Genomic DNA, 66,538 nt, shown 5'->3' with positions numbered 1-66,538 from the left:
TCCCGTCTAGCTCGGTGATGAGGCAGGAAAACCAAAAGGATGGACGGATCCTTCCGGCTTGTTTCCTGCAAACACGCGGATGCTTTTCCACTCCCCTGGCTCCCTACGGCGCAGGGCGCGCCCCCCAGCTCTGCAGTCTCCCAGCCTCAGAACTGCGTGAGGGCAGGAGCGGGGAAACTGAGGCCAGGATACGTGAACTCGGGGCCCTGATCCCTCTGTTGTCCGTGCGTGCGCCCCTCACCAAGCCAGAAGCAGGGACCCTCTTAGGAGGGGCGGCTCCGTGGCCCTACACAGTCCTTAGTGTCCGAAGGCCGCCTTTCTCCACCGCTTGCCTTCCCACGAGCCCTACTCCCGGTGGGCTGCGAGCATGACCCCCACTCATCATGCACACATAGCCTGTTCAGGGTGGGCACTGCTGATTTACACTGTTAAAAATGGGAGATATGAAACTTACGCGGGCTTATTTCACTTAACTTCATCATTCATTCAAGGAACGTCTACTAGGGGCCAGGTCTTGAAGAAACAATTGTTCTCACATCTCTGAAGGTCTTAGCTAGGAAAAATATGGGTACACTTGAGAACTGGGGCGTCCCAGGACATCCAGAAAAGCACTGGGAGATTCCTAAGCCAGGGACACACACCAATCCTTTCTCTCCCCCATCCACTCACAAGGTCTTTGGCATATATTGTCTTTGTCACCGCCACAGGCTCCCAGGTTCACGAGCCCTCCATATTCTTCAGGGGAGAAACTTTCTTCACCTGGACATCCCCTACTTATCCTTCAACACTCAGCAGGGAGTCATCCCTAGGCAGCCCATCCTGATGCCCCCTCCCACCCCATTATACACACCCTGTCCTCCTTTCTCTCTAGGGCAGTGCCAGTCACTCAGGGTTGTCAAGGTCAGATTTTTAATTTTCTGTCTGCCCATTTTCTTGAAGACTGGGAAGTTACCATGGTCTTCTGTATATCTCTGCTGTTGCTGCTGCTGCTAAGTCGCTTCAGTCATGTCCGACTGTGCGACCCCATAGACAGCAGCCCACCAGGCTCCCCCGTTCCTGGGATTCTCAAGGTAAGAACACTGGTGTGGGTTGCCATTTCCTTCTCCAATGCATGAAAGTGAAGAGTGAAAGTGAAGTTGCTCAGTCGTGTCCAACTCTTAGCGACCCCATGGACTGCAGCCCACCAGGCTCCTGTGTCCATGGGATTTTCCAGGCAAGAGTACTGGAGTGGGGTGCCATTGCCTTCTCCTAGCATCTGACAAATTCTCTTACATGTAGAATGAATGAGTAAAGGTAAATCTCCTAACTTCACATCTGTATACTCTGCTTATCATTTAGTATATGATCTCACACTCAAGGAGTTCAGTGTTACCTGTTAACAATAATGTTGCCTCTCAGCCTCTGTCTGTCTCTCTTTCCCTCCCGCCACACCCTGCCTTCTCTCCTCACCTTTCTTCCTCCCTCTCATACTCCCAGCCCAGTATGTGCTCAGAGAGATGGTGAGCATAGATTAAGATGTTTCTTGTGCTCCCTGGGGGATAGGGCTCCACTCCAGACCTGTGGTTAATGTGATCCAGCTGTGGGGAAAGACTGCTGAGCAAGTCCACCCAGACCCCTTCCAGAGGGACTGCTGCAGACTTTAAGTTTGTCAAAACTTGGGGAGCAGAGTGCTTGTCAGGGATGGTGGAAGGAGTTGGCATCAGGAAGATGAAGGGCATAGGGTTCCCAGAAATGATGGAGTCTAATGCTGGAAGCAGAGTGACTCTTTGTTCTGCACCAGCCCAGCTCCTTCTGGTTCTGACTGACCAGCAGGGTCAGTTAGCAGACCTTGACTGCTGACCTCTTGGCTAATAGAGGGAGGGACTGGGAAGGCAGTTGTCAACTGTAACATCCAAGGGTCCAGGCTCTCCTCAGGGAGCTCTGATCCTGAGTATTAGGACTAATCTCTCCTTGGCTCCTGGGTGCAGGTCATCATTTACCCTTGATTTGAGGAGTATTCAGGGGACACCTGAACCAATCTATTCTAGGGACCCAAATGTGGGTAATCCCTGAGCAGAACAGTACTGGGTTGAATGTGAGAGTGGAGATAGGAGGCAGGAAGTATGGGGGGAAGTGGACTGTGGTCCAGAGATGCATCTCTGAAGGGCTTGGAGTGCTGGGAATGCCAGCCAGGTGATCAGCTTAGGGGGATGATCTGAATTAATCCTCATAATCCCTGGACCCAGGACTCAGCCTCCCTCCTAATCCCATCCCAGCAGATCATCCTCTCTGAGGACTGATGCAGCCATTTATCCCCATTTACCCTTATTTCTAAATACCTAGATCCTTTCGTTAAAAAAAAAAAGAAAATCTTTTAAAGATGCATAAAGTACAATACAGAAAGTAACATAATAAATATCCATGCACTCACCACTGAAATCTAACAACTGCTCATTTCTTGACACATTTGATTCAAATAGCCCATCTGTTATATATTTACTTAAATATATGTATTTATAAACAATGGACAATATATTGTCACTCTGGTTATTTAACTTATATGCAGAGTATATCATGTAAAATGCCGAAATGGATGAATCACAAGCTGGAGTCAAGACTGACAGGAGAAATACCGACAACCTCAGGTATGCAGGGGATATCACTTTAATGGCAGAGAGTCAAGAGGAACTAAAGAGCTTCTTGATGAAGGTGAAAGAGGAGAGTGAAAAAGCTGGCTTAAAACTCGACATTCAAAAAAACAAAGATCATGGCATCTGGTCCTATCACTTTATGGCAAATAGATGGGGGAAATGTGGAAACAGTGTCAGATTTCATTTTCTTGGTCTCCAAAATCACTGCAGATGGTGATTGCAGCCACAAAATTAAAAGACACTTGCTCCTTGGAAGAATATCTATGACAAATCTGCTGCTGCTGCAGTCGTGTCCGACTCTGTGCGATCCCATAGATAGCAGCCCACCAGGCTCCTTCATCACTGGGATTCTCCAGGCAAGAACACTGGAGTGGGTTGCCATTTCGTTCTCCAATGCATGAAAGTGAAAAGTGAAAGTGAAGCCTTTCAGTTGTGTCCGACTCTGCGATCCCATGGACGGCAGCCTACCAGGCTCCTCTGTCCCTGGGACTCTCCAGGCAAGAACACTGGAGTGGGTTCCCATTTCCTTCTCCAATGCATGAAAGTGAAAAGTGAAAGTGAAGCCTTTCAGTTGTGTCCGACTCTGTGCGATCCCATGGATGGCAGCCTACCAGGCTCCTGCAACCATGGGATTTTCCAGGCAAGAGTACTGGAGTGGGTTGCCATTGCCTTCTCCAATGACAAATCTAGACAGTATATTAAAAAGCAGAGATATCACTTTGCCAACAAAGGTCCATCTAGTCAAAGCTATGAATTTTCCAGTAGTCATGTATGGGTGTTAGAGTTGGACTATAAAGAAAGCTGAGCACTGAAGAATTGTTGCTTTTGAACTGTGGTGTTGGAGCAGACTCTTGAGAGTCCCTTGGACAGCAAGGAGATCCAACCAGTCAATCCTTAAGGAGATCAGTCCTGGGTGTTCATTGGAAGGACTTATGCTGAAGCTCCAATACTTTGGGACTTGATGCGAAGAACGGACTCATTTGAAAAGACCCTGATGCTGGGAAAGATTGAGAGCAAGAGGAGAAGCAGGCGACAGAGGATGAGATGGTTGGATTGCATCACTGACTCAATGGAAATGAGTTTGAGCAAACTCCGGGAGATAGTGAAGAACAGGAAAGCCTGGCATGCTGTAGTTTATGGGGGTCACAAAGAGTCAGACATGACTTAGTGACTGAACAACAACAAACAATAGACAATACTGGTTTGTGTGCTTTAAAAATATATTTATTTTTTAAAATTTAATTAATTTATTTTACTTTACAATATTGTATTAGTTTTACCATACATTGACTTGAATCCGCCATGAGTGTACATGTGTCCCCCATCCTGAAGCCCCCTCCCACCTCCCTCCCCATCCCATCCCTCTGGGTCATCCCAGTGCATCAGCCCCGAGCACCCTGTCTCATGCATCGAACCTGGACTGGAGATTCGTTTCACATATGATAATTCACATGTTTCAGTGCCATTCTCCCAAATCATCCCGCCCTCTTCCTCTCCCACAGAGTCCAAAAGACTGTTCACTACATCTGTGTCTCTTTTGCTGTCTCACGTACAGGGTTATCATTACCATCTTTCTAAATTCCATATAATGCGTTAGTATACTGTATTGGTGTTTTTCTTTCTGGCTTACTTCACTCTGTATAATAAGCTCTAGTTTCATCCACCTCATTAGAACTGATTCAAATGTATTCTTTTTTAAATGCAAACATTCATGTTATTTCATATAGTGCCAGTTCATAAATTTTAACTGCTGAATACTGTTTCATGGTTTGAATATACCACAATCTATTTATCCATTCTTCTGCTAATGAGCATTTAAGACGTTTTCAGTGTTCCAGATCGTAAGCAATGCTGTGATAAACAGTGCTGTGTGTGCCTCTTTGGCATATATGTAAGCACTTCTCTAAGGTAGATACCTAGAAGTAGAATTTGTGGATCATAGGATACATGCACCTTAAACTTTACAACATATTGCCTAATTGTTCTATAAAGCAGCAGGACCAATTTACATTCCACCAGCAGTGGCTTTCAGTGCTTGTTTAGATTGACGAACATATTTATCAGTCTCTTTGCTCATCATTGCTTCTTGCATTTCATGCCTTTCTTCTTATTTCAGTTTCCTTCTTATGAAGTATATCCTTTGGTGGCATTTCAGACGTCTCTGAGTGGCAAACACTCTCAGTCTTTGTGTTAAAAGATCTTTTATTTCAAAACACAAATGGCAATTTAGTGGGCATAGATTTTTAGGCTGACAGTTTTCTCTTGGCCTTTTGAAGATATTCTATTTTTTCTATAATATTTTGCAGTGAATAAGAAGTCAACTGCCAATATAATTGTCATTCTAGGCGAACAGGCTTTTTTTTTTTCTGGTTGCTTTTAAGGTTTTCATTTTTCTATTCAATATTCTGCAGTTTCACCACAATCTGTTTATAAGCTCAGTTTCAACCTGAGAACTGTGTCTTTCTTCTTTTTGGAAAATTATGGATCATTATCTATTGGAATATTACATTCCCTCATCCTCTCTCTTTCAGAAACTTTATATACATATAAACTTTATATGTATATAACTGAAATCAGATTGATTATATTCTTTGCAGCCAAAGATGGAGAAGCTCTATACAGTCAGCAAAAACAAGACCGGGAGCTGACTGTGGCTCAGATCATGAACTCCTTATTGCCAAATTCAGACTGAAATTGAAGAAAGTAGAGAAAACCACTAGACCATTCAGGTATGACCTAAATCAAATCCCTTATGATTATACAGTGGAAGTGAGAAATAGATTTAAGGGACTAGATCTGATAGATAGAGTGCCTGATGAACTATGGATTGAGGTTCGTAACATTGTACAGGAGACAGGGATCAAGACCATCCCCATGGAAAAGAAATGCAAAAAAGCAAAATGGCTGTCTGGGGAGGCCTTACAAATAGCTGTGAAACAAAGAGAAGCAAAAAGCAAAGGAGAAAAGGAAAGATATAAGCATCTGAATGCAGAGTTCCAAAGAATAGCAAGGAGAGATAAGAAAGCCTTCTTCAGCGATCAATGCAAAGAAATAGAGGAAAAGAACAGAATGGGAAAGACTAGAGATCTCTTCAAGAAAATTAGAGATACCAAGGGAACATTTCATGCAAAGATGGGCTTGATAAAGGACAGAAATGGTATGGACCTAACAGAAGCAGAAGATATTAAGAAGAGCTGGCAAGAATACACAGAAGAACTGTACAAAAAAAGATCTTCATGACCCAGATAATCACGATGGTGTGATCACTCACCTAGAGCCAGACATCCTGGAATGTGAAGTCAAATGGGCCTTAGAAAGCATCACTACGAACAAAGCTAGTGGAGGTGATGGAATTCCAGTTGAGCTGTTTCAAATTCTGAAAGATGATGCTGTGAAAGTGCTGCACTCAGTATGCCAGCAAACTTGGAAAACTCAGCAGTGGCCACAGGACTGGAAAAGGTCAGTTTTCATTCCAATCCCAAAGAGAGGCAATGCAAAAGAATGCTCAAACTACCGTACGATTGCACTCATCTCACATGCTAGTAAAGTGATGCTCAAAATTCTGCAAGCCAGGCTTCAGCAATACGTGAACCATGAACTTCCTGATGTTCAAGCTGGTTTTAGAAAAGGCAGAGGAACCAGAGATCAAATTGCCAACATCCAATGGATCATGGAAAAAGCAAGAGAGTTCCATAAAAACATCTATTTCTGCTTTATTGACCATGCCAAAGCCTTTGACTGTGTGGATCACAATCAGCTGTGGAAAATTCTTCAAGAGATGGGAATACCAGACCACCTGACCTGCCTCTTGAGAAACCTGTATGCAGGTCAGGAAGCAACAGTTAGAACTGGACATGGAACAACAGACTAGTTCCAAATAGGAAAAGGAGGACGTCAAGGCTGTATATTGTCACCCTGTTTATTTAACTTATATGCAGAGTACATCATGAGAAACACTGGACTGGAAGAAGCACAAGCTGGAATCAAGATTGCCGGAAGAAATATCAATAACCTCAGATATGCAGATGACACCACCCTTATGGCAGAAAGTGAAGAGGAACTAAAAAGCTTCTTGATGAAAGTGAAAGAGGAGAGTGAAAAAGTTGGCTTAAAGCTCAACATTCAGAAAACGAAGATCATGGCATCTGGTCCCATCAGTTCATGGGAAATAGATGGGGAAACAGTGGAAACAGTGTCAGACTTTATTTTTGGGGGCTCCAAAATCACTGCAGATGGTGATTGCAGCCATGAAATTAAAAGACACTTGCTCCTTGGAAGGAAAGTTATGACCAACCTAGGTAGCATTTTCAAAAGCAGAGACATTACTTTGCCAACAAAGGTCTGTCTAGTCAAGGCTATGGTTTTTCCAGTGGTCATGTATGGATGTGAGAGTTGGACTGTGAAGAAAGCTGGGCACCGAAGAATTGATGCTTTTGAACTGTAGTGTTGGAGAAGACTCTTGAGAGTCCCCTGGACTGCAAGGAGATCCAACCAGTCCATCGTAAAGGAGATCAGCCCTGGGATTTCTTTGGAAGGAATGATGCTGAAGCTGAAACTCCAGTGCTTTGGCCACCTCATGCAAAGAGTTGACTCATTAGAAAAGACTCTGATGCTGGGAGAGATTGGGGGCAGGAGGAGAAGGGGACAACAGAGAATGAGATGGCTGGATGGCATCACCGACTCGATGGACGTAAGTTTGAGTGAACTCTGGGAGTTGGTAATGGAGAGGGAGGCCTGGCATGCTGCGATTCATGGGGTCGCAAAGAGTCGGACACGACTGAGCGACTGAACTGAACCGGACTGAGACTTTATACGTATAATATAACAGTACATATAACCAGTCCTCTTTCTTATGAAGTATATCCTTTGGTGGCATTTCAGTGAAAGTCTTTGAAAGTGAAAGTGAAAGTTGCTCAGTCATGTCCTACTCTTTGTGACCCCATGGACTGTATAGTCCATGGAATTCTCCAGGCCAGAGTACTGGAGTGGGTATTTCCCTTCTCCAGGAGATCTCCCCAACTAAGGGATCAAACCCAGGTCTCCCACATTGTAGGCAGATTCTTTACTTGAACCACCAAGCAAGCCCAGAAATACTGGAGTGGATAGCCTATCCTTTCTCCAGCACATCTTCCTGACCCAAGAATCAAACCGGGGTCTCCTGCATTGCAGGCAGATTCTTTACCAACTGAGCTATCAGAGAAGCCCAAAAGTCTCTCATATTTTGTATCTCATTACTTTCCCCTTTCCCCCCTTATTTTCATCAACCTCTTCTTCCAGTTCATCAATTCTCTTTCCAGCTGGGTCAAGTCTACTGTTTAATGCATTGAGTCTTTAGTGGTATAGCTTTCATTTCCTAAAGTTTTGTTTTTTTTCCCTCAATGAGCTGCTTTTCTTCATAGTGCAATATTTTCATTATTGTTTACTTTCTTGTCTTTCATCTTTAACACTTTTAAGAAAACTTGTACGGTGCTTGTCGTATTTTTCTATTATGCACCGTTCTTAGTGTGTTAATTGTCCTGTCTGCTGTGTCTGCCAATTCTTCCTTATGATGGATTGCTTTCTTGTCTAGCTTTTAATATTTTATTATGAATTCTTTTTCAGTAGGTGTTTTTGACTTGTCACTTTTTAGTGAGATTTCCATTTATTTAGTGAGATATACCTCGGGTTATGAAACATGCTTGGAGAGCTCTTTCCTGCTTTCTGTGGTTGTGTGGTATTCCTAGGGATTCCTGTGGTATTCCTTTGTGGTATTCCCAGGGAGTCCTGTGGTATTCCTAGGGATTTTCCTAAACCAATTTATATTGAGTTTCTTGGCTTGAGGATTCAGCATCATGCAGATATACCCAGAGGCAACACAAGCATCTTCTCAGGCTTGGAGTTCAGTTTCTCAGAGCTGACTTATATTTCTCCCCCTTTTTTCTCTGCTTCCTTGAACTGGGGTGTGCCATTTTTAGTCTTCCTGCATGGATAAAGTAGATCTTCGATGTTCTAAACTTTAACATAGAGGGTTCAGTCCCAGCTCTTTGTCTCTGCTGGGCTGAGGGGACATAGCCTAGAAGTGAAAGCAATATATCTGTTATCTGTGTCTGAAAGAAACCATGGGCTCCTGTGATAGCTCTTTTCCTTCTTCCCCTCTCCCTTCTTTGTTTTGTATTCCTTTTTTTTTCTTTCACTTTTTGGCCACACAGTGCAGTATATGAGATCTTAGTTCTCTGACCAGGGATTAGAAGCAGAATTAGAAGCAGAATCTTAACCACTGGATTGCCAGGGAAGTCTCTTGTATTCCTTTTTAAATTCTGATGTCTGGAAATTTCAAAGTCAATTTTGCAACTGTTCATACTTCAATTTTTAAATTCTGCTTTATGCAATATTTCTGTGTGTGTTTTAGGGGACACTAGGTGAAGGGAGAGCTACGTTAGTTCAGTCTGTCACGTTGTCAGAATTTCCTTTCTAGATTCTCTTTACCTTTAGTAGTATGCCTAACAATCCCTGTCTGTAAGGTACATTATAGTTTGCAAAGGGCTTTCACATACAATTTCTGATTTAATCCTCCCAACTTTGAGAAATGAGTATTATTGTTCCCATTTTACCAAGAGGAAAGTTGAGAATCCAAATTGTAACTTTGATCCTAGCTTTTGGACTTTGAAGCCAGTATATTTCATAGCTTGGATTTGCGTGGCGGGTTTGCCTTTTACTGACCTCCAACTCAGACCCACTCCTCAGTCCTGACCCCCTGCTCTTTCTCTGAGGCTTAGAGTTTTTCTGCCCTACACAAGGCAACATTTTGTCTCTATAACCTTCTCAGGTTCAGCACCTGGAGCTATGACAATCTCTTTCTGCTTGGTTTGGCCTCAGTGGGAATAATGGGGTATCTATAGGACATGGCTAGTGGGGAAATTGACTGGCAGCTTGTCCCGAGTCCTTTATTCACTCACCACCACATCATCTCTGCTTCTAACTGTAGAAAAGGCAGGCAGTGTATACTTGTGTGTGTGGTGGGGAAAAGGGAATGGAAAAAAAGGAAAATCCAGGAAAAACAGGGCTCGTCCGGGATTTGAACCCGGGACCTCTCGCACCCTAAGCGAGAATCATACCCCTAGACCAACGAGCCACTGATGGTTATCCCTTTCCAGATGTGCCTTCTCTGCCATCTCAGCAGCAGCCACAGTCTGTGGTTCTTGGAAGAGTTTCTTCGTCCAGGCTGGCTCCCAGCCCAGGCCGGCTCCACTCCAGCAGGCCTCACCCCTCAGCGCTCTCCGCTCTTCCCCAGCCCACTGCGGGGACTGTTCCATCTTCCCTGTGACCATCCAGCTCTCCCCCAGGCTGCCAAGTGGAGTTCATGGGGTGCTGCTGGGGAAGGGCAGAGAAGGGGCCAGGCTCCTCCAGCCGCCCTTGTGAGAAGCCCAGGGCTGAGGGGAGCCAGTTTGGTGTCTCCTGCACCCGGAATAAACCATCCTTCTTTCTTATCTCATGATTAGAGCAACAGAAAAAATCCTCCGTACTCATCAGTCTCCCAGATGGGGACCGAGAAGCCTGTCCTCGATCACCTTTGATTAGGTGACAGTTGCTATATGACTCAGTTTTTTCATCTGTCAGTTGGGGAAGGAACCCCTGCCCTGTCTCACAGGGTCATTTGAGGATCAGGTGAGAAAACATAAGTGAAAGCACTCTACAGGGACTTCCCTGGTGGTCCAGGGGTTAAGACTCCCCTTCCAGTGCAGAGGGTCAGGGTTTGATCCCTGGTCAGGGAGCTAAGATCCCGCATGTCTTGTAGCCAAAAAGCCAAAACATAAAACAGAAACAATAATTGTAACAAATTCAATAGACTTAAAAAAGAAAGGAAGTATGCTGCAAACTGTAAAGTGCTGGAAAAGGAAAGGAGTTACGATGGTGTAATCTGAGGGCAGGGAAAAAAATACACACTAGGAGAGCTGCCACTTAATGCTTACGGTAGGCTGAGCGGTGTGATCTGCGCTTTACAGCTCTTTCTTAACTTCATGGCAGCCTTGTGAGATAGCTGTCACCCCACTGTAAGAAAATGAAACTTGGCAAAACTCAGCTTACAAGGATCACATTTATCTGAATCCAAAGCCTGTTTTAAACACAGTACACATGCTACCCAGACTTTCTAGAAAACCAAAAATGGGAATACATTCTGTAAATACACACACTCCCTCCCTCATCCCGGCCTGCCCTGTTCATCCCATCCAGGGAAGCTGCAGGGACGAGCTGGCCCATCAGCTAAGGGTGGCCAGGGTGGGGTTCTTCAAGCTGGGGTTTCCCAAATGAGAGAGAGGGAGGAGGTCACCCCTCTAGAAACTGGGGCCTTGTAGGAGACCCAGGAGGCTCTGCCACGGCACCACACCCATCACATCCCAGGACACTTGCTTGCTTCCGGGGTGGGGGGTGCCCCCTAGGAGGCTGGGGACTTCTGGCGGGACAGAGATCTCTCTTATTGATCTCTGGATCTAGGCTGGCATCTGGCACTCGGCAATACTGCTGACAAAACAAACGACTCCCAAGCACTTCTGTGTGCCTGGCCTTTGCTAAGCACTCTATCAGATTAATCTCATTTCACCCTCACAGCACAGTTGCTGCTGCAGATATCTCTCAGCAAATGACTGTGGAATTAATTAGTGCAAGAATGAAGAAAGAAAGTCAGGGGTATACACAAAAAAAACCCCACCAGGGGCAACAGATACTCGGATCGAGGTAAAAACCATAAGCCTGAAGAAACCCTCTCCACCATCCACGTAAAAATAGGCTTCCTAATAAACCAACCCCTTCTCTTGGATAGGAGGAAGAATGGTTCTCTCTTTAGAGAACTGATTGGCCAACATTCCTTTGTACTCAGGGGATCAAGTTTTATTATCTCCATCCAGGAGTGTCTGGACCAGATGCCTGACTCAGCTAACTAGTCATGGCCAGAGAGAAAAGCAACAGCTCATCTATTCTCAAACCAAAGGGACTTTTTTGGGTAATTGTTCCCCAGCTTCAAACTGGCTTATAAATAAAAGCCACTCAACACGTCATTCCATTACCTCAGTATGCATTCCCTAATTGTTTCTCTCGCTTGGTGTGCCAGGGAGTGAGGTGGCTCCTAGTAAGGGCTCCAGGGGGACTTGGAGAGAATGTTTCAGGGCTGAGACTGGGGTTGGGTCCCAGCCCAGGCTTCTCTCTGGGGGAGCTGATGGAATTTGAGGCCGGATCCTTCTCAGTGTGGGCGGTCTTGAGCAGTGTCCTGCCTAGTCAATACCAGTAAACCCTTCTTTGCCCAGAGCCATAAGATACTCTTTTCCCACCCCACACTTCCCTGGGCCACCCCTGATGGCTCAGACGGTAAAGAATCTGCCTACAATGCAGGAGATCTGTGTTCAGTCCCTGGTTGGAAAGATCCCCTGGAGAAGGGAATAGCTACCCACTCTGGTATTCTTGAATAGCTATCCACTCCAGTATTCTTGAGGCTTCCCTGGTGGCTCTCAGATGGTATAGAATCTGCCCACAATGTGGGGGATCTGGGTTCAATACCTGGGTCAGGAAGGTATTCTCATCCCCTGGAGAAGGGAATGGCAACCCACTCTAGAATTCTTGCCTAGGAAATCCCATGGATAGAGGAGCCTGGCAGGCTACAGTCTGTGGTGTCACACAGTCAGACACATCTGAGCATGAAATGTGTTTTAGCAGTTTTAGCTTCTTTGCCAAGAGCCATAAGACATCCTTTCCCCACCCGCACACTTCCAAATGCCTCCAAGATGGTGGGGTCAGGGAGAGGATCGCTTTCCTGGTGGCAATCCGTTGGCATCTACCATGCGTTGATTTCCAAAGTGACTGTGGCCTGGCTCTAGGCAGTAGGAGTTCAGGCCCTCAGTGACTCATTTGTCTCTGCATTTTAAGGCCAGCAGATGAAATTCTCTAGGGAGAGTCATGATTCTGCCTCTGGGTGGGGATAGGGGATAGGGGGGTGGTTTCTGTCCTTTCCTCCCAGATATGAAGATGGCATTTGTTCAAGTAAACCTTGGATGATTTCTCATTTTCAAAAGAGCGTGTGTGAATCTTTCCTTTATCTCACCACTTCTCTGGAGAGTGACTGGTCAGTATTTAACAGACAACATTGTCACAACACATCATTTCAAGCTCGTTGTCACCTCCTATGCAGGAAAAACACAGCAAAAAACGAACACTGGTTGCTTCTGGAGAGGGGAATTGGGAGACTGGGTGGGAAAGAAATGTATTGTTCACTGTATGTTCTTTTGTGCTTTTTGAATTTTGAGCCCCGGGCATTTACAATCCACTCAAAACAGGAATTAAATGATAAAAAACTAAGCGGAGAGAAGCAATGATTCAAGCCTCCAGAGAGTTGAAATGTCCTGTGGATCAGAGCAGCCTGGCAGAGCTGGTATTTGGCCCCCCGGGGAATGGTTCTGGTTTATGTCCTGTTCTGAATCATGCCTTGTGTGGAGCCTATATTGAAGGTACTAGTCAATAGTAGACCCGGGCCAGTGAAACTGGTGGTTGTGCTACTCAGGAATGTTGTTAAGGACCTTGTTTATTAAATCACACCGATGTCTCCTCTGTGATCCCCCCTCTTTGCCTCTCATAATCCGAAGAATGGTTAGTTTGTGTTTGCTTTCTGGACATTGAATTTTGTAAATGGGGTCCCTGGGGAAGCATGAATATATGGTCCATCAATAGCGAGCTCCCAGAGTAGTTGTATTTCATTCTCACCCCTGAACTTGCTTCTGTTGTTTCTCTCTCTTTTTTTTTTGCTTTCACATTTGATTAATAGTTTTTCATTTATCCTATATAGTTCCGTAAGCCTTCCTTAAACTATCTCTGGAAGAGGTGGGAGTATATATGAATACACTGCTGCTGCTGCTAGGACAATAGGGGGATAAAAACCCTGAAACAAATCAGAAAATCTCCTCTTTCACTAGGACTTTTTTTTTTTTTTTCTGGATAATTAAAAGTACTAGAAAAACATAATTTCTCTTGATTGTTTTCTGTTTGGTTCTGGGCATTTATAAGTTCAACTTGAAATCACTGGTTCTCAATTGGAGGGGAGAGGAGCAGGGGGCAATTTTGCCTCTTGGGGGGCCATTTGTGTCTGGAGACATGACCGGGTTATTACCACGGAGGTGGCAGTGGTGCTTTCATCATCCAGAGGCCAGGGATGCTGTTAAACATCTTCCATTGCACAAGACAACCACCCCCCACCCCGATCCCCCCAGATCATCCAGTGTGGTGGTAGTGCTGAGGCTGAGAAAACCCTGGTCTAAATGTACCTGACGCGATATTCTGTAAAGCCTCAGTGTATTGTCATGTTCCTAAATTAATAAAATAACTCGAAATCTGAAAAGGGTACAATATTATATATTAAATATACAGCCCTTTAAATATACAGGAGGATTGGTAAGGACCCCCTGCAGACACCCAAATCCTCTGATGTTCAAATCCCGTATATAAAATAGCATAGTGCTTGCATATAATCTCACATTCTCTTGGATACTTGAAATTATCTCTAGATTACTGACAATACCTAATACTTATAATACCTTGTAAATAGTTATAAATACAATGTAAACGCTATGTGAATAGTTGCCTGTATAACGCAATTTTAAGTTTTGGTTTTTGGAATCTTCTGGAATTTTAAAATATTTTGGTTGACCCTTGCAGAAGCGGAGGGTCCACCATACCTAAAACGTCTTCAGTTTTTATATCATTACCCTTCTCCGATACCTCTTGTCCTCTCCCTAAAATCTCCCCTCCTCCTACTCCATGGCTTCAGTGACTGGAAATTTTTATCCCTTGCCAGTGAGACTCTATGCTTGAGTAAGGCTCGGTTGGCCTGAACCGCACAGGGGCATCTGCCTCCTTTCAACTGTGGCTGCGTTGCCCTCAGCTGGGGCCCATTGCCCCTACTTCTGATGTGGGGTGGAATAGAGAGGAAGACACTGTCTGGGAAGTTGTCAGGACCACAGTGGGAGAGGCTAAAGATGCAGCCACTTGGCCTAAGGAGTGGGCGTAAGAGGCCTCTCTTACCCATAACGGTTGGACTGACAGCCCAAACCCAGCGGGCTCCTGTCAGAACCAATTGCAGAGGTGGGTGCCTCAGCAGAGCTCTGACAGCTGACGGGGACTGAGTCCACTCAGCCCAGGCTGACGCATTGCTGTGTGCCCTGCCCAGGGATGGGCACTTAAAACACTGCCTCCAGGGGGACTTCTGGCCCTGGTCTTAAGGACCCAGGGCACAGAATATGCCAACTCAGGCAATCTAGTGGGGACCAACTGGCCTTGCAATTCCTGGACAGTTAGCTGGCTTTCACCAGGAACCTCCGCGAGGAATCCTACCTGTGGGTGAGTGTCTATGCGGAGCGTGTGTGTGTGCTCATGCACACGTGTCCCTGTGTGCCTGGAAATGTCAGACTTTCAGAAATGGCTGACATGTCTCCATCTAGTATTTCTAGTTCAGGATTCAAGGGACAGATTTTTGTCCTAAAGTGTGGTTTTCTGGGAGTTTCAACTGGAGAAGCTGAAGTCCTTGCTTAACTTGTCTAACTTGGAAGGAATCAAATATAAACTCTTTCTCTCCTGCAGTAGGTAGCAGCCCATATCTCTGCTGAGCTTTCAGACCTTCAGCTCTTGCCTTTTGCTGGGCTCCTCGGAGATTCCTCCAGGCATAGCTCAGCAGTCGTCTTAGGATTTGAGGGGAGTTTATATGCAGATTTGAAGGCTTCTCCTTTCATGGCTTCCTTCATTCCCAGAAACCCACCTTCAATTTCCCGCTGCTCTGGAGTCCCAGGCTCTGTCTTGTGACTCTCCAAGTCAATAAAGGCTGGACTGTTTGCTTGAGGAGTCCTAGCTGGTCCTTGCCCTATAGATGGGGATTGTCCTTAGGAAAAATCCATTTGAATGTAGATAGTAGGTGGTTCCTTTCATTCAAGGGTTGAGTCCCCTTTAGTTTCTGCCTGTTTTGAGGGTACTTTATAGTGCTTTCAAATAGTTTTTTTTTTTTCCACATTTTGTCCAGAGTTTGTAACTTTTATCTATGATGGGATTCACCTGACCCAAATGACTGCCATTACTGGACCATCCTTTCACTTTTAACTTATCTATATATCTATAGTCACTCTTATCTATATATCTATAGTCTACTGAGGTTTGGAAGAAGATACACTCATAAAGGCTGAAGTGTAGTGTTGAGTATAAGTGCAAGCAGAGCTTTAAGTATTTTATTTTTTTTGGCCACTCCATGTGGCATGCAGGATCCTAGTTTCCCAACCAGGGATCAAACCCGTGGGTACCCCCTGCAGTGGAAGTGCAGAGTCTTAACCCCTGGACCACCAGGGAAGTCCCCACACAGAATTTAGACTGGAGCTGGGGTCACCAGGGTGGCTTCTCAGCAAATCAGGCTAAGAGCTGAGCAGGTCTGGGATGGGCAGACAGGAGGAAGTCTGGCAGCTTAGGCACTGCTGAGTTAACGGCAGGGGCAGGTGTGAACATGGTGTGAGAGGGACCACAACACACCAACCTGGACCTGGCTGGGAAAGTTCTGAGCAGGAAAGGTTCCATCTCTGGGATGACTCGCCATGAAGAAACTGGCAGCCTGGGATGCCTTAGACCTCTAGGCACTGTCAAGTTACCCCTGGACTGTTCCATGAAGGCTGTTCAAGAACACTCTCCATCCTCTACCCTTTCCTGCAGCCTGAGGCTGGCTGAGCCCAAGACCCCTGGAGAGGGAGACTTAGGGGGCACCTTCCACAATGAGGCAGATGGTGTGCAAACACCTACAGGGATATAGTGGTGCCTGAAGCGAAACGAAGAGGCTTGCCTTCAACAGTTCCACTCAAAGGGAAGAAGAGTGGTGGAAGGGTCTTCATTAAATATGGGTCAGCATCTCCCTACTGAGTCCACTCTTATTTATTCCAGCCCGCAGCATTGCATATCTGGATTCTGTGAGCCCAATCTTTTATCCTCTGAAGAACACACAATCGGCTTTGGGGCCACAAAAGGTTTAGGTGGGGGTTTGGGGTCTCTAATCTCAAACTTTGTCCTTAGGAGGCTTAGGATCAGTACTGATCTTTCAGGGAGCCCCAAAGTGGCTTTGGAGGAGAGGGTCTTTGGCAGGGTGGGGGAGAAGTGGTGGGGGAGGATGATCTATAAGAGGAATCAGAGGGGGTGGGGGACATCCCATGAGCAAGATGTCAGAGGAGGAGGAGTTTTTTCTGTTCAAGAACATCTCCTTGGTGGGGCCGTGGGATGGACCTCAGTACCACCTCGCCCCTGTCTGGGCCTTCCACCTCCAGGCAGCCTTCATGGGTTTTGTCTTCTTTGTAGGGACGCCACTCAATGCCACGGTGCTTGTGGCCACACTGCGCTACAGGAAGTTGCGGCAGCCGCTCAACTATATTCTGGTCAACGTGTCTCTGGGGGGCTTCATCTACTGCATCTTCTCTGTCTTTGTCGTCTTCATCAGCAGTTGTTATGGGTACTTCGTCTTCGGCCGCCATGTCTGTGCCCTGGAGGCCTTCCTGGGCTGTACAGCAGGTACTGCAGGCGAAGGGAGCTGGAGGAACGGGAAGGATCCTGCTTCAGGATGGGAGCCAGGGGCCAGGCTGTTGGGTTAGAATGGACCGCTAAAGAGGACTCCAGGGGGAAGAAGTTTGGCGTTCTTTTGAATGCTGAGGTAGAGAGCCACCCGGAGGTCTGAGCGAGTCCCAAACTCTATCTCACTCTCCAGTCCAACCCTTCCTCTCTGTGCTTTCTCCACACCGCCTGTATTCCTCTCTGCCTGCCAGGATGAGCGGCGCTGTTGACCCCATTATCCGCCCATTTCATCACAGGTCTGGTGACAGGCTGGTCACTGGCCTTCTTGGCCTTTGAGCGCTACATCATCATCTGTAAACCCTTCGGCAACTTCCGCTTCAGCTCCAAGCATGCCCTGATGGTGGTCGTGGCCACCTGGACCATCGGTATTGGTGTCTCCATCCCACCCTTCTTTGGCTGGAGCCGGTGAGAGTGCAGGGCAGTTATGCTGACTTAGCTAGAAGCTCAGGTTCTCAGGGTGGGAAGAGAGTGGGGCATGGTCATTGACCTCTAATTTTTAAAGAGCTAGAGGAATAGAGAAGGGAAAGGGCTGTGGGAGACAAGTGCTAAGGTTTACTCTGTGGTTGGAATTGCCAAAGGTTGGCTAGTAAGGACAGAAAATACCCTCTGCCTGACATAACTCTGGGTTCTAAGCAGAGAACACAACCCAGGAATCTCAGCTCCCGCTCTACCAATTCTTGCTGTGAGCCTCACAGTGAACAAGTGCTTGGTCCCTTGCAGATTCCTCCCTGAGGGCCTGCAGTGTTCCTGTGGTCCCGACTGGTACACCGTGGGCACCAAATATTACAGCGAGTACTATACCTGGTTCCTCTTCATCTTCTGCTACATTGTGCCTCTCTCCCTCATCTGCTTCTCCTACTCTCAGCTGCTGGGGGCCCTCAGAGCTGTGAGTGGCTTTTGTGAGGGTCAGGGAGGAAGGGGTCACAGGGCTCTAGATGAGAGGGAAGAGTGGGTATGTGCTCAAGAACACAAAACACCCGGAAATGTCCACAGCCAGTGAGGGGTATCAAAAAGCAGTGCAGGAAGCAGGGACAGGGAGATGAGGGGATGAAGACTGAGGTGGAGTCATCCCAGCTCAGATGCATCGAGAGATGCATGTGATTCCATCCAGTATCACGGACTGGAGAGAGAGCTGGCTCCATCTTGCCTTCCTCAAGGAAAGGGGAACAGAGGAACTAGGTCAGAAGGTGGGACGGCAGAGAGACAACTAGAGCAGATGGCCCCCTGGTTGAAAAACGTCCAGACTTGGGGGTTCAGGGCCAGGGAGCAGAGGGCGTGATGTTTTCTGCACTCTTTCCAGGTTGCGGCTCAGCAGCAGGAGTCAGCTTCGACCCAGAAGGCTGAGCGGGAGGTGAGCCACATGGTGGTGGTCATGGTGGGATCCTTTTGTCTCTGTTACACACCCTACGCTGCCCTGGCCATGTACATAGTCAACAACCGTAACCATGGGGTGGACTTACGGCTTGTCACCATTCCTGCCTTCTTCTCCAAGAGTGCTTGTGTCTACAATCCCATCATCTACTGCTTCATGAATAAGCAGGTAAAGTCCTCTTTTGTGGTGAGCAGGGGGCTCCTCACTGCGGTCACTTCCCTTGTTGTGGAGCACGGGTTCTAGGCTCGGGCTTCAGTAGTTGTGGCACATGGGTTTAGCTGCTCTGCCTACCCCAAATCCTGTATTGAAGCTAATAACCCAAACTCAGACAAATCAAGGAGGGTTCCTGTCTTATAGAGCCAAACACTCAGCTTTGAGAATTACTTTGTTTCCTCAGTTCCAGAAGTGGATTAAAAACTAATGAGGAAGCTCCTGGATATTAACAGAACTGGCAGCCCTTTCCTAGTTGGGAGCACTTTCTAGTAATGGTGGGTGGGGGTACTGTGGGGTCACTTTTGACAGTGCTCTCCTGGCCACCCACTCCAGCATTCTTGGGCTTCTTGTGGCTCAGCTGGTAAAGAATCTGCCTGCAATGCGGGAGACCTGGGTTCCATCCCTGGGTTGGGAAGATCTTCTGGAGAAGGGAAAGGCTACCCACTCCAGTAATTCTGGCCTGGAGAATTTCATGGTTTGTATAGTCCATGGGGTTGCAAAGGGTCAGACACAACTGAGTGACTTTCACTTTCACTTCAATTTCCTGGGACAGGGTGCTTTGTGAGGTTTCCCAACAGTGAGGCCTCAGGGTTAGCCAGAATGTGTAGGGATTATTATTGTAGATCCCGCAGGAGTGAGTAGTGTTAGCCTGGACTAGCCAGCTCTGAGGATTGAGAAGACATAATCAGTACTGCTAGAGGAGATCCCATGTATAAGGCACTGTGTGAGGCTATGGGGATACAAAGGTCTTTTTTCTCGCACGCTTCCGGATGTTGCCTCCTCCGTACTGGTCTGCCAAGGAGACTCTCTGCTCTTTCCCTCTAGTTCCGCGCTTGCATCATGGAAATGGTGTGTGGAAAACCCATGACAGACGAGTCTGAAGTGTCTAGCTCCCAGAAAACCGAAGTGTCTACTGTCTCTTCTAGCCAAGTTGGCCCCAACTAAGGAGCCGTACTGGCCTGTGTGCAGTGAGGACTTTACATTTGAGGACATTTCTACTTTCTGTATCAAAAACCAAACCACTACCAACACAGAAAATGGGAAGGGGAGTGACAGCAACTTGAGGGGTCAGTTTTCCATTTTCCTACGATTTCCTTCCTACCTACAAAGCAGCTGTTCCAGCTGGGTCTACTTCAGACCACCTCAAGGGCCATTTCCGCAGTCATCAGTGTCTACTCTTAAGTGGCACAATTTATAGCGTTTGGAGAACAGATTTCTATGTACAAGGCAATTGTAAAGGAATATGGCTACTTTTTCAGTGTACAGACAATTATTTTCCTTTTCAGTAATTTTTTCCCCCTCCTGGGGATCCGTTCAAAGATGATACATTTTGAATCAGAACTTAGGAAAACACCTTAGAAATGAGACATTAAAAAAAAATTTTTTTTAAACCTTTTAGTAGGTCCTAAATATGAGTTTGAAATAACTTTCTTATGCTGTCACTGCCAGGAATCGCTATCACTTTGACAGTGACAGTCATGCCCATAAATGCCTGCACCAGCATGAATTATTCCAGGTGCTTCCTCCCCCTTGCCCCCACATCTCTTATTTGGCTAAACTGATTTATCTGTCTTAAGCTGTGTATTTACTAAAGTCAATGGTTCAACTCCCTTCATGTTCTCAAAATGATTGGCGCATCTCAATACTGTTTATAAACTATACAAAATGTTCAAAAAACTGTTTTACCTTATATTCCGTCTCCCCACCCCCTGAAGAAGAGCCTTTTTGAAATAAAAATCAAGATAAATGTGTGTACATTCAGAAATGGCTGTGTTTGGTATCAGACAATTATGTAATGAGCAGCTGGGCTCCTCTCCAGTTACTTGGCCTAAAAGAAGCCGAGAAAGGTTATGGCTGTATAAGGATGCTAAAGATTTTAGGAAGAGAAGAAAGAGTAACCAATTTGGGAGAAGGTAGCAACTTCTCTGGGTTGGGGTGGGGTAAACCTTCTAGGAGAGGTCCATTTTCTGTGACATTTTATAACCCCATAATTCTAAGCAAGAGTTCCATTTCTTAAGAAAATAAAGGACATACATACCCTTCAGTGAATGTAAACAGTTTTATTTAGAAACAGATAGGTACCTGTTTGCATTATAGAATATAAAACTTGGTTTACACTCTAAAAAATAATAACCAGTATCCAAATTCAAGACAGCTAGCATTCACAGAACACACAATGTGGGTGTGTAGCTACTGTTCACCAGCCTCAGGCTTGATTTAAACCAAAAAAAAAAAAAAAATCCAGGAGGGTCATTAGAGATTAGAGTACAAATGCTTATTGATGAGCACCCAGCATCCAGAAGTTGCTATCTTAGCAGATGGAGGTTTGCTTTCTAGGTGCATGACTTTAACGTGAGGCCTGGGTTCTCTGCACCTAGTGACCTGCGAGGCTCTCCTGCCACACAATTTGTGCTGTGCCCTCTCCAAGCCAGGGTTGGTGGCATTATTAATCATTCCTGGTCTTCTTAACAATTCAAATGGGGAATCTGGAAGGCAGAGAATCCCCATTTCCTTATACTGGGGTTCAAAGAATGTATCCACTCTCAAGAGCAAAGGCCAGGGTGAAGTTACATATCTGGCTTTTTACCAGGCCAAGTAGCCCACCTGAACATGATTATGGAAGACCTAGGTTCAGATTATAATAATCACCCAGCACCACCTGAATGTATTATCCAGAAAGATATATGAAATAATAAAGGTTATATATATATATATATATATATGTCTTAGTAACCTGAGGGCTAAAAACTTGGAATACATAATTCTTCTCAAAAGAGGTCCATGTGTATGAAAGGGACCAAAAAAGGGCAGTTTCTTGTTATGTAAAATATAGGTGAGTTGGGAACAGAGGTGGTTTCTTCAGCTCTTTCTACAATGTCCCTCTCTTTGATAAGGATTGGCAATGTTGATCCATGATAAACATTTTTTGGCAGCGGGGAGATGGGGACATAGGGAAGGATGAGTCAAAGGCAGGAAGGGTGAGCGACGGTCCTCAAACCAAAGAGCCCTCTCATCTCTGAGCCTTAGCTCAGCCTCCTCAGCTGACAGAGAAACAGGCCTGGTAGATAAGTGGTTAGCATTCTGAGGTATGAGGATCCCTGGTAAATTCAGCAGCATGTGGTTTTCAGAAATCAGCCCACAAGGTAAGAACACTGCAACCAAGCCCCTAACTAATACTGCTATTGAACCACTGTCCAAAAGAGAAAGGGAAGAAAATAATCCCCACCACAACAGGAGGTTCTAAGCTTTCATTTAAGGTGGTCCAAATCGTCTACTTTCTCTTTATCTTAGGGTTTCTTAAGAGAATCCTCATTCAGTGACCGTTTCTCTCATTAAAGGCACTTTCAATGACACGATTGGAAAGGAGCACATTTTGACAGCAGTGAAATCAAGATTAGTTCCTTGGAACACTTGGGGAAATAGGAACTGAATGGGGCACTGACTGATTGAATAAAGACAGGCTTGAGCACTTCAATAGATGCACACCCAGAAAAAAGCATGTGCCCTAAGAACACTTGGATTTTTTCTTTAGTTTTCCAGCTGTTTCTATTTATATCTCTGTAAAGAGATCACACTCACTACTTGATTGATATTCAAGACACTGGCCCCAACTTTTCCCACCACAGCTGTGCTTGACAAAATTAGCAAACAGCTAGTCCCACAGGGAAGAGGGGGGAAAAAAAGGATGAATGAAATCAAGTCGATTCAAGCTTTCTTATAACACAGGGATCTGTCCTTGCCCAGATAATGCTAGGACCTGGACATGAAGCAACTGAATGGAACATGTGGCCCCTACTACTTATGAAATATACTTTTCAATAGGCAAGTTTAAGTGTTATCTCTCTAAATATAAATTGTGGGGAATATTTCTTCCCTTTTCTCTCTCCTGAACATTTCTTATTGATCTCAGGCTTAAACTTAAGTCAAAATTATAAAAAATTACATGATAAGGGTGGAGAAAGAGTGAAGGGCTAATGTTTGCCTACAAGTGTGAGTTGAGGATGTTGATCCTTCATATCATACTCTCAACCAGAGAACAAATACAAAAATAAACACACGTTATACATAATACAAAGTGTAAATCTACAAACACAAGTGTACTAATTAGAGTTGTTCCTCAGAAGCACGGTTTCCCTCCTGTCCCTCAGAGAGGAGGAGGAATGGGGACGGGATCATTTCTGTTACAACTTTTCATGTCTTAAAAAGTTTGTAATAACAGTCTCAGTAGCGCAATTTCATGTGAAACCAGAAGCTGTAAAAATAAATTATTTTGAAGAAATGTGGGTTCCTCTGTCTGCAGCTCAGAACTCATCATGTCGTACTAAGGCCTCACCAAAATCTGTGGCCTGGCTGCCCACAAATAAATCATACTTGTCAACAATCTCCTCCTTGGTAAGCTTGCCATCCTAAAAGCAGAAAGAACAGTGAACTGAGGCAAAATAAAAGTTCCCATTTCAAATTCAGAAACACTGCTATCATACAATAGGGGATCTAAGAATTGCCAAGATTTAAGATTCTAATTCCCACTAAATTAAATGTGAACTCAGTACTCACGGCCCATCCCCAACACACACACACACGGAAGACAAGAGCAATTAATATATTTCCTTATCAAGAAAGCTAAAAGTATGAAAATAATACAGCTGAATAGGTCAACGCCAGCGGTACGGGTTTATTTCTTGGGGAGAAAATGCTCCCTTTTCAGCAAAATGTGGGACACCTCCTAGATATCGGTTAGAGATAGTTAACAAGAGCCAGGAAAAATACTTCAAAGTCAATCAAGTCACTGTCTAACAGGGACAATGAAATCTGTTACTATCAAGCATAGTTTTCAACTCCAAAATGCCCTAGCTACCAATCAGATTCCAGACAGAACCCCTAATGGAGGTCCAGATCTTATCTCAAGAATTAGCTAGGCCAGATTCCCAAGGGATGACTATATGAGTTTCCTTTCCTCATGTCTCAGCACCTGGCTACTGAAGAGACTGAGCAAGAACGCAAAACAGACCGACCCTTAAAAAGGCTCAACGATAAGAAACTACATAAAAACCAAACATTAATCTAAATAAAAGAAGATTCAGAATTCTAACCCCCCCATATTTAGACTGAGTTTCAGTCTGCTCTCAGTAGTAACACCACTCTTTCAATGAACCAAATGCCTTCTGAGATAACTGGTCAAGGACTGATGCTGAAGCTCCAATACTTTGACCACCTGATGTGAAGAACTGACTCATTGGAAAAGACCCTGATGCTAGGAAAGACTGAAGGCAGGAGGAGGAGATGACAGAGGATGAGATGGTTGGATGGCATCACTGACTTGATGGACGTTGAGTTTGGGCAAGCTCTGGGAATTGATGGACAGGGAAGCCTGACGTGCTCCAGTCCATGAGGTCGCAAACAGTCAGATACAACTGAGCGACTGAACTGAATTATAATAGAGAAAAGCTGATTTATAAGCTACAACAAGCATGCTTGATTTAAGAATGAAATAATCAGCTTTGAGTAGGCAAAGTGAGCCTGTAAAAGGTAAAAGAACAAAGGAAATAACAACAAAAAGGCAAAGAAAATTTCTTGGGGTTCCAAAGATAGTGGATGAGGCACGCTGGGCACAGGCTATATCCAGAGGCTCTTGCTGAGCCTTAAATTCCTCCAATGCTAAGAACACTGGGCAAAGGGATTTTTAAAATGAGGGAGCATAGAGCTAGTGCTGCCCTGTTAAGTTTCAGCTGCCAACTTTAGCTCCGTAGCAGACTTAGACTAATTAAAACCTTACATGCTCTATGTACGTTAATAGCATTTTTTAAGCAATCCCCTAGAGACAGACTTGGACCATTGCTAGATTGCTTGGGCCTGGTCAGACCTACCTTGTTTTGGTCTGATTCATAAACCAGGTGCCTGGCTTCTGCCTCAGCATGGTCATAATCTGAGGGGAGGATCCAGTCTTTGGTCTCCTCCTTATCCATCTTTCCATCACGGTTCTTATCTCGAAACTCAACAAACTGTTCTCTCTCCGTCTTGACCCACTCTGGCTCATCAGCATTTCCGTCGTGGCTGTACATATCACCTGTATGAACAGACATCCATACATAAGATGGCTATGTCTTCTCTCAAAGCTTGCCCCATGAAAATCTGATCTGACCTTTCTTCCTCACTCATTAGTTTGGAACCTCACAGAAGTTATAAGGGTATTTTAGGTTGGAGAGATCTTGTGAAGTAAGGCATTTTCCTGATGATCTTGCAAAAAGAATATTTCAAGCTATTGCTCTTGAGTGATATAAGCAAAGAGAACTGTTTTAAAAAAAGGCAGAAACTGGGATTTTCAGGTGGTCCAGTGGTTAGGAGTCCATCTACCAACGCAGGGGACACGGGTTTGACCCCTGGTCCAGGAAGATCCCATGTGCTACTATGGGGGAACTAAGCCTGAGAGCCGAACTGCTGAAGCCCGCTTGCCTAGAGCCCGTGCTCTGCAGTGGGAGAGGCCACCACACGCACTGCAACTAGAGCGGGCCTGCGTGCAGCAGCGAGGACTCAGCGCAGCCCTAAGCGTTTTTTAAAATGCAGAAACAAAGGCAGATGACTAGCGTCAAGAAAGGTAAAGACCAACTTTCATAAGACACCTATTCCCTGCGTTCCATTTCACTACAAGGCAGCTAATTAACCTGACCACTAGTTTTAGACAGATGTGGTTGTAAATCCTCAGGAAAACCTGAGAGATGTAAAAGTGTCTGTAAATGTGAACAATCAAACTGTCTACAACCAATGCCTAAAATATATCTCTTAAAATGATGGGCATTGTCTTATGCTACTTTCCATCACATGAACTGTGAAACAATTTGGTCAACTACTTGGTAAGAGGCAGCTCCTTTTTTTAAAGCAATGGGAAAATCTTGCAATTATTTTTGAGGATAATAAAAATAACTTTAGGGACTTCCCTGGTGGTCCAGTGGTTCAGATTCCACACTGTGGATGTAGGTTCAATCCCTGATTGGGGAACTAAGATTCCACACGCCAGCGGTGGCATGGCGAAAAAAAAAGAAAAAAGCTGCACTGGAGAGAAACTGCCTTGAAGGTATAGCATCTAAAATAAACAACTGGGAATTCCCTGGCAGTCCAGTGGTTAGGACTCCACATTTTCACTGCCAAGGGTGGGGTCTGATCCCTGGTTGGGGAACTAAGATCCCATAAACTGCATGGCATGGCCAAAAAAAGGACAAAAGGAAACAAATCAGAAAACCTCTACAGAAAATACAAACAGAATACAGTGAAAAGGAATGACGAAGAGGAACCAACAACTCCTGGTTGCTTACTCACCCAAGTGTCTCTCTTGTTCTGCTCCCTAGTTTCCCAATACCAGTCTAGGTTCCCTACAACTCCTCAGTGTCAATTCCATAGGGCATCTGGGATGCGCTATTTTAGTGCAGTCCACTACAGCAGCCACCGGCCACATCAGGCTATGAGGAGAGGAAATGTGGCTAGTCTAAACTGAGATGTGCTACAGTGTAAAATAAACTTTTGAAGACTCATGTGAAAAGAGAAAAAAAATAACCCTTCATAACGTGGAAATTATAGTATTTTGGAATGTTAGATTAAATAAAATACACATGTGAAGTAAATTCCATCTGTTTCTTTTCATTATTTTTGATGTGGCTAATAGAAAAGTTAAAATTACATTTGGGGCTCACATTCACATTTTGATTGGCCAGCGCTACTCAATACTTTATCATGACCCACTATTTCCCATGCTGGTCTGAGTTAATGATGTGCTAAGAGTTGACCCATGGGGCAGATTATTTTTATTGGTGGACATATCTTCCAAAGTTTCCCAGCTTCTAAGAAAAACAGACTAGAAACAGACTTACCAATATACTCTTCCAGATCAATGAAACCATCAGCATTCTTATCTATATCTTCCATAGTTTCCTAAACAGAAGAGAATTAGATCTCGTATCTGGATGAATTAGTTCAGGCAATTATTTAGGACAAGAAACTGTGCTTCATTAAAATAAACACACACATATATATGTGTTTATGTATATATATTAAAGTATGGTTAAACCATAGGAAAGAGTGTAAGCAACAAAAGGAGAAAGTTTCCACTGAGAATCCTCACTCTCACCCACCTGTACCACTATATCCTTCATGTAGTCATACTCCTCAGGGTGCAGAAAAGCTGTGAATTCCTCCTTTGTGGCAATGAGGTCTCCATCCTTGTCTGCCATTTTAAACCTCCGCTCATCTCTAACCATCATCTGTTTATAGTTAAATCCATCATCAGGGTCTGGATCATCTAGGAAACAAAAATTTAGGTCCAATCTTAAAAGACTTCTAGAAAACATGAAAATGTACGGAAATTAATTTCCAAGAACAATAAACCTAGCATGGAAGAATTAACTTGGTTACTCAGGGAAAACTACAGCAGTATGAAGACATTCAGTTTTGGTGATCAAAGACTACCAAGTCAGGTCTGAACTGAATGTAAATTCAGCATGGAACCCTGGCTTTTGGCCTATGTGATCCGTTACATAAATGCTTCACTGTTATCGATATCAAGGCTACTAGAGGGCTTCAGTTTTCTAGTTATATCCAAGGGGCAGCAGTGGCTCTAAAGTCACAGGGTCTGGGTTTGAATCCTAACTCTACTACTTCTTAGCCATATAACCTTGGACAAGTAACTTAACTGTGCTTCAATTTACTCATCTGTAGAATATAGACAGTAATAGAGTTGGCCTCACAGGATTGTTACGATGTTAAACAAGCAAATAAATAGAAGTTAAGTGCCTCGAACACCGCTTGACACAGAGTTGGCTTTCAATACATGTTAACTATTGCTATGTTTATGAAACATTATTTAAACATTTATTAAACATTAGGCTCTCATTAGGAAGCCAGATATCAAAGGCCTTCTTTCCCATTATAGGCCATTTGGATTCAATACCAGAACAGCACCACTCTGAAAGGTCACATTTTAGTTTCTTTGGTCAATTCAGAAATATACCATGAGACACAAGTTCTGTTCACTACCCCCACTTCCTCCATTTTTATAAAATTCTAGAAAATGCAAACAAATCAAGTTACAGAGAACAGATCAGTGGATGCCATGGGACAGGGCACGAGGAAGGTGAGGACTATAATGGGACCAAGGAAGCTTTTGGGGGTGATGGAAATATTTAATTACAGTGAGGGGCTCACTGATGCATACACATATGGCAAAACTCATCAATTGTGCATTTTAAATATGTGCAGTGCGATAAACTGTATGTCAATTATACTTCAACAAATCTGTTACAGAAGACAAATATTAGATTACAACCAAACTGAATTTGGACCTATCTGTTAGGATGTTGAACTGCACAAGCAGTAGTTATTGTGGCTCAGCTGGTAAAGAATCTGCCTGCAATGAGGGAGACCTGGGTTCGATTCCTGGATTGGGAAGATGCCCGGGAGAAGGTAAAGGCTACCCATGCCAGTATTCTGGCCTGGAGAATTCCATGGACTGTGTAGTCCTTGGGGTTGCAAAGAGTCGGACACGACTGAGTGACTTTCACTTCACTTCATAAGAATCTAGAAAAATGAACTTTAAATTGAAAAAAGTGAAGGAGCTCATGGCAAAAAAGGGGGAAAAACAAAAACTTTTCCATCTGAGTTGCTATATGGACCAAAATAAGGTAACATGTGAAGATATTTTGAAAAGTAAAAGTCACCACATTAAAGGTAAGAAACGATTGTTCCCAAAACATATTGATCAAATAAAAAAAGATATAGCACTAGTTTTTATTAACAAACAAACAAACCCACAGGGCCCCTTAACTAACACTACACTACTGAGTTTCGATATTGTAGTTCAATCTTTCCATACTTTAAGTATGGTCAAAAACAACAACAATAAACTACTGCTCTATTTTGAGTTGAGCAACTTGAAGCTTCATTCTTTGATGAGGGTCAAAATTCAGTAAGACAGTTTACTGATTAAACTGGGGCTTTGGGGACCCTATGTATATACTTAAAGCCATAATAGATTAGAGACTGAGAATTTAAGGAAAATACTACCTCACTTAGATACTAAGTCATTTCTTCTAAACAAATAATCAGTACAAACTATGTAACATAAGATAACAGAAAGCAACTTACATATTAAGAGTAGATTCTTAACTGAGAGCCCTTCTTTCCTTAGGTAAAACTTGGTGACTAGGATCACATACACATATATAAGGATGAAGAAGAAAGCTACAGAACTGTATTTAATGACTAAACTCGCATGCCTATCATCACTGCTCAGAGTGCCCTATCTATCCTAAGCACGAGTTTACTGGGCCAGCTGGCTTGCACACAGTGAAGGGTAGGCTCGTGATCTAGTTTTGGTTTTGGTATAGGCAGCACAGATCTTAGTATCTCATATTTTACTTGTGGCAGAGATGGGGTTAACGTCCCTTTTGTGGAAAGCAGATATTAAGACAGACCCTAATTAGAAGCTAAGATGATTTGTACCTTAACTCAACTGAGTCAAGAACACATTTTCACAAAAAACTCCTCAGCACTTTTGGAAGGCGCCTCCTTACCCCAGCATTGTCCACCCCTAGGCCGCCAGAGAAAGATGCCTTATAAAGACATTGTTTCTCTAGCCAGTGCTTCAGCTTATGCAGAGTTTCAAGTCAGTAGAAATACTCATTACATTGAATCACTGGCCCTGTGAGGTAACAAAGCTCTCAACAGATTTGTATGCACATAATCATAAAAAGAGTTTAAAACTCCTTCTGGACAGTAAGTGCCTAGGTCTGAGCTGAGATTTATTAACACATCATTCTGTTGAGATCACCAATAGCCTAACCAGTGCTTTGTATTTATAATTAATCCCAAACACATCAGGAAGCTCTGGGTCTCAGCCAGAGAGCAAGAAGCATGGTTGTCTCTCTATCTGCACTGACTTTTTGATACACGTGTTCTTAATTGGGAGAAGGATATGTTTGGTTCTTGGCTAAGTGTCAAGCATGAGAGAGGTGGCCGCTCTTGTCTCAGGAATGAGAACAAGCCCCATACAGAAATAAAAATCTGTTCACCAGAAATGCATGCAGTCCTGTAATTAACATGGACAGCTGGTTATCCAATGGGGGAAACAGACCATCATACATTCATTGCCTGTTAGTCAGTGATGGAGAACGCCTGCTTTCACCCAGAAATTTATTTAATTTCCAGAGTAAAAATGCAAGAAGTAACATTTATACATTCTTGTCTCACCTCAAACTGTGACCACGTACAAAAGAGGAATATCACTAACAAAAACACTCTAAGTCATCAACTCGGTAAGATCGCCACCTAGCATTTAACAGCAGGCAAGTGAAATAAGTAAAAGAAAATTACTAACAGGTGGCCCAAGCATACAAGCTACCAAATCAACAAAAAGCAATCAAAGTCACATTGATTTGCCTCGAAGCATTTGCAAAGCAGGCTAATAAACTCATGTGTCAGAGAAAACAAATGGGAAATACTCATTTCTAAACTTCAGTAAGCAGACATATTGAAATAGTTAAATTTCATCAAGGAAAGCCATTAGACTTGACCTTTATTTTAGCAAGGCAAGACAGTAATTTTCCTCCTATTCTCACCAGTTACAAAGAAATCTAATTTGGTTTAAATTTCAGGTCCAACGCTTTAATGTGACCATGTCAAGAGACATCTCAAAGCCTCCTGCTTTGCATTGTTGGTACAATGCAGCCTTTTGAACGAGAATTTACTCCAAAAATGGTCTCTTTGAGGGATGACAGCAAGAAAAAAATGGGGAAATACATCTGAAATGCTAAAAGATGTAAAAGATGTCAGACCTTAGAAAACCAAAATAAAACAAATTTTTAAAAATACATAATATACAAATTCAAAGTTAATAAAGTGAAGGAGAATCAGCACAGCATCAAACTATCTAAGATAAGTGTGATTTCTTCCTTTCCTTCACTGCTTGACCCATTTGTTTCTTTGACTCAAGACCATGGTCTCCACCAGGCTGACACCTTGCCCCTTACCCAGGTAAGTGCCATAAGTCACGTTTCTGTACTCATCCCAGGAGATTAAGCCGTCTTGATTCAAATCAAACTCCTGCCATTGGTTTTCAACATTGTCATATATGTATTTCTTCTGGGCGTGCTTAATCCAGGATTTCAGCTCCCCCTCCGTCACAAACCCATCTTTATCCGCGTCTATTTTATCTACAATCATTCTACAAGACAAAACAGTTACGTTTCAAGGTGCCGGCTCCACAAGGCTTTTTCCCCCAGAGAGTAGGGACCTACCTAAAACGTAGCCGTAGGTGGCATTTTTATACTCCTCCCAGGAAACGAGGCCGTCCTCATTGAGGTCATGCCCCTTCCACTGCCGCTCTACGTCCTCGTAAATCCAGCGCTTTTGTGCAAATTTAATCCAGTCTTTGAGCTCATCCACAGTGACAAACCCGTCCTTGTCGCCATCTATTTTACTTACAATCTTTCTGTAGAAAATGCAGAGAAATCCAGCAAGAAGTTAAAAGGACACAAAGCTCTGGACTTAGCCAGATGTGTGCTATGGCCACGGGTGTTGCCCAGGGCTAAAGGATGGAAATAAAAATGGTCTCCAAAACAAAACTGCCAGATGGGCAACTGAAAATTTTTCTCTTGAGTGCCTGCTGCTGGTCTGAAATGAGTCATCCAGATAAGACAAGCACAGTCCATGGATGGTGTACTTGGAACCAAAAGCAAACTATGGACTATCCCTAAGAGGCAGGTCTCAGCCAGTGGTCAGAATTTGGGAGTGAATATCCTTTCCTATCTGGGTTCTTCACTCTTAGTATCAAACAACATGCAAATTTTTATATTTGTTCTTTATTGCTCTTAGGAGAATCTCTATTTCTGGGTAAATAATCACAACCACTGACTTGGTTTTCTAAAAATTCAAAAACTGTAACCAGATTTTTTTTAAAAAACCAAAATGCCTTTGCTAAAAATATAAAGGTATCAAAAATAGTTCCAGGATCACTTATACCTGAAGTCAAGATTTTTCTTTTAAACCCCAAAATAGGTACAGGGACATAAGCATGCTTATACATAAAAAAAAAAAAAAAAAAGGCTAGCAGTTATTACAGACTATATTGAATTGGATTTTTACATATAACCACAAAAACAGAGAGCTCTGAAGAAGTAATGTGGTAAGAATGTACATCCTTGATTATGAGAATGTTAATAAGCTGAGAGGGTTAGGGTGCAGATGATAAACCAAACTACAAGGCTAAAGAATGAATATACTTTGCTCTTCATAAGCTTCTTTCTTCCAGCAATGTCATACTAATAACAAGACATTTTTAAAAGACTTAAGGACTTCAAAATATGTGCATGATATGAAAACTTCTGTTTAACGGTGCAACTGCTTACTTATAGAAGCTAAGACTGCCTATGTAAAGTCACAAGAATATTTTTTTTTTACAGTTTTACACACCAATTATTTAATGGCCTAAGAGTAGTAATATTCACTGACTACATTCTTTAAGAGAGCCAGGAAAAGATCATGTAAACACCCCTTGGCCCTTTGTAGGGAGGATCAAGTCACAAGAACTTTAAATCAAAACTTCTAATGGAATTGACACAGAAGTCCACTATGCACACTTATTTCATCACATGGAATATTTTAGAAAGAATTCAAGGGTCAAGAATTAATAATTTTTCTACTGTTAAAAAAAAAAAAACTTCTATTGGAACTGAAATCTTGGCATACCCCTATGCTCTGTTATTTGCAGGATTGAAAAAGACTGTCTTTTGGTAGCTTATGTCGTTTCCCAATCTGTATTCTTATGAATACAACATTGGAAAGTGATTAGAATCAGAGAATATAAGAGACACAAATTCACCTTGATATTGATTGATATGCTTTTAGCCATGATTGTCTATTACTTAAATCCTATAATTAACAAGCATTTTCCTTCAGAGAATCTTATAGTTTTTACTCTAAAATATTTTTTTAAAAAGGTAAAACAGTAAGTAAGTGTTAGTCACTCAGTTTTGTCTGACTCATTGCAACCCCATGGACTGTAGCTTGCCAGTCTCCTCCATCCATGGGATTCTCCAGTGGACTGTCATTCCCTTCTTCAGGGGATCTTCCCGACCCAAGGATCAAACCTGGGTCTCCTGCATTGCAGGCAGACTATGGTTTGAGCTACCAGGGAAGCCCCCTAAAATAGTAAGAAGTCACCTCAAATACCCTTCTGTATCTACACGGACATGGGACAAAAATTTTTTTGCAACGTGAATCTGTAGAATCTTGACAATACCAATAAATTAGCTTTTCTTACTTTTGGGGGGCTGTGCTGTGCAGCACGAGAGGTCTGAGTTCCCTGACCAGGAACAGAACCCATGCCCCCTGCACTGGAGTGCAGCATCTTAACCACTGGACCGCCAGGGAAGCCCCAACAGATTAAGTTTTACCTGTTCAAAAACCTCTACATTATCTATAATAGAATCCAGTTTGTGTCTGAAAGGCATTGGCTACCAAGAGTTCCACTGTACTGTTAAGAGAAAAAAGGCAGTTCTCTTATTGCCAAAAGAAAATTTTAAACTATTATTAGTAGCCTAAAGAGAAGCATCACTTAGATAAAAAAGGCATATGACTCTTTTAAGATGGGCTTTTCCTAATGAAGTTGGCTGAATGCTATTCTATTCATCCCAATAGAAATATCCCAAATGGTTCAATTCAGACATTAGCAAACTTTTTCTGAAAAAGTCAGATAAATATTTTTCACTTTGTGGGCCACATATCATCTGTCACATATCTTAAAAACAACAGTAAAAATAACCACGCAACCATTTAAAAATAAAAAAGCCATCCTTATCTTTCTAGTTAACCAGCCTACAGGCAGTTGTCAAAGTACACTGGAAGTGGGCATGGCCTATTTTTGGCATGAAGCTCTAACCTCTGATCTTTAAAAGCCCATGTTAATTTATAAAGCTAATGGTATTGTATTTCTATGACACTGGAGAACCCTACAAACGCATGATGCCACTAAATAAGCATTTACTCTAGGATAGACACAATGCACTTAAGTGGATATTATGTCATTTCTAAGAGGTGACATATGCCTCTACATTTCAAAAGGCGTAAAGCCAAATCCTTTGGCTTTTTAAGAACCTGGGTCAATAAAAGGATTCCAGGAGGGTTCAAAATATTCCAGAAATTTTCAGCATGCAAAATTGTACATATATTCATATACTTGCACTTTAGCTTTCATTAGACTGCCAAAGGGATTGGGCCTGTGACCCAAAAAAGGATGATGAACCACTCTACTTCATTTCTATATCAAAATAAGTGAAAATTTTACTAAGGGCCACCACCTCAAATTGGATAAATCATCATGTGAAGGACACATAAATGAAAATTAAGTATATTTAGACTGCTTAGGGGTGGGGTAAAGTTGAAAATACACAAGGAAAAAATGTTCTATTTGATTATTCATAAGAAAAAGAAACTAAAACCTGGATGTTAAAATTGTTTTTAAGTGCTTCCTGTAGCTTTTTAGATATTATTACTAAAGATTTAAAAATAGTAGTGCATTTTTGCAACTAGAGGTATAAACAATGATCTTATTTCCTAATAATTACTGGCCTCCTAGATAGATGGAAAGGGCAAACTGTCGTACCCAACCTCTGGTGTACAGTCACATACCAATGTTCAAAAATGCCATAGTAAGCTAATTTAAAAGAAAAAAAAGTTCACTTGGAATTCTTGCTTTCAACAGTATATCACCTTATTAATGGGCTATTTGTTATTATCTCCACATGTGGGAGAAGCAAACCGGACTTGGTTCATTCACACATTCCAGGAAAAACATCATTTTAACCATCTTATTCTTATCAAATATGGAGTCTGTGCACATGTTGAACTTTTGATATTTACTGAGGACTAAAAGAAACGTTTTTTTTGTCTACTGAAGGCTGTTAGCAGAGCAATTCCAATACCTTCACAGGGCCAGAACACCGACTGACACCAAGCCTAGAGGCCCTTTGTTATTTGACAGTAATTCTGCAGAGATGTGTGCAGACCAAAATCTAGGCTGGACATGCATGTTATTAACAGGCAAGACATGAAGACTGAGAACACCCTCATGCACCCCTATTTTCAGCTTGGAATGTTAGCACAGTTAGGAGATTAAAAGTGAGCACAGTCCTTCAAAGTTAAAACACAACCTAACAGAAGACTATCTCTGATGCGCTTGTTTTCTCTATTTTCAATGTTTTGGGAAAGTTTCTCATTCTACACGGCAAAATCTTTTGATTATTTCTGTCAGTGTTTAAGAATACTGTATCCTTCAGTTGGCAGATAACTCACTGAAAGAATAAATTTATTTTAAAGTACCACTCAAAGCAAACCCAAAATGTCTTCTAATCACAGCACTATCCGTGGGGAAAATATTTCTGGAAATCCCTGTGGGGTATAACTTTTCCAACAACTCTGTTAAATTTAGTTCAGAAAGCTACACAGATGGTCACTATTCATTGAGGAGAAAATGTTCACCAATTAACCTGCATTTCCTTAAAAGGCAAGCCTTTGAAAGAATTAAAAAAGACATTCTCAGACCCTTGGAAATAATCAGCTGGAATTCTACCCCATCAACTATTTAGGTAAAAAGATGCCTTCAGAGACAGCCACAGAACCTGACTATGGCCCAGCTGTTTACTCCAAGAGCCAACACATACTCTGACATTAAGAGCACAGCTTAATACAACCTTGTGAAAGCCAAGGTTGATTTGGTTTTGCTTTTAATTAAGCAAATAACTGAGAATGAACCAAAGAGGGTGAAGGACAACCTTGGAAATCATAAACTACAGAAATTAGTCAGTCCAGGGGTCTAATTTGCAGTTTCTTATCCACTCAAAAACTTGGCATGGTCAACAACAAAGAGGTCACAGACTGTTTTTAAAAATTAAAAGCAACAGTGTTGAGAAAATTCCCATGTGATGTTCCTTTGGGATCAAGATGATGTGGTTTAAGCTGAGTCCTACAGTATCTGGCACTTTAATGCATAAATGACTTTGTTTTGTAGAATGAGGTAAAAACTGTCATTCAATGGAGAAATGAGGAAAGAGATTAAATTTTAGCGGTAGCAATTCTGTGGTTAGCTTTCAGCAGATGTAGTTCAGTACAGCTTTACTGGGTGACTGAGATAGAAGAGAAAAAAAAGAATGAGTTGATTTATAAAGAAAGGTCATTATTCTAACTAGCCCCCTGAGAGCTGGCACCTTACCCAAGTCTTTCCTTGCTCTCTTCTGGCGTCAGCTGATCAAAGGTTTTTGCTTCTTCAGCACCCAAGAAGGCGTCGTGGTCATAATCAAAACTCTGAGCATCATTGTGAACTTTGTCACTGAGCTGAGGCTCATGGTGTACACGGTCCTTCTTTTCTGTGGGCTTGCTCAAGGCAACGGCCGTGCACAGGGACAGGCACGTAAGAAACTGTCGCAGGTCCATGATAATCAGATCTTAAAGAAGAAAGAAAAGTAGTTCACTCAGCATGCTTAAGAATTAAACAGGAGATTAAAAGCTCAGACCCAGGAAAATTATCAATTTGACATTATCCTAAATACAATTATTTAACCCATAAAAAAGTATGCTAGAATATGAGACTTTCTAGTTTTACTCTGAGAAATTTTCACCACTTTCCTTCATCTGATTGTAGGCTGACAAGGAATTATAGGAACAAGGAATTACAAGGAACATCCATCTTATAAGTAGTCTCCCTTTATGCAGACACAGAAAACGAACCTATGGACACAGAGGGGACGTGACTGAGCACGCATGCATGCACATGCTTCTGAAAGCTTATCAGCGTTTTTGCATGCTATTCCATCAAAACACCCAAATTCATATACAAAGATGCTCTAATCGATGATGATATTTTATGGTTAAAAAATGAAAAATGAACTAAATCAAAGAATTAGTAAATACGTATTAAACCACCACTACCACCACAAAGTAGGTATAGTGACTGTCACATTCCAGCAAAGTCTATGAAAACAACAAAAGCATGTTGCAAAACAATGTCAAGATCTCATTCATAGAAAAAGCAAACATCAACTAACCTCTCCAGGTTGCTTATATTTGTATAAAATATAACATATATGCACGAAAATGGTGTGGAAGGATAAACATCTATCTATAAATAGCAACAACGCCCTAGGCTGAAGAAGAGATGGCAGTGGGGTGGTGAGGCTGGGATGGAGTGAATTTTAATACTGTGCTCTGTTGTGCTATCTTCCTTTTTCTAAATGAGTACATTACCTTTCTGTGTGTACTTTTTAAACAATATGATAAAAATTATTTTCATTGTTAGGTAGCATACATTTTCAAGCCACTTCTCCCGAGTGGAAAAGGAGACATATTTATTCTTAAGGAAAAAACACATAATTATTCCTAAGACACAAATGCTATTTTTCAAGTAAAATAACACTGCCCAAGGAGAAAAACACTCCAGGCTACTTCAATAATTGAACTAATCAATCAGATCAGTGGAACAGTAGAGAGAAAATCAGATTTAGTGGCTCTCTCAAACGTCACAGTGAGTATCTCTTTATTTTAGGACAAAATGAAAGTTTCACTGCAAACTACAAATAATTCTTTAGATAAATAGAATTCTTTAGAGATAAGGAATGAGTTTTATGCTGTTATTCTGTGACATATTCAAATGATAGCTATGATGTTAAAGGCTTACAGAATCAAGTAAAAATCAAGAGTCATAATAACAGTATCTTCCTTATGCCTATTAACAAAGTGACCTCACATTTAGGAAAATTTTATTAATTACTAATTACATCCCCAAAATAACAGCCTACCAACTCTTGCATAATACCCTGACAGCTTTTGCAAACCGCCATTGTTATAATATAAATTAATGCTTAAACCTGGGAACACTATCAGGGCCTGGGAGGGATACTGTGTAAAGTTTTGATACTGTGTAACATACAGAAATATAACAGATTGACTCATTGGGATTTAGAGGGAAAACTACATTTAAGATTGAGACTTAACATCCTGATACAGTGATAAAAAGAATGTCAGCATAAAAGCCAAATGATTCAGCTTTATCATTTATCCATCTCTCTATCCTTTCCCTTCACAATTAAACTCAATCCTGCCCCTCTACAGGTTCCTTCATTCTGTCAATCAATACTTCTCAGGTCTTCTTAATCCAAAATCAGTCTTTCTCACACCGCATATTACTTCAAGCGTGCTCTTCCCTGTTCCTTCACTCACACGGTGTCCAGAAACTCATCTCTGTTTCCAAACCACCTACTGTCTCCCTGCAATCTGGGTTTCTACCGACTACTCAAAGTACCTAAAAACATCACCAAGGACTACCTACCAGACAAAGCAATGGTTTCACCTTCATCTCTCTGCAGTGGGCAATGAAAAATCTGTACTTTAGTAGATATTTAAAAATATACTTTTCATGACCACGTATATCAACTCCTGGCTGTTCGTGCTTGTGCTTAGTAGAGTTTGACTCTGCCAGTAATGTTTGACTCTCATGGACTATAGCCCACCAGGCTCCTCTGTCCATGGAATTTTCCAGGCAAGAATAATGGAATGGGTTGCCATTTCCTCCTCCAGGGGATCTTCCCAAATCAGGGACTGAACCTGTGTCTCTTCCGTCTCAGGCATTGGCAGGTGGGTTTGTTACCACTAGTGCCACCGAGGAAGCCCCCTTGGCTTTTAGAAACTTTTAACAAAAGGGCTCTTGTTTTATGAATACAGACACTAAAAAAGACTACCAAATGTATTTAAATCCATACATATAAAAACGTCCATTAGAAACAAAGGGTATCTCCCAAGACAAAGGACATATAATGTGGAAAGATGTGAAGAAAGTATAGAACAACTTATACAAGGCTCCTGAAGAACTACATCAGCACAGTTATTTCTGAGGCATCTTTCTCTTTTCAACCAAACTGAAACCAAGTAATAGAAAGCTAACAGACCCTTTTTTCTCCATCACGAGAGCTTGCTTGTATGGCTTTTTACTGCATGATCTAGATGGGCCTGACCAGAGGTTTATCAATTTTGTCTACCCTTTCAAAGAATAGGGGGAAAAAAAAAAGGCTTTTGGTTTTTTCTATTTTTCAATCTCTACTGCCTCTGATCTTTATTATATCCTTCCTTTTGCTGACTCTACCCATCCTCCCTGGTAGCTCAGATGGTAAAGAAGCATCTGCTTGCAATGCGGGAGACACAGGTTCAATCCCTGGGTCAGGGAAGATCCCCTGGAGAAGGGAATGGCAATCCACTTCAGTATACTTGCCTGGAGAACCCCAAGGACAGACCATGCGGTTGCAAAGAGTCAGACACGACAGAGCGACTAACACTTTCTTTCTTCGCTGACTTTAGCTTTTGTTTTTCTTCTAATTTATCTTAGGTGGTAGGTTAGGTTGTTTCAGATTTTTCTTGTTTTTTCTTTTCTGAGAAAGGACTGTAGACATGATCTAAAGGTAAATCAATGGTTGTGAAAAATCCATCTTCCCACTTCCCTTTTTCAAATGACTCATAAGTTTCTCTCATTCAAATTCTGCCCCTCCCTCACCAAGGGTAACATTTAATTGTTGATACTGTTCAGTTGCTAAGTCATGTCTGACTACATTTAATTATTTTCTTAAAAGAAAAACAAAACCAGAAAACCAGACCTGCACTGTCCAGGATGAGAGCTACATGTGGCTACCAAACACTTGAAACATGGCTAGTGTGAATTAAGGATGTGGTATGTTATACTTTATGATAAAAGAATGGTACTTTTGTATGTACTGGATTAAATAAATTATTTAAATTAATTTCACATGCTTTATTAACAAATGTTCAGTCGCCGAGTCATGTCTGACTCTTTGTGACCCTGTGGACTGTAGCCCACCAGGCTCCTCTGTCCACGGGATTTTCCAGGCAGCAATACTGGAGTGGGTTACCATTTCCTCCTCCAGAGGAATCTTTCCAACCCAGGGATGGAACCCACGTCTCTTGCATTGGCAGGCAGATTCTTTACCGCTATGCCACCTGGGAAGCCCCTTGTTTTAAATATTCACTTAAAAAAAAAAAAAAAAATCCCCCTCCCCGCCCCCCACAAGCAGGAATCGGACTGGGGACTGAACTCATGCCCCCTGGCAGTGGAAGTGCAGAATCGTAATCACCGGACCACCAGGGAATTCCCTCACCTGTAAATTTAAGATTACATATGTGGCTTGTATTATATTTCTATTTCATTGTGCCATGTTAGAGACATAAATAAAGGGCTAGAACAGAAAACGTATTAAGTTACTACCATACTTTTCCACTATGTCAGCCATAATGGTTTCCTACAAAGTTATTTTCACGACTTGTTCCAGTAAATTTATAAGGAGAGAGAGGCAATAGCATAAACTTGAATTTCTTTCAGTAACAATGATAGCCCTAAGAATCAGTTTTACCCATTCAAAAAAATTTTTGGAAGCTTTAAATTCTTGCCATTTCTCCTTTTCTTCCCAGTCATTTTTAATAAAAATGCACTGGTCATAGAACAGTTAAAATTAAGTTGATTCAGGGAAATTTAGAGGTTTGGATTAAATTCAGCTTCTCAAGAACATTAACAATGAGTGACCCCACAGTTATTCTAGTTAACCAAAGACCCATTGCTCAGTGTTAACAGTGGGAAAAATGGGCGTGGTGGTAGAATTCCAGATGTGTGAGTTGGATATGGAGGGGGGGGGAGGCATTCCTCTATAGTGCAGCAAAATCGGAATCTCAATGCTTAAGTGTCTACTTCAATTGGGAATTGAGGGCAAGGGTCTGATAGTAATTTAACAATACTAGAGTTCTTGTTATAAGGTCTAGGAATTAAAGCCACCTGGGGATCTACCTGACATTCTTCACTTCCAGACTTTAGTACCACCAATGGATCATACTAAGGTAATAACTTCACCCTTCATGATTTGATGAGAGTTATAATAATGACAAACCATTTATTCAGCATTTCTCTAGCAATCAATGGAACAAACTGTTCATTAATACATTCTAATTAAATCATTTGTGTGACTGAGGGTATACATTTATAAGCTAGCCAAGTATATAAAAGTGCAAAATTTGGCTGTAGGAGAAAAGCTTTGAAATGGCTACTACTTAGGTTTCATTAATTCTATAACCAAAGCAACCCAGTGCAAACTTAAAATTTTTCTTGCTGCAGGAAATTTCCTTAAAAAATAAATTCGAGAAACCCTGGGAGAATGAAGGTTTCCTTTTGGCTGATGAAACTTCAATAAATTATTAACTGCCAAAGGAAAGCTATGTAAAATGTAGGGGCAAGAGTTTTGGTTTCTAGTTGTAATTTTGTTGTGCATATGTAACAGGAACAAAATTCTTGGGAATTTGGTAGTTATTTTAGCTCAACCTTCCTTTAGTGCCAGATGTAAATAAACAATTTAAAATCCTAGATGAAACGACCTATCTACTATGATCACTCCAGCTTCAAGTGGTCTGTATACATTCCTCTAAAGAACTTTATAGAACTTGTTTGTACCACTCCACAATAATGATCATAGGTTATCTCAAGTTGTCTCCTTAGCTCCTCTATAGATGTACTTTAGGAAGGCAGGGATCTCAGCTAAATATAAATTAATACTCATCTATAATCCCTGCAGTCCATGGGGTTGCTAAGAGTCGGACACGACTGAGCGACTTCACTTTCACTTTTCTTCATTGGAGAAGGAAATGGCAACCCACTCCAGTGTTCTTGCCTGGAGAATCCCAGGGACAGGGGAGCCTGGTGGGCTGCCGTCTATGGCGTCGCACAGGGTCTGACACGGTCGGACATGACTGAAGCGACTTAGCAGCAGCAGCAGCAGCAGCATAATCCCTAACGGACTTCCCTGTGGCTCAGTAGTGAAGAATCTGCCTGCCGATGCAGGAGTTGCTGGTTTGATCCCTGCGTCGGGAAGATTCCTTGCAGAAGGAAAGGGCAACCCACTCTAGAATTCTTGAGTGGAAAATTCCAAGGACAGAGGAGCCTGGTGGGATACAGCCCATAGAGTTGAAAAGAGTCGGACATGACTGACTGAGCATCCATCCTCGTAGTCTCTAACACCGTGTCTTGTGCTTTTTGTATAGTAACACATTTTCTTGCATTAGTTGGACTGTACTTGGCAACAATATAGCTCCTGCCTGCCACCAGTGCTCCCCATCCCCCAGTTCCCCTTACTGGATGCGGTCATCAGCCAGCAACAAAAAAAGTGCTATTTCAGCTGTCTTAACTCTAATACATAAATTACAACATCAACAACAACCATATTTAAGAGTTCATAGAAAGACTGGAACTAGGACCTTATGGCCTAGCACGCATCTCCAGTGGCTATTCCTGGCTACCCCTCTGTGCTTCCAACACCCCTGGCACAACCAGAGGAAATGCATGTGCCACACACAGAGGAAAACGTGTGTTAAAATCAAAGAACTGATCTCTCGTACTGATGCAATATACAGAAAATGCCCTGAGTATCTTTTGACAGATCACTGGATAAATGCAGGCAAGTGATTACATTAACAGTGCTGATTATAAGTTTACTAGCCATTCAGGCATACTTGATCATTCCTTGTTAGCTCGTGTTTCTCCTAGTGATTCTCAAAACAGTCCTGCTGGATATCCCTGAATCCCTGTAAATCTCAGATTTAGGCCAAGATACACAAACTCATCTTCACTCCACACAAATACAATTTGCAGGTTATGTGTGGAGCCGCAATAGTACTAGATATACATAAATTCTTCAGCGATGACCATCGTTTGGTCCTTGGTTAACTAAATCTATCAAACGAAGTCAAATGTGCATGTGCCTTGTGTCAAGTTCCATTCTATAGCAAAAAAATAAGTTATCAGAAATCCTATGGTTCTCTACCTCTCAGCTACGAAAACAAATCATAAAAAACCTTATTTCCAACTCATGCGTATTTTATGGTTCATGCCAGGAAGTGACTGCAATTCAATTCTCAAGGACATTATTCTGGGACTTTATACACTTAGGACTTCAGATCAAAACTCCTACTAAAGTTTTAGCAGGGGATCCAGGGAGCTTTTTGCCTTGAAGCAAAAGCACCTTTTGGAACTGAAAATCACTCGACTCGATCAGGGCAGCTGTAGGGAATTAAGTTTACTTATGAACTCAGCATGCTAAAAATCACAACTAGAATCTGGGGCTAGAAGCAACAAAACCATGTAATAATACAGTACCTTATTGGAGTTTTTTAAAACTATTTTCCATCGGTGACCGAGGCATGCAGCCAAACATGCTAGAGATATTCGTCTCTTCTTTAAAATTATAGACAACTTTCTTTAAAAAAGCACATAAGGTCTGCATGCTTTCTTCCCCCCCTCGTTTCTACACCCTCCAAGTCAGCGAACACGACTTTCTTGGCAGATGCAGATGTCCTCTCGGGATGTGGCCTTGGGGCGGAGCTGGCGGACACAAGCAGGCCCAAGCGTGGGAAGTGGCACGGAGCTGTAACAATAACGCTATATCTGACTGCCCTCCGACCTTCAGGAGACAAACAAGCGTGACCCTTTAGGATGAGAGACCTGGTGACTGGCGGGGCCCACAGCCAGAGGACGTGGCAAGCAAGGAACAAAACAGTACCCCCACAAGACGCAGAGCGGGGAGCCGGAGCTCTCAGGGCCCCAGGCCCCTTCCCAGAGCGCGCGGGAAGGCGAGCGGCGGCCTCCAATCCAGGCTGCACGCCGAGGGCCGGGCAGTCACGAGCAGTGTCAGGCCCCAGAACCACAAGAGGGCAGAAACGGGGACCCTGAGCCAAAGAAGCCCTGCCGCGCCGGGAGCGAGGCCCAGAAGACAGAAAGAAAGTGAAAAGGGAGGCGGCGGCGGCGGAGGTACAGTGCACCGTGGTACCTACCTCTCTCCGTCGCACCCAATGCCCAGGCTGCCGCTGCCGCCGCTCTCCCACCGGCTTAGCTCTGGCGCGCAAGCCCCGCCCAACCGGAAGCGGCTCCGCGCCCCGCCGCTGTCCTCCACGACGGCAGCCTCCAGACCAATCATCAGCCAGCCCGCCGCCTACGCGCAGCTTCCTCGGGCAGCCATTGGCCCCACGGTTGCGTAGTAGGGATTGGCTGGAAAGCGCCACGTCCCCGCGAGTGCGCCGGGTTGCGTGGACAGGATTCCCGCCCAACTTCTGTCCGGGGCCCTGTGGAGTTGGCGGGTTTGTAACCCCTTACTCAGGTTGGCGTGTGGGCGCGGCTGTCTGGCCGCTACGTACCGGTTCGCAGAGCGTGACTCGGCCTCCGCAGGGCTTCTTAAATTATCCTAGTTATCTTCATGCCCACAAGAAACCAGGGCCAAATTACTTGAATCATTCGCCGAGTATGTTGAACAGCCCTACCCACTTCTTTCCCTTTAGCTCTGCCGCCTAGATGGGTACGTACCCTGTGCTATGACTGTCATGAAATAGATGTTTCCAACTGCCCGCCCTTTCATATTTCTGTGCTGTGCTTAGTCGCTCAGTCCTATCCGACTATTTGTGACCTCTGTCCATGGGGATTCTCCAAGCTAGATACTGGAGTGGATTGCCGTGCCTTCCTCCAGGGGATCTTCCCAACCCTGGGATCGAACCCAGGTCTCCCTCATTGTAGGCAGATTCTGTACTGTCTGAACCACCAGGGAAGCCCTTTCATTATCAACCGACAGTGAGCTCGTTTTCCAAATCCTCTGCCTTGTGAATGACAATACAAGTCCCAGTTCACAGAAATCCCAGTTTGATGTTAGCTGTAAAAGCCTTTTCTGACCTTGCTAGGCATAACAATTCCTCCCTTATTTACCTTAATACACTTTGTATCTTTGGTATGTATGTTCATGCATGCTTAGTCCTGTTGGACTCTTTGCAACCCCATGGACTATAGCCTGCCAAGCTCCTCTATCCATGGGATTTCCCAGGCAAGAATACTGGAGTGGGCTGCCATTCCCTCCTCCAGGGTATCTTCCTGACCCAGGGATAGAACCCTCTTTTTTGACTCCTGCAGTGGTAGGTGGGTCCTTTACCACTAGCGCCACCTGGGGAGAACAGATTTTGCTATAAAACGCTGTTTATCCATTTGTCCTCCAGATTAAGCTCCAGGAGAGAGATCTACCTTTATCCTTCTTTGTACCTGAAGCTTTCAGCTTACTGCCCAGTTCAAAGTAAATGCTTAATAATGTTAAGTGAACTGAATGGGTGGAACCCATATGATGTCCCAATTGAAGAGGAACACAGGAAATCATGAACTTATTCATTTTCAGTCATGAAATTAGAATTAAATAAGGATAGCTCAGTTGGTAAAGAATCTGCCTGCAATGCAGGAGACCCGGTTCAATTTTTGGGTTGGGAAGATCCGCTGGAGAAGTGATAGGCTATGCACTCCAGTATTCTTGGGCTTCCCTTGTGGTTCAGCTGGTAAAGAATCTGCCTGCAATGCGGGAGACCTGGGTTCGATCCCTGCATTTGGAAGTTCCCCTGGAGAAGTGATAGGCTACCCACTCCAGTATTCTGACCTAGAGAATTCCGTGGACTATACAGTCCATGGGGTCTCAAAGAGTCGGACACGACTAAGTGACTTTCACTTGCTTCACTAAGGACTACTATCTTTGCAATGTCAGTGGAATATAAACCTACTGTGTTCTTAGCACATAAAGCCTTTATAGTTTAAAATCCAGTTGAGACAAGTAGTGTGCTCATTAGAAAGTTAAATACAAAGCAACTTAGTTTACTTTAAACATCAAGGTGAGAGGTTGACCAATACTTTGGGAATTCAAAGGCGTGGCCATAACCCTTGGTAACATCCAGAGAGGGCTTTCCGAATAAGGTGTGACTCAGGCTGGACTAAAAAATTCCTGAGCACTATTTAGCAAAAGGAATAACCGGAAAAGGGCATGTGGGGGACAGAGTAGGAGGTAAATTCTTCGGTCAGGTAGGGGATGAGGGAGATTAAAAGGGGGGATGAGGAGGGGAGAGCCTGAGCTCTGAGGAGCCTGAGCTGAAGGCAGTGGGAATTGTGGGTCTTCTGAAGGTTTCTAAGCTTGTGCCTTTGTGACAGATGGAATGAGGTTGCAAGTGTTCTGTCAGGGAGATGCATCTCCATACAGAGGCATCTGTTAACTATAGAATAGGCTGCATCAGGAGCCACTTTAAAAATTATTTGAAAATGCCTCCTTGAAGTCAGGCACTGTACTAGGTGCTGGTAAACCCACAAAGAATAGGACATGGCCCCTGCCCTCAAGGAACAGCTGCCTAGTGGAAATGCCACCATCTTGGAAGTGTCCTAGAAGAGGCTGGAAAAGGCAGTGGGACTCTGCCAGAGATGGGGCACCCTTTAACCCTGAGGGTCCCTGTGAATGAGGGTTTGGCCTAGGCAAAGCAAGAGAAATGCAAATGAACACTTGTATAGAGAAGAATTTAAAAAAGTGGGACTAAGCATTTCCGGGACTTAGTGACTGCTTGGAAGAAAGAAATGAAAAAGGAGCACTCAAAAATTTAAAGTTTTAATTGTAGGAACCTGGGAGAATGAGCTAGGTGAATGGAAGATAGGGGAACGGAGTTGAATTAAAGACACGATGAGTCTAAGGTGATAGGAGAACAACTGAAAAGAATGAACCAGTAGGCTGGAGGAGATACTTAGAGTCAGTGGCCAGGCAGCAGCTGGTGGAGCCATGAGAACACATGAGGTTTCTGAGGAGAGAGAAGCAGATTAGGCCTCTTGGGAGCCCTAGAGTTAGAAAGTCGGTAGAGGAGGAAAAGGACGTGAAGGCTGACACACGTCAAGAAACATCACCATAGCTGCACCCAAGGCCCATCGAACTGTAAGGGAAGCGCTGAAGGACTGTTTATAGCAGATAGAATAATGTCAACCTCAAAGGGCTGATAATGTTCTTCAGACATCCTAACTGTTCTTATATGGTGCTACTGAACATTCCCTCTGCAAATGTATTGTTTCCTGTGTGCAAGACACTGTTCTAGGCGCTGGAGGCACAGCAGGGAACAAAATGGACAAAACTCTCGCCACGGAATTCTCCAGACAAGAATACTGGAATAGGTAGCCATTCCCTTCTCCAGAAGATCTTCCCTGACCCAGGGATCAAACCCAGGTCTCCTGCATTGCAGGAAGATTCTTTACCATCTAAGTCACCAGGGGAGCCCCAAACTCTCTCATGGTGCCTATATTCTGGAATGTGGCCTATAAACAATATACAAAAGCAAAATATATAGAATGAGAGGTGGTGATAGATGCTTCAGAATAAAATAAGGCAGGAAAGGAGACTTCCCTAATGGCTCAGTGGTTAAGAATCCATCTTGCAATACGGGGGATGCAGGTTCGATCCCTGGTCACAGAGCTAAGATCCTGCATGCCGAGGAGCAACTAAAGCCCGGCACTGCAACTACTGAGCCTCAGTTGCTCCAGAGCCTGCACACCACAACTAGAGCCTGTGGGCCACAACGGAAGATCCCTCATGGCGCAACTAAGACCCAATGCAGCCAAATAAATTATTTTTCAAAAAATAAGGCAGGAAAGGAAAAAGGAAACGTTAGGACCATCAGGAGTGGTTTGCAGTCTTCAAGAGGGTAGCCAGAGAAGGCTCCTGAAGAGGACCATACATGCATGTAAGTGAACATCTGACTTTGGTGAAGAACATCCCAGGAAAAGGCAACAGCGAGAGCAAAGGTCCTGAGCTTCTGAAGCCTGCTTGGAGTGTTTGAGCAGCAGCAGGAAGTCAGTGTGACTGGGTAAAGTAATTGAGGAGAGTAGAGGATATGAGGTCAGGAGGTAATAGCAGGGATGGGGGTGAAGATGAGAGGGACACCATGGAGGGCTTTAGGCCATTTTAAAATCTTTAGCTGCTACTATGATTGAAGTAATGTGGAAGAGACTGGCTGTTTACCAGACTGTTTCCTCTTCATCCTGTGACGCAGCTGGACTACCTTTCCCAGCACCCCCCTCTCAGGATATGGCAGTGTGACAGAGCTTGGGCCAGATGATGTCCACTACTTCCAGTACTGGCCATGCAAACCTGCCACAGGTCATTCTCCAAGCTCTTGTTCTTTCTATGGCAACCCTGGGAGCCGTGTAGCACAGATGGCAAGTCACAAGATGGAAGGAGCCCAGGGTCCTGTTGAAGAGCCACTCCCTGAACAGGACACCCTTCTTGAACTTTTCCTGTGTGTGAGAAATGAAGTTCTGTTGATTGTTGTATGCCATTGATATATTGGGGCTTATTTCTTAGAGAAGTAGCATTACCTTAATACAGATGGGAAGCCATTTGAAGGTTTTAAGCAGAAAAGTGACATGCCTAAGATCTTATAAGGGTCACATTAGGGACTTCTGTGGTGGCCCAGTGGCTCAGACTCCATGTTCTTAATGCAGGGGGCCCAGGTTCCATCCGTGATCAGGGAACTAGATCCTACATGTTGCAACTAAAGATTAAAGATCCTGTGTGCTGCAACAAAGACCTGGTTCAGCCAAATAAATAGGTTTTAAAAAAATAAAATAATGTTCTGTACAAAAAGTAGTATTAGTCAACCAGTCATGTTCAAATCTTTGTGATTCCCATGGACTGTAGCCTGCCAGGCTTCTCTGTCCATGGGGTTCTCCAGGCAAGAATAGTGGTATGGTTAGCCATTCCCTTCTCCAGGGGATCTCCCTGATCCAGGGATCAAACCAGGGTCTCTTGCATTTCAGGTGGATTCTTTAACATCGGAGTCATGGAAAAGTACGTTACCATCAATTAGAAAAAAAAAAAAAATCAAGCCAAGCTTTGAAAAAAAGGGGTCACATGAAATTGAAGAGGGTAATATTAGAAACAAGCCATTCATTTAGGTGACTTTTACAACAATACAGATGATGATGGCTTGATCCAGGGTGATAACAGTAGAAATTCTGAGAAGTGTCAGATTGTGTGTATATTTTGAAAGCAGTTTAAAGGTGTTTCCTGATGGTTTGGAAATGAGATGGAGAGAAAGAGGAGTCAAGGATGACTCCAGGTTTGAGTAAGTAGAAATATGGAGCTGCCATTTACAAGGATAGAAAAGACCTTGTGGGGAGCAAGTCAGTATTGAGAGATCTTTTTTTTGGACATGTTGAGATGCCTATTAGAAATTCAAATGGAGTTGTCAAGTAGGCAGTTGGCAATCACAGTGTTCTGGACTAGAGAGATACATTTGGGAGTAACTGGTTTATGTGTGGTATGAACCATGAGGTTTGATTAGAAGAGACCCAAGACTGAGTCCTGCAATTCTAGTGTTTAGAGATCGTGATGATGTTGATGGTGGAGGGGTGTTGATGAGAATGAATTAGCAAAGGAAACTGAGAAGAAAAGCCAGTGAAAGAGGAGAGCATAGTGTTCTAGAAGGCAAATGAGGAAGTGTTTCCAGGAGAAATCACATATGTTACATGCTAACAGAGGGGTGAGGACTCATTGGCCATTGGCTTTAGCAATGTGAAGATCAGGTTTGGTGTTGAAGTGGAAGGGTTCAAGAGAAAATGGGAAGCAAAACATTGGAAACCCTTTCAGGGAGTTTACTAAAGGGGAACAGAGTGGGCAGAGAGCCCAAGAGAGGTTTTGTTTTATTTTTTTCATGTTTTTAAATGGAAGGAAAAATGCCAGCATGTTTGTTACTGATGGGAAGCCTCTAAGAGAGAATCAAATTGATGATGAAGGGAGAAGGGAGAGTTGCTGGAGCAATGTCCTTGAGTAGGTGAGGTGGGAGGGGACCCAGTACAACAGGGGAAGAGCTGGACTTTGCTTAGAGCTAGGAGAAGGCAATGGCACCCCACTCTAGTACTCTTGCCTGGAAAATCCCATGGATAGAGGAGCCTGGTAGGCTGCAGTCCATGGGGTTGCTAAGAGTCAGACACAACTAAGCGACTTCACTTTCACTTTTTACTTTCATGCATTGGAGAAGGAAATGGCAACCCACTCCAGTGTTCTTGCCTGGAGAATCCCAGGGACGGGGGAGCCTGGTGGGCTGCCATCTATGGGGTCGCACAGAGTTGGACACGACTGAAGCGACTTAGCAGCAGCAGCAAGCAATTCTTTTATATTAACAAGGAGAGAATCTAGATCTGCTGGTCTAGTTCTAGGTGAGTGGTAGGGGTGGTCATGAGAACTTGGAGTTCTCTTTCAATTGCTACTATGTTCCCAGTGAAATAGGAAGCTGGGTCATCAGGAGGCACTGGGGAAGCCTCCCACCCAAAGGAGAAGTGAAATAGCCAATCAGCAGAGAGAGCAGATGAGGGGAACATAGTGTGAGCTCCAGGCAATATTAAGGACCCTCTTGAGAACTGAGATAATGTTGAGGTGAAACTGGGTAATATGGCATGTGATTTTTCTCTAGGCAAGCTTAGTGGCGTGGGAAACTCCCTAGTGATCCTAATGCAGGGGCCCTGGGTTCAACCCCTTGTTAGGGAACTAGATCCTGCAACTAAGAGTCTGAACGCTGAAAACTAAAGATCGTGCATGCCTCAACTAAGATCGAAGATCCCAGGTACCACAACTGAGACCTAGTGCAGCCAAAAAAGAGTTTAGCGTCATGGTGGAGAGTTCGATCTGGCCAGTTAATAAAGTGGAAGAGGTGCAAAGGCGCTGAAAGGTACTTGCAAGAGAGTCGTGATATTCAGGATGGATTGTGGAATCTAGGCTGGAGGGGAAGGGAATGAGGATGTGAGGACAGGAAGGGACAATGAAAACCCAGCAAGAAATTGCAGGATTGGTGGGGTTGAAGGATTATCAGACTCAGGGAAAGACAGGAGATGGTATATAGTTGGAGAGTAGAAATGATGGGGTGGGGTGCAGTTATTAATGGCAAACTCTAGGGTAAGTTGGGGGGGGGGGTGGTCAGTGGCTGAGGAGGGTTAAAGGACAAGGAGAGCGACTAGGGTATGGGAAAGATCATTTATGTGGGTACTGAAATCACCAAGAATTAGGACATAGCTCACCCTTGGCTTGATCAATGATGATCGAGGAACTTACTTTTTAGCCCTCCAACCATTTCAGTCTGAAAACCGCTTCAGTGAAGAAAAATACCCTCCCCTAGGATAGCCTAAATCAAAGCAAGATGTCCAGAAAAGCTTTCCAATTGGAAGGCTGGGTACCTTTTCTGAAATACGTATAGTCTGGCTTTTATTGAATGTGCAATATTGTGCATTTTAAATAGAGACCAGTCCATGGTCTCTCTAGCAGACCCTCCTTAGTGACTCTCTTCATCCATAATTTGTGAACCCTTGATTTTACCTATACTTTGAGCCTGGAACCTCTGATTTACCTGTAGCTTGAGCCTGTCTCCTCTCTTTGGAATATCTAATAAGTACTAACAAGATACTCTATTTCAAGGGGGTATGGTATGCAGAAGAAATTGAGCCAGTGTTTGTAGGGCTAAGACAATAGAAAGCCTTATTTGTGAAACTCAGAAACTCCCCCTACCGCACGCACCTTGTCTTACAACCTCCTGCAGGAAACTTGTATAGCCTCAGACCCAAACCACCATTTGGAACAGCAGGGCCAGGCTAGCAGGTCCAAGTCAGGAAATGCACTAAGGAAGAAGGTCTAAGGCTTGAATCAAAACAGAGGGACTAAGGAGAAAAATTGGCAAAAAGGAACATTTAAGGAGAGGCCTTTGGCTGGAATTCATTTCTCTCCCCTTATCCTTGTCCAGAGGAGTCTGAGCAGAGAAGAAAACACATGTCTCCTTTGGTATATGGCCTTACTTTGAAGTTTTAAATTAGATAAATAGAAGCGTGGCGAGGCATCTCTCAGTGTGCTGCTCATTTCCTTCTGTTTCCACTTTTCTGCATCACCCCTCTTCTCTGTTTTCCGCCCTCCACCTTCCTCTTCAGCCCCGTTTTGTTCTCTTCCACCTCTTTTCCAGTTCTAGTTCTCTTTCCTTCCTTCTCTCTCTCTTGATCCTGGTCCTTCTGAGAGCGTATGTTCTTGTGCTGGAAGGGAGGTGAGGTGCGGTGATGTGTGGTAGTGAGGATGCAAAGTTATGGACCAGAATAATGCTTCTCATCTGGGTGCCATGCTCCCAAGCGATTCTCCAGGGAAAGGCTATGCCGTCAGCGTGAGACAATTCTAGTTTTTCCTTAGGTGCAGCTTTTCTCCTCCCCTCCATAAAGACAGTATCCCGCAGAAAGCTGAATGCTGCAGAGTGGTGTTGGCAAGGGTCGTATGATTCTCTCTACTGTGAAAGGGTAGCTCAAATAGAACTTCCTGTGAGTATAGGAGAGAAAAACTTTCAATAAGATGTAGCTTGCCTTATGAGCTCTTCTGTCAGCACCTAGATACTTTGGTTAGTTTTTTAAATCATCAACTGTTGATAATAGGTAACTTATAAGAGTTAGTGGCTTATGGATAATATTTTACTCTGGAAAACATAAACCACTGTACCTTCTTTAAGGATCTCTCTTTGGTTAGACAGAGGCTCATAGGAAATACTTAATGAATGTTAAATGAATACATGGATAGATGGATGAGCCTTGGTGCATGGAAAGATAAGGGCTGGGCCTCAGAGAAATTTGATCCTTATACCTCATCCCTCCTGGGTTTCCCTGGTGCCTCAGATGGTAAAGAATCTGCTTGCCTTGCAGGAGACTCGGGTTCGATCCCTGGCTCAAGAAGATCCCCTGGAAGAGGGATCAGCTACCCACTCCAGTATTCTTGCCTGGAGAATCCCATGAACAGAGGAGCCCGGTGGGCTACAGTCCATGGCGTCATAAAGAGTCAGAGGTGACTTTCACTTTCATTCCTTATGGACTTCCTCCTTCCCACTCTACACAGCAGAAGGTTGGGATTCCCATGGAGGCCAGAGAAGGAGAAGGAGCTCCTCCCTCTGCAGAGGCAGCCCCTCATGCCTCCCGCACAGCACGGAGAAGGCAGCTCTAGTGACAGCCGTGTCCTGCTAGTCTCTGTCTTTTGAGCCACTTGTAGGAAGCCCAGGGGCCTCTGGTAGCTCTGAAGGTGCCACTCTTAGGGTTTCACTCAGCCCAGTTGGAGGTAGAGAAGAACAGGGCAAGAAGAAAGAGGGTTGAGGTAGCTGTGGCTGGTCCCCTACTCCCAACCCACAGCCTCCTGGAATCATTCCCAAGACCCTAGAACCTGAACCCAGGCCGGTCCCAGGAAGGCAGTAGATGAATGCCGTCACCGTACCTATGAGTGGGGCCAGCTGGGGCCCAGTGGAGGCTGCCAGAGTGCTGAGGAGCGAGAGGGATTGCGGCCCAGAGGGGTTCTCTCTTTCCCACTCTCCGTAGGTGAACGAATCCCTCCAACTGAGGTCACGGGTGCAAGGGATGGAGTCTTCACTCGGAGAGGTTTTTTTTCCTAGGTCAAAAAGGAATGCAGTTGTTTGTACTTTAATTCACAGAGCACACTCACAGGTTCCAGCCAACATTTGTGAGGTGCTTATTACGGGCCGGGCACTCTTCCAAACAATTACACGCATTAATGCTCTTTTAACCCTCACAGCAACCTCCAAGAGGTCAGTGCTGCCATAGTCCCCATTTGATGCATGAGGATTTTGAGGCCCAGCAAAGTGAAGTCACTTACCCATGGTCACATCGTGAGGAGGCAAGGCCAGAATCCCAAGCCAGATAGCCAGGCAACAGAGCCCGTGTTTTTACCACTACATCATGTCAACAGGCAGTACCCATAAAACGAGGCAACCAACGTGGCTTGGAGAGGTTAACCAAGTGAATTTCCCCAGGAGATTCAGCTAGCTGAACAGGCAATGCCCTTGAACCCAGATGGTCTGAAGCCAGAGCCTGTTCTTGGTCCACTTGGCTCAAGTTACTTAAGGGTGGCTCACAGCCCAGCAGCGTTGGCGTCACCCAGAGCATGTGAGAAATGCAGTCTCAGGTCTGCCCAGATGCTCTGAATCAGAATCTACATGTTAACAAGATCCCTAGGGAGGTATTTGCACATTAAAGTTTTAGGAAGGACCATATAGATCACATCACCCACAAATGGGGAAGTTACATGTTCAACTACACAGGTACACTTGGGAACGCTGGCTTTTCCAAATGTAGCTCCCTCTCTCTCTCCCTCTGATCATCCAAAAGTTTTAAGAGGCTGGGGTGTGAGCGTCCTTCCAAACTGAAAGTGTACGCTACTTGGCCCAAAGAGAAAAGAGGGGTTCCTTCAGGTCCAAGGAAAGAACAGGGTCCTAAGTACATCCCAGGATCATTCATTGCAATCAGCCTAGGGACATCTTGGGAGCAACAGTTCCGATGACACAGATGTCCTATGACTCTGAAGTTCTAGCTGTTTTCTCAAGTCCTAGAAATAAGTTTGAAATATTCTCTAGCTCTATCTTCTTCAACACTAATCTCATGGGATATGTTTTGAGTGTATGTGTATGTACATGCAGAAAAATTGGCAAAAATTTGAATGTGTGTTTGAATGTATGTGTAAAAACATGAATGACTTACCACTGTATTAGCAATCACATAATATTAGAAAGCAGTTCTAGACTTGCAGAAAATGTGGGCCAGCAGTCAGCTCTGCTTACCATAAAGAACAGGGGCTGAGAACTGGCAACCTCCAGGCTCACTTTGGTCTGCAGATACCTTTTGTTTGCCCACTAAGTTTTGGCCTATACTGTACTTTGTTGGGGAGGAGGCAATGGCAACCCACTCCAGTACTCTTGCCAGGCAAATCCCATGGATGGAGGAGCCTGGTAGGCTGCAGTCCATGGGGTCGCAAAGAGCTGGATACGACTGAACGACTTCACTTTCACTTTTCACTTTCATGCACTGGAGAAGGAAATGGTAACCCACTCCAGTGTTCTTGCCTGGAGAATCCCAGCGACGGGGGAGCCTGGTGGGCTGCCGTCTATGGGGTCGCACAGAGTCAGACACGACTGAAGTGACTTAGCAGCAGCAGTACTTTGTTGGGCTTCCCTGGTGGCTCAGATGGTAAAGGATTGTCCTGTGGTGCAGGAGACTCGGGTTCAGTCTCTGGGTTGGGAAGATGCCCTGGAAAAGGGAATGGTAATGCACTGCAGTAGTCTTGCCTGGAGAATTCTAAGAACCGAGGAGCCTGGAGGGCTACAGTCCATAGGTTCACAAAGAATCAGACACGACTGACCAACTATCACTTTCACGCTATAGATTTTTACGAAGTGGGGGGTGGGAGTGTTTGTGATATAAAAATTCAGATTTTTGTTTTTTCTTGAAAAATCAGATTGTCTGGCAATGCCAGGCCTGTGTTGCAGCATGGCAACCATTAATGAAACTTTAATTGAAACCTTCACTTTTTCATTGCCACAGTCCCCATCACTCCCTACTGTCTCTTCAGTGCTGAACCGTGTCAGCCCAGCTGTTGTTTTATGAATAATAGGGATGAGAGAAAAATTAGCCATTTCTTATATCTATGACACATAGACTCTTTACTCCTTTATAACACCTGCAGATGTTTGAGTTTGAATCCCTGGTTTGGATATAAGTTGGCACAGCTCCTCTGGGATCTACGCACTCCTCCAAATATAACATGATATTCTGGCTGCCTTATGAGCCGATTTGGAGGAATAATTCCTTTAGGGATGTGGTGCATGAATATTTATTGAGCTCCTATTGCATTCTCAGACCTGCGCTTCCCGCTGTAGGAATTCAGAGGCATGCAAAAAAGTTTAGTATTGGTTGAAGAAATAAGACTTACACCTATGAAACAATTAGGGAACTTATGTTATGAAAGAGAGGTTATGAGCAAGGCAAGATGTGCCTGGACAGGAAGGTGTTGCGAGTGTCATTGTTTAGTCTCTAAGTTGTGTCTGACTCTTTGCGACCCCATGGACTGTAACCCTCCAGGCTCCTCTGTCCATGGAATTCTCCAAGCAAGAATACTGGAGTGGGTTGCCATTTCTTTCTCTAGGGGACCTTCCTGACCCAGGGATTGAACCCGTGTCTCCTGCATTGCAGACGGATTCTTAACGCTGAGTCACCGGGGAAGCCTCAGTTGTGAGTGTATCTGGATGATTAGGCAGGATTTAGAGTGGCGTCAGGAAGAAGGGAGCAGAGGAGGAGGAATAAGTCATGGGGAAGGATAGCTGAGGTTTGACCAGAGCAGAAGATTTGAGCTGGAGAAAAGGAAGCAGAGAGCTCCCAATTAAGGAGGAGAGAGTAATCAGGTGAGATGGGTAAGAGATGGAAAGTTCATGCAGGATCAGCCATGCCAAAATGAGTGGATTTAGGGTAAACTAGAACCTGAGAATGCATCGGGAACTGGCTGCTGTTTCCAGGATGTGTCATGCTGTCTCACACGGACTCTGTCTCTTTCTAGGATCCCTGCCTCATCCGCCTCGGCCAGCCCACTTGTACTCATCCTCTGTGACTCAGCACAGACCCCAGGTCTTCCGGGACAGCTTCCCAGAAGGAGTGAGGGAGTTCTGCCTTTGTGCCCTCAAGACAGGAGCACCCCAGTCTTGAGCTTTGAATGTTGCCTGGAAGGAGAGGTTATGTGATTTGGAAATTTACCCATTTGACTCCAAAAACTATAAACCCCTGAATGGGATGCTGTGTTTTTCTTCACTGTGACTCCAAAGCCTTCAACAGTGTTTGGCACTTACCGAGTGCTCAATGTGTGTTTTTGAATGAATGAATGAACTAGCAGGAGATTGTTGCAGTGGCCCAGGCAAGAGATGATAAAGTGGACTAGGGTGGGATCTGTGGGCTTGGAAATGAACTCAAGAATGTAAAGAATATTTCAAAGAAAAAAACTGGGGTGATGTGGTGCCAAATAGACGATGGTGACCGCAGATCCCAGAAGAACTAGAACCAAGGTACAGGAGGAAAATGGTGATCCTGACAGCACAGGAAAGCTGGGATGGGGGGCTGGAGGGAATTTTATTCCTATGTCTGCAGAGCAGAAAGATTCTCCAAGATCCGGGTGCCCTGTGCCCTCCCTTACCTGAGCTGTCCTTTTTGTTCTCTGTCTTTCTGCTGCTCCTGGAACTCCAATCATTTCAGGATCAAGGAAATGAAGGTCAGAAGGAAAAGAACAGAGAGTGAGACTCTTGTTTTAAAGCTTGTTTCTTGTTCTATTTTTCCTGATGCAACAAAAGCTTTAGAGGCAGATATAAATATGAAAAAGGACAGCTGTGGCTATACTGGGTGGATGTGACCCATATTAAAGCACCAGAAGGAAAACTAGAGAAGGGGGAGGTAGGGTGGGGTAGGGGTTTGGGGAGCAGAACCCTTGACGCCGACTTTGCTGAGGTGGAGTGGGCGTGACTCCGTCTGTTTGGCATCGCAGCCATTCATTTTATTTGCTGTAAGTTGCATATTGCTGTTGATGTGCAAAAACTGCTAAAACTGCAACCAGACCAGAACCTGCCTAAATGAGGAGAAAAATCATCACTCCAGGGCTTCATGCTGGGAAATGAAAGAGAAGAAACTAAACGTCTGTACAAAGTAATTGTTTGAGATGGGGAAGCAAAAATTAAATGTTCCCAGCTTCTCGCATCCTTCTGATCCGTCTTGTATATGACAGCCCGGACTCGGTTGCCATGGCTCCCTGGCTGGTCCCATCACACCTAGCCTCCCTGTTTTCAAATCGCTGTCACGAAGCAGCCAGCTTGACCTTTTAAAAATGTAAATGGGATCACAGCACTTCCCTATTTAAAATGCTAAGGTTCCCATTACACTTAAAAGCTTAAATCCATTCACATGGCTTCCCAGGCCCTGCCTGGCTTGGGCCCTGCCCACTTCTACATATGTCCTCCTACCAACATCCCCACTTTCCCACTGATCTTCCTCCCTTTCTCTACACTGACTCATTAGGCTTCTTACTCAGGGCGAAGCCTCCGTCTTACACCCATTTGTTCCCTTAGTCTGCACAACTTTCCCCATCCTTTATCTGAGTTCTGTGAGTTTTTCCTTCAGGTCTTCACTTCTCTGACCTTTCAGAGATATTAAAATCTCTCTGTGCCAGAGATTGCCAGTAGGCCCCCAGCATCCCTTCTTCCCTTCTGCTAAGGCAGAGCATCTAATTTTGTGTTGGGCCCATGGCTATGCGGAGTGAAGGCTTCATTTCCCAGCCTCCTTTGCAACTGGGTGTGGCTATCGTTATTCAGTCTCTAAGTCATGTCCCACTCTTTGCAACTCCATAGACTGCAGCACACGTGGCTCCTCTGCCTTCCACTATCTCCTGGAGTTTGTTCAAATTCATGTTCATTGAGTTGGTGATGCTATCTAACCATCTCATCCTCTGCCACCCTTTCTTTTGCCTTCAATCTTTCCCAGCATTAGGGTCTTTTCCAATGAGTTGACTCATCGCATCAGGTGACCAAAGCATTAGAGCTTCAGCTTCAGCAACAGTCCTTCCAATGAATATTGAGGGTTGATTTCCTTTAGAATTGACTGGTTTGATCTTGCAGTCCAAAGGACTCTCAAGAGTCCTCCAGCACCACAATTTGAAAGCATCAATTCTTTAGTGCTTAGCTTTCTTTCTGGTCCAACTCTCACATTCATACATGACTACTGGAAAAATCATAGCTTTGACTAAATATAGGTGTGGCTAATGAGGTATAAACAGAGGCTTGTCCTAAGAGTAATAAAGAAAATCTGTGAGTTAACATTTTGAGACAATCAAAAAGTTGCTTCAGAATATCTTGTTCTGGGAATTCCCTGATGGTCCAATGGTTAGAACTCTGCACTTTCTGGGGTCAGGAGTTCTACCCTTGGTCAGTGAGCTAAGAGCTTGCAAGCTGAGTGGTGTGGTCAAAAAAAAAAAAAATTGCTGTATTAAGTCCAGATCTCCTGTTCAGAATGTGATATCTTACCCTGGAACTTCTTCATTACAGATCTCTGTGTGATATACCGAGTGACAACCCCAGTATAAAAAATTATTCAACAGTGGGCAACTAATAAGTCTTTTTCTTGTGTTATCACTTTCCTACTTTCAGCCCAAGTTAGAATACAAGTTAATATTTGTTGAAAGTTAACTTATAACTGCCTCTAAATTTGCTGAGGACCAGCCAAGCACTTGATGCATTTGGGTTCATTTTATACTGACACTATCTGGATGAGGTTGGCATTATCATAATTTCCACTTTACAGATCTGAAAACTGAGGCCCAGCAGAGTTCAGCAATGTGCCCAAGGGCTCATAGTCAGAGCAGTGACTTGGGTCCAAACCTATGTGAGCACTTACCCACTACAAGACTTTGCCTCCTCTGCGCTCTCCTGATTTTCAGTTTATTACTGGCACTCATACATACAAAAGAACTTTCTCTTTAAAATTCTCTCTCGGAGTTGCTGGTCCCTGTCATGACAAAATCTCCTTCTCTGGTGTCTTTCTCTCGTGGTGACATTTACTAACTTATTTCTGTTCTCCCCTTTCTTTGACACCACATGTCAAGTTCGCTAGGACTCCGGTTCCCACTTGATCTTCGCTCTCTGGCTGTGGTACTCTGAGGTCTAACTGTGCTCTGCTTTTGTCTCTCTCATACACCAGTCCCAAGAGTCAACCCCAAGTCATCTGTACCTACAATGACATTTCCTCAGACATGGAGAAGACAGGCCTACATGAGGGAGCTTTCCAGAAAACACTTAAAAAAATGACCACAGAAGCTCCATAGAGTCCAAGCAGAGGCCAAGTATGTAGGTAAAGGAACTCAGTGATAGAGGATGTTTTAAACAATGTTTTGATTATTTCTCAGCAGGAAATCTAGGAACTAGATTAGAAATTAGGTTTTACATTTCCACTGTGTCACTAATTTATTCTTAATATTGAAGAGGTTACTTTTCATTTTTTATGAATATCCTCCTCTGAAGTCAAGCCCACAGTGCTTGTGGAGGACAAGCAGGCAAAGAGACCACAGAAAGGTTTCCCTGAGTCAAGAATACAGACTGGATTGGATATGGAAGGGCAGAATTTCATGTACTTCCTTGTGTCCCTTAATCAGATTACTTGGTTTCTGGGTCTCTGGGGCAGACCACCTGCGGACATCAAGCTGGCTGGATTTGAGTCATGTACCTGAACAGGTGGTGCTGATGCAAGTCCGCAAAGATCTGACAGAGGGCCTCACTCTCCCCTTTGGCCATCAGCTGCATGAGGCTCTCGCTGGGCTGGGAAGCTTGGGGTTTCTTCTGTACTAACTAGATAGAGCAAAGAAAAACAAAGCCAGGTTGTTAAGGTCTTAGCATCTCTGCACAGTTTCCTAATATCATGGTCTAGACCCTAAAGTGTTAGAACCTAAAGTGTTCCATCAGACAAAGCCATGTCAGCAGCTCAGAGAGGCAGTTCTGAGGCTATATCTGTTTTGATCTCTATTGTTATAAATTTCCTTTGATGTCCTAAGAATAATATTGTTAAAACATAATTTAGTGTAGATAAGCTATTCTTAACATACCTTACTATGTTATTGAACAGTCTATTAATATAAACTTTAATAAAACTTACTGTACTTGGTTTTATATTTAAATAGAGGGGGTTAAATGTTTATTGTAGAAATTAAATGTTTTTCAAATTCATTTCTCTAAGAAATATCCTGTGTTGGGGTGCTTTTTGTGCCAAAGTAAAATTGCCTCTTTTCTTGTTGGCTGTGATGCCCCTCGGATGTTCTAGTTGTGCGGGTGTGTGTGTGCACATGCTCAGTCATGTTAGACTCTGAGGCCCCATGGACTGTAGCCCACCAGCCTTCTCCGTCCATAGACTCTTCCAGGCAAGAATACTGGAGTGAGTTGCCATTTCCTCCTCCAGGGGATCTTCCTGACCCAGGGATCAAACCCATATCTCTTGCATCTCCCACACTGGCAGGCAGATTTTTTACCACTGCACCACCTGGGATGTCCCCTAGTTGTGCACACTGCTCATGTTCATTTAATATTAATATTTACTGAATATCAACTACTTACCAGGCACCGGGGAATCTCAGTGAAAAAAACAAAAATCTCAGCCATTGTGGAGCTTATGTTGTAGCTCACGTCAGGCTTCGGTTCATTAGACTCCAAGGCCTGAGGCAAAAAGGCCCAGGTGGCTTCCCTGATTTCTATCAAATATTTAAAGAAGTAGTAACATCAATTCTTCAAAAACTCAGAAACAGAGGAGGAGGGACACTTTTTAAATTACTCAATAAGGCAAGGAGTATTCTGATACCAAAGCCAGGCTATCACAAGAACACTACAGACCAATCTCTAATGAACATAGGTGAAAAACTCTTTTAACAAAATGCTAGCAAACCAAATCAAACTATATAGAAAGGCTCATATACATCGTAATGTAATGGAATTTATTGCAGGAACACAAGCCTGGTTTAACATCTAAGAATTAAAGTAATATAATATATGGGCTTCCCTGTTGGCTCAGTGGTAAAGAATCTGCCTGCCAGTGCAGGAGACCTGGGTTCTATCCCTGGGTCGGGAAGATCCCCTGGAGAAGAAAATGGCAACCCATTCCAGTATTCTTGCCTGGGAAATCCTATGGACATGGACAAAGGAGTCTGGCAGGCTACAGTCCATGGGGTTGCAAAGAATTGGACACAACTTAGCAACTAAACAACAACAATATACTATATTAATAGAATAAAGAACAAACAATATGATCATCTTAGTAGACAGAAAAAAAGCATTTGCCAAAGTCTAATACCCATTCATGATAAAAACTCTTAATAAACAAGGAATAGAAAGGAATTTTCTCTATCTTATAAAGGGCATCTACAAAAATCCCGTAGTTAATATCATACTTAGTGAAAGACTGGATATTTCCCCCTAATACCCGGAATGAGGCAAGGATGTCTGCTTTTGTTACTTTTATTAAACATTGTACTGAAGGTTCTAACTAATGCGATAAGCAATAAACAAATAAATGGATCCAAATGAGAAATGAAATTAAGCTGTATTTATTTACAGATAATAAGAATGTATGCATATATGTAGAAAATCCTAAGGAATCCATGAAAACTACTACAGCTAATAAACAATAATACACAAAAATCGACTGTATTTCTATATACTTTCAATAAGCGATACAAAATTAAGACAACACAATTCCGGTCACAATAATATCAACAACAATCAATACTTAGGAATATATTGAACAAAATAAGTGCAGAACTTATAAACTGAAGGCTGCAAACATTGCTAAGGGAAATTAAATTAGATTGAATAAATGGAAAGACTTTGTATACATATGTACTGAAAGACTCAATATTGTCAAGACGTCAATTTTCCCCAGATTGTTGTATAACTTCAACATGTCCTTATCAAAATTCTAGCAGGTTTGTTTGTGTTTTTTTGCAGAAATTGGCAAGTTGATCCTAAAATTAACATGGAAATGCAGAGGATCTGGAATTGGCTATTCCAAAACAATTTGAGAAAGAGCAAAACTGGAAGATTTACAACACCCAATTTCAAATATTAAAATTCAAAAGTTTCAAAAAACTTACTATAAAGCTTCATTTATCAAGACGTTGTGGTATTGGCACAAGAATAGGCAAACAGATCAATGGAACAGAACTGAGAAGCCAGAAATAAATCCTTAGGTTTATGGTCCAATGCCAAGACAATTCAACGTGGGAAGGATAGTCTTATAACAAATGGTACTAGACCAGTTATAACATTCACATGCCAAAAAAAATTTACTTAAAAGTGTACCCTTACCTCACGTCATACAAAAATATTAATTCAGGGATCAAAGACCTACACGTAAGAGCTAAGTCTAGGGACTTCCCTGGTGGTCCAGTGATTAAGACTCCATGTTTCAAATGGCAGAGGCTCGTATTCAGTCCTTGGCTGGGGAACTAAGATCCCACATGCCACGTGATGTGGCCAAAAAAAAAATTTTTTTTTAAAAAGAAGTCTATACAACTTCTTGAAGAAAATATAGGATAACACCTTTGTGACTTTCGGTTGAACAAAAAGTTTTTAGATACACCACTAAAAGTCAGATCTATTAAAGAAAAAATTGATAAACTGCACTTCATCAAAATTTAAAACTTTTGCTCCTTAGAAAACATCATTAAGAAAATGAAAAGGCAACTCACAGACTGTGAAAAAACATTTACAAGTCATATATCTGATAAAGGACTTGTATCCATAATATGCAAAGAGCTCTTACAACTCAATTAAAAAAATTTTTTTAAATAAGCAAAAGATTTGAATAGAAATTTCACCGAGAATATATGTAAATGGTTAACAAGTCTCTGAAAAGTTCCTTGACAGGAAATCCTAATTAAAAACACAACATATTCCCTAGAATGGCTTTAATTAAGAAGATAATATCATTGTTGGTGAAGATGTGGAGAAAGCGAAACCCTCTCACATTCCTGGTGAGAATGTAAATGGTACAGTCACTTTGGAAAAAGGTTTGCCTGTTTACACACAAACTTACCATATGACTCACCAATTCCAAATTCTTGGAATCTACCCACAACAAATGAAAACATGCCCTAACATACATCTATACAAAAACTTGTACACAAATGTTCACAGCAGCATTATTCATAATAAGGCCCAAATGAAATAATCCAAAGGTCTCCCAGGTGGTGCAGCAGTAAAGAATTTGCCTGCTGATACAGGAGATGCAGATTCAATACCTGGGCCAGGAAGATCCCCTGGAGGAGGAAAGAGCAACCCATTCTGGTATTCTTGCCTGGAAAATTTCATGGACAGAGGAGCCTGGTGGGATGCAGTCCGTGGGGTCTCAAAGAGTTGGACAGGACTGAGCGTGCATGCACGAAAATGATCCAAATGTCCATCAGCTGGTGACTAGACAAAATGTGGTCTATCCATGCAGTGGAATACTATTCAGCAATAAAAAGGAAGAAATTGTTGATAATCTGTGACTCTAACAGAGAGTTGGCCTCATGCTATGATATGAATGAACTTGAAAAACCTTACACTAAGAGAAAGAAGCCAGACACAAAACACTATATATTATAGGATTCCATGTATGTGAAATGTTTCAGAAATATGAGTAGAGTTTGAAGACAGTTCAGTGGTTGCCTAGGGCAGAAAGTACGAACAGAATGACTGCAAATGGGCATGAGGGGAATTTTTTAGGGTGATATTGTAGTGATGGTTGCAGAACTCTATACATTTACTGAAAATGCTGAACTGTACACTTGAGTGAATTTTAATCAAAAAAGTGATTAGAAAAGGCCTAAGGCAGGGATCGCCTTCCCAGGGTGCTGCCATATCAGCTTACCAAAGCTCTACAGCTCAGCTCTGGCCTTGGCTGGAGGAGGCCATAGTGTCCACTTACCTGTGAGTCTCCTGAGGGACTGCAGCTACTCTTGGGTACCAGGCAGTGAGTGACAAGAATCCTGGGGTCTTTGGTGGTGATGGACAGGCCCTTCTGCAGAATTTGAATGAGCCGGATCCAGAAGTGGAAGACAGTCTCAGGATGGTCGGGGTGGAGTTTTAGATAGTATATCTTCTCTGTGACTGTCCTCAACCGCAGGACACGTTGAAGGCTGTCAGAGACCTGGAGCTCCACAAACTTCAATGGGAGAATCCTGAAGATGCAAGGGAAGACGTACATTGACAACACACACGGTCCAACCCTGTCTTCATGAAAATGAAGAGTGTCTTCTTTAGGACCAAGGCTTTGGGGGTGGGTAGGAGTGAATGGTTAGCAGCACAGTGATTCTCAAACTTTAGGGAGATCAGATTCATCTGGGGAGCTTGGTTAAAATGCAGACACCTGAAGATACTCCCAAAGATTCAGATTCAGTAGGTCTGGGGTTGGGCCCTGGATTCTGCATTTTAACCTCCACCTATCCTTCTACGACTTTCATGCTGGTGTTCCCTGAATCCTGCTTGAGAGGGGCAGCCTGGGAGTAAGGTAGCTGGCATCATAGGGATTTTTAATTTTCTTAGGAGCTGGGTCCCACTGTCCAGCTTGTCCATTCATTGACCTTAAGGCCTCAATTACTCTTCCCAAAGGAGCTAAAGTTCAGGGAGCTGGCTTTGGATCTGGGATTAGTCAGCTGAACTGGGATGCACTTGCTATAGCGGCTGCTTAGAACATAACGGAGAGGTTTATTATTGAAACAACATGGAGCAATGAAAGGTTAACTTGGGCTTCTGGGAATATCTAGAGATTCTTGAGATATCCTGCAAATTACTTGAAGAGGCTCCAGCATCTAAAAGGGCCACTGCACACTGCTGTATTCAAAATGGATAACCAGCAAGGGTATAGCACATGGAACAATACTCAGTGTTATGCGCCAGCCTGGATGGGAGGAGGATATGGGGGGAGAATGGATACAGGTTATATGTATGGCTGAGTCACTTTGCTGTTCACTTGAAACTACCACAACATTGTTAATCGGTTATACCCCAATACAAAATAAAAAGTTGGAAATCTGAAAAAATAAAAGGGCCATTGCATCCTGGACAAGCATAATATTACAGTTCCAAGAAAGACGTTATGCAATTCACTTTACCAGTAGGAAAACTGAAATGCATCAAGTAACTTGGGACTCAAAAATTGTTTTGAGTCTGCTGCTGCTGCTTCTAAGTCGCCTCAGTCGTGTCCGACTCTGCACGACCCCATAGATGGCAGCCTACAAGGCTCCACCGTCCCTGGGATTCTCCCAGCAAGAACACTGAAGTGGGTTGCCATTTCCTTCTCCAATGCATGAAAGTGAAAAGTGAAAGTGAAGTCGCTCAGTTGTTTCTGACTCCTAGCGACTCCATGGACTGCAGCCTACCAGGCTCCTCCATCCATGGGATTCTCCAGGCAAGAGTACTGGAGTGGGGTGCCATTGCCTTCTCTGGTTTCGAGTCTAGTCAGTTGCATAAGGTCTAGAACCTGCATCTCCCAACCAACGCTTCATCTCCTAGACCCGTTGGCTTCTTTGTCCCTTGCCCCAGAGTAGAAAGACTTCCTAAGAATTCAGTGCAGTGAATGCAATAAGAAGGAAAGTGGGGATGTAGACTGGCCCTCCTTCCTGTCCATGTTACGTGCCTCCCATTTTGCCCTACTTCAGAATGCTCACCTCTTCAGGATGATCTTGGGGGCTGTGGATGGTTTGTTCCATGTCTGGTTCTGCCTGTGGTGCCATTTGACACTAGCCATGAGGAGGATGTTGGGAAGAGGCAGGCAGGGCACGGAGGAGGTCACCCCCAGGGCCATGGTGTTGCAGGCTTTGTAGATGTCTATCCAGTTCCTGCCCTTTCTGACCTGCAAAGCAGTCCCCCAGGCACAGTCTGAGCGTTTGGCAGGAGCAGCAGCATGTTTCACGAGAGAGCTTCTCAAACTCGGCACTGTTCACATTTGGGGCTGGATAATTCTTTGTTTGGGGGCAGTGGGCTCTCCTGTGTGTTGTAAGATGTTTAACAGCATCCATGGCCTCTGCCCAATAAGATGAGGATAGCAGTGACCACCCCAACCCCACCCCCAAATTGTGACAATCCAAAACGCTTCATTCAGACATGGCCAGTGGCTTCAGACATGGCTCCACTACTGGTGGGGGCAAGGTCATCACTTGTTTGGAACCACAGTTAAACCTATATTGGTTAAACAATTCTAACAGTGTTTACTTTGCCTATTGTGGGTTGACCAAAAAGTTCATTTGGGTTTTTTAAGCTGAAATGGAAAAATCGAATGAACTTTTTGACTAATCCAATGTTAGCAATTGCCCACAAGAGTCTCCTGACGTCACACTTCTACGAATCCTCCCCAGACTGCTTCCTGGCTTTTATTTTAAAAACCTGTCCTTTGGCACTTTCTTGAGGGGCCCTATTATCTCCTGCA

General features: G+C 43.5%; 3 protein-coding genes and 1 non-coding gene across 4 annotated transcripts in view; 1 reads left to right on the top strand and 3 right to left on the bottom strand.

Annotated features, from left to right (window-relative positions):
• Window positions 1–9,669: 9,669 nt before the first annotated feature.
• On the bottom strand, window positions 9,670–9,741 carry TRNAP-AGG (transfer RNA proline (anticodon AGG)). The gene has a single exon. It is a non-coding gene; the product is annotated as a tRNA-Pro (tRNA).
• Window positions 9,742–16,819: 7,078 nt separating this feature from the next.
• On the top strand, window positions 16,820–19,764 carry OPN1SW (opsin 1, short wave sensitive). Its single transcript, XM_052638766.1, has 5 exons — window positions 16,820–17,174; window positions 17,471–17,639; window positions 17,955–18,120; window positions 18,535–18,774; window positions 19,645–19,764. The coding sequence occupies exons 1-5, from the start codon at window positions 16,820–16,822 to the stop codon at window positions 19,762–19,764; spliced, it is 1,050 nt and encodes a 349-aa protein (XP_052494726.1).
• Window positions 19,765–20,863: 1,099 nt separating this feature from the next.
• Window positions 20,864–43,771, bottom strand: CALU (calumenin). Its single transcript, XM_052638768.1, has 7 exons — window positions 43,723–43,771; window positions 36,068–36,299; window positions 30,831–31,024; window positions 26,940–27,106; window positions 26,679–26,739; window positions 24,684–24,883; window positions 20,864–23,225 (listed from the first exon to the last, which is right to left on the bottom strand). The coding sequence occupies exons 2-7, from the start codon at window positions 36,286–36,288 to the stop codon at window positions 23,121–23,123; spliced, it is 948 nt and encodes a 315-aa protein (XP_052494728.1). The 5' UTR covers window positions 36,289–36,299; window positions 43,723–43,771; the 3' UTR covers window positions 20,864–23,120.
• An 8,175-nt stretch (window positions 43,772–51,946) lies between these two features.
• Window positions 51,947–66,538, bottom strand: part of GARIN1B (golgi associated RAB2 interactor 1B) — a 15,469-nt gene continuing 877 nt past the window's right edge. The window contains exons 2-7 of the mRNA XM_052638767.1: window positions 65,781–65,965; window positions 64,040–64,292; window positions 59,813–59,934; window positions 56,745–56,782; window positions 52,992–53,162; window positions 51,947–52,055 (exon numbers count right to left, since the gene is read on the bottom strand). Coding sequence (XP_052494727.1) covers window positions 52,042–52,055; window positions 52,992–53,162; window positions 56,745–56,782; window positions 59,813–59,934; window positions 64,040–64,292; window positions 65,781–65,965 — 783 coding nt within the window. The 3' untranslated portion in view covers window positions 51,947–52,041. The remainder of the gene's footprint in view (window positions 52,056–52,991; window positions 53,163–56,744; window positions 56,783–59,812; window positions 59,935–64,039; window positions 64,293–65,780; window positions 65,966–66,538) is intronic.

This window comes from Budorcas taxicolor, chromosome 4 (assembly GCF_023091745.1).
Source record: "Budorcas taxicolor isolate Tak-1 chromosome 4, Takin1.1, whole genome shotgun sequence".
Classification (NCBI taxonomy): Eukaryota; Metazoa; Chordata; class Mammalia; order Artiodactyla; family Bovidae; genus Budorcas; species Budorcas taxicolor.
Note: the sequence above shows the minus strand (reverse complement) of the source record. Positions and strands in the feature narration are given on the sequence as shown.

Bases quoted from the DNA above. Each gene is read 5' to 3' on its own strand.
- OPN1SW (XM_052638766.1), top strand. From the start codon at position 16,820: ATGAGCAAGATGTCAGAGGAGGAGGAGTTTTTTCTGTTCAAGAACATC. The intron at 17,175-17,470 runs GTACTGCAGGCG...ATTTCATCACAG, and splicing joins CTTCCTGGGCTGTACAGCAG to GTCTGGTGACAGGCTGGTCA. The intron at 17,640-17,954 runs GTGAGAGTGCAG...GGTCCCTTGCAG, and splicing joins CCCTTCTTTGGCTGGAGCCG to ATTCCTCCCTGAGGGCCTGC.
- CALU (XM_052638768.1), bottom strand. From the start codon at position 36,288: ATGGACCTGCGACAGTTTCTTACGTGCCTGTCCCTGTGCACGGCCGTT. The intron at 31,025-36,067 runs GTAAGGTGCCAG...TTTGTCTTGTAG, and splicing joins GAGAGCAAGGAAAGACTTGG to AATGATTGTAGATAAAATAG. The intron at 27,107-30,830 runs GTAAGGGGCAAG...TTTGTTTCCTAG, and splicing joins GACTTATGGCACTTACCTGG to ATGATCCAGACCCTGATGAT.